A 72,089-nucleotide genomic window follows, 5' to 3' on the forward strand; every position below is an offset into this window, starting at 1 on the left:
AGCCGGCAGCTTATTTTCTACCAATCTTAATGTATTTGAACTCCCAAATGGCCGCAATCTCTATATGGAGTTCCGGTAGTTAACCAGGGTGTTTTTTCACAGGGTATGCTTTTTTTTTTTTTGAATTCTTTATTTTTGTTGTGCAAGATATAACAACACTTGGTCTGCCACGACAGCAGGTGCAAGTGGAATAACGGCAAACATAGTAAATACAAGGTATGGCATGTGTGAAAACGGCACATTTTATAAGTATAGTAAGCAGGGCAATCCAGGCCGGTGTTTTACATAGTTGTGGGAGCAATGAAAGCTGGATCATACAGCCTGGTGTTGTATTTGTTAGGCCTAACGCCTCGTATGTGCTAGTGGATGGGTGCTGGTATGGACTTTTCGGGGCGGTATAGGCCTTTTGCCTCCTGATTTAGTGGATAGGGGAGCAGTGTGTGTCTTTCTATACAAGAGGCTGCCACCCGCTGGGTGTCTTGATGGCCTTGATGCAAGATCAAAGGGTGGGATGGGGGGGGAGGGGTGGTTAGAGGTTTTTCCTCCGTTTAGCAGGTATGTGTAATTAGGCATCATCTGGTATTGCGCTTAGTGACAGGAGTCTTCTAAGCTGATAATAATGATAGAACGGCATTTCAACAGTGAATTAAACATGAAAACAAACAGTTACTTAAATAAAATAATAATGTTGTGGTTTTCAGGGGATAGCAGCTGAGTCGGCGTTGCCTCGTCTGGCGGCCGGAACAAATGGGCGAACCGCGTCTAGGTCCCAAGTGTGTAGATGTGGCCTCTGTTGTCGGTAAGGCGCCTTCCGGGTTCGCGTGTAGTCCCAGTTGCCGGAGGGTCTCAGTGATGTGCGAGGCGTCTTGGACTTTCAGGTTGCCAGTGTCCCGGGGTATCACCAGACATTTTGGGGAGCCCCATTTATAGGATATTTTGTGGTGGATCAATACCACTGTCAGCGGTTTCAGGGACCTTCGCCACTCCATTGTTGCTCTGGATAGGTCTGGAAAGAATGCTAGCTTGTGACCTTCGAAGGGATACGGCGACTTGTTTCGCACCGCTGTCAGGAGCATTTGCCTGTCTGGACCATATTGAAAGCGGACGATGACATCCCTGTTTGCCTCGGCTGAGTGTGTTGTGGGCACAGGGAGTCTATAGCATCCGTCCAGGGCCATTAGTTTGGCCTGCTTGGCTGAGAAAAGCTGTGTAAATAGTCTACGGAGCAGGTGGGGAATTTCGGCTGTGCCGATCTGGTCTGATATGCCCCTTATCTTGACGTTCTTCCACCTCCTGCGGTCCTCCATTGCCGCCATGCGGCTCTTGGTCTGGGTCTGTTCTCGCCGCAGCTCCCGTAGTTCTTGTTCTAAGGTTGTTATGCGAGTTTCATGAGCAGCTGTGGCAAGTTCCGTGTCTTGGAGGCGTCGCGACACCCCGCTGATCTCCTCCTTGAAGGAGTTGATGTCGGCAGCTAGATTGCGGCGGAGGTCGTCCAAGAGGGCCTTCAAGGTTCCCTCAGTCACTGGAGAGCTCTCCGACCGCGCAGTAGGTAGGCTCTCGGTTTGTTAGTGTTGGTGTCCAGCTCCTCCATGTCCGGGAGGGATGTTTCGCTGGAGGAATAGGAAAGTCCGTCAGAGAGGCGCCATGACAGGCTTCACCGCTCCTTGCGGCCTCCTCAGGAGATCCCCGATATCGGCGGTTGTCGGGATCTTATCCGCTTTATATTTTTTCGTTTTCCGCCCCATCTCGAGTGTGTTTGATATCACTCGTCTGGTGGTGATGTGCCGTATTGGAAGGGATGATTTTTAGGGTTTTTAGATGTGCGTCCGAACAGTGCGGTAGCTGGCTCCGCCCCCTGGGGTATGCTTTTTTTGATAAAACACCGGAATGCAGATGTCTTTCTGCCATGGATGACTAGATGGGTGCGCCTGGAACACAAATGTGTTGAAATCAGTCAATCTCCACGTATTGGTGTGTTAGCACGGAGAGTCCTCAGCCACATATTCTATATCGCATAAAAGGCGAAAGAATTAAAGCCAAAAATTTTTTACAAACTAGTGACTAAGCAGGGAACTTTAAAGACCATATATAAAATGTCAGTATTTATTTGCCAATATATAAAATGTCAGAGTATTTATTTGCCAAGATAGAAAAAGTTAATTTATAATACACTGCAAGTGGATCAGACCCAAAAAGGGGAATCCAAAGACACCTAATGTATAAATGAAAGTGAAATATAAAAAAAAAAAGAAAAACCATTTACCCAAATATGTACTCTATAGGACAAAATATAACAAGTGTACTCAAAATATACATATAATGGATAAGACACTGGAGAGGGAATCTGGAGACACTGACCTAATTGAAAATAAAATATATATATTTAAAAAAATATAAAAAATAAGATTAACTACTAGGAATCCCCAAACAATTAAAAATAAATGGCTGAAGTGTTCCAACTCTGTATATCCAAATTCCATCTCACAGTCTTAATTTCAACATGATGCTCCCACCTCTCACATCCAAAGTGACCTGTTCAATCATCCAGGAAAAGTTCTCCACTTAAAGGGACAGTCATTGCAATGTACGGGAATGGAATGATTCTGAATCCCCTTTCCATTATTGAGATGCTCCAGGAAACTGGTTTTAGTCTTTGACAGTAGTCAGCCATTTTCACTTTGAAGCTGGTGCGTGGTGGTTTTTTTGGCAGTCCACATTTTGTAGAATCATTTTAACTGCTCTAAGTTGGAGATTTTAATAGGGAATGCAACTAGTTTAATTTATAAAAGTGCAAATTTGTCAACCAGACCACATGTTCTGTTAGTTTCATGGTTTGATTAGCTCACAGCTAAATTCAAGAGGCAAAAATTGCTTCGAGCACATGCTTTGCAAAGAGTTCAGTGGGCTGCATTTGGAAGTCTTATCGGGCAGACAGTCTGAACTAGATTAGAATGGGGCTTGCAAATGCTTCAGACAAGAGATTCACTGCTTTTGTAAACAGCTTTTAGCTATAATCCTAGTGAAAAATTTATAATATATGTTTGATTTTATTGGGTTATGTCTACTAGTTTTGGGGGGGGGGGGGGAGGAGAGGGGGGCGCAGTGGAGACCATGTATAGATAATTTACCCAGTGCATTCCTGTAGTATATAGGATTTAAAGGAACACTAGCGATTAAAATAAAAAAAAATACATTTGTATTTAATGCTATAGTGTTCTCTTAATTTAGATTAAGCCCACAAAATCTCAGCTGGAATAAAGGGCATTAACCTTTTCCCTCAGCGGCAAGATCCAGCCTAAACAGCCACTCAAACCACCTCTGTTACGTCACCCTTCTCTTAAGCAAAGCATTGGGTATGAAAAGCACAAGTGTCGTCCATATGAAATTTAGGCAAGCTGTGATAGAAGTGCTTCGGCTATGAGAACAGTAAACTGCTGCCAGGACAGCCACTAGGGGTGTTTTTAACCCCTATTCATAACCTGAATCTACTGAACAGTAATGTTTTAGAATGTAGGGTTAAAACGAAAAGGACCACTGCAGCAAGACCACTTCATTGAGATCAAGTGATCCTTTAAGTATGACCTTGGGCCAAAGGCAGGTGCCAAGTAGAATTCTTTGAGTTTGGCAGCCGATGATCTGTGAACCAACTACTTTTTTTAATGCAAAAGAATTCATTCAACTTTAAAACAAGGCAAAGATGCCAATGAAGAGGTGAAATAGAAACCGGTTTCAGGAGGCAGCATACAGCGCAGAAGTGAAACCATGTGCGTCAGCAAACTGGATTCTATTTTATGAAAAAATAAACTTTATCCACCTTTAACCTGGATGGAGTACAATGTAATATAGCTCATGTGGGATACAAAAACTTTTCCATTTGGAGTTTCTTGCATAAATTGTGTGCTGGCAATGAATAAACAGTTTTTATGATCGGTTCGATATAAAGTAGAGTATATTGAATAAGACACGGGACAATTAAAAGCAGTAAAGAAAAATTACTTTTTTTTTATTGGTGCATTTCAATTGCTCTACATTTTGCAATATGATGTAGAAAATACATAAAATACAAGCTACTTTGTAAAACCAAAGACAAACATTGAATCCAAAGATAAACTATGTTTTCACAATGGACCCATTTCCCCGTATAGTTAGTAATAAAATTTAAATATTTTTTGTTTTCTTAAAACAGATTTTACATAATCCCCACCCCCCCCCCGAAAAACACCAGCAATACAAACAGATCAATTCCCAGGTACTACTTGCTTATAGCAGCTTGGAAACTAAAAGCAAGTAGAAGGGGGTTAGGGAGGGGAAGCACAACAAGATAAAAATGGGAATCGTTAAGTTTCACACAGCAACTAGCAGATCAAATACATTTTTAATAAAAAATAAAATCATAGCAATATCAATGATCCAAAGTTAAAAACAAGAAAGACTAAAGATTACATATAAAATGCATTGTTACATGTAGTGATATAGACATAAAGCAAATAAAAATTGGGAATGAAGTTGTATAAGGAACAATGTATACATGCAATATATTGGAGCATTTTTTGCAGCAGAATTATGGGAATCTAGCCAGTTTGGTGTTAAATACCACCACCAGAAGTCTAACTCTTGAAAAAGCTTGGTCCTACAAGAAATTAGTCATAAGGGCTATAATTCCCAAAATCCATGCAAGGTGCCCCAGTCTCAAATGACACACAACTACATAAAAGATGCAGGATTCTTTAAGGACCAAGTGAAGGACTACTACAAAAGTCACAAATCTGATTAAATGATTGTTACTTATCCTGTCTATTGACATTAACAGCATAAACAAATGTTTAATATAGGAGTATAACCACTGAGAAGTATTGCTTAGAACACTGATTTAATATAGATTAACAGAAATTGAAGAGAAGTCTAGAACAGCATACATTTTAACAAATACAATGATACTACTATATAAAATTCCACAGTGCCTTACCATTAGCAATGTTTGTTAGAATTATATTCCATAATAAACCTTAAAGGAAAATACAGTGAATATGAGAGAATACACATGTTCCATAAATACCACCACAAAATGAAAAAACTAAATCATAAACCCCACTGTTCTATCACTTTTTCATACAAGTTTATTGCTATCTCGCTCTCCAATCTCAAGCTACATAGAGCTCGTTAGTCAATTAAATTTACAATATTAGAGCTCCTGTATCCAAAATCCCAATTACGCATACAAACTACTCTGAAATCATTTCAATAAGATCTTCTCTGATAAAAACAACTAAAGAGTTTTAGGTAGATGGGAGATTTAGCCCACCAAAAAGAAGTTTGAGCCCCATGTACACAGCGTTTCCTAGGCCATAATTGAGTAATAACTCAAAAAAAAAAAAAAGAAAAAAAAAAAAAAAAAGACTTGGGACCTAACCGAGCGTAGTACAGCAGTGGAACAGCCCACATTACATTCAATCATTTTGCCATCACTTTTTCAGTTTTAACTTTCTACAAAAATAATGCAACATATTATAAATTACAGGCTTAAACAGACAGGAGATTAAAAATGACAAAGGTAATACGAACGACATAACTTTAAAGATATGAACGTATACAAAATACCTTCAGTATCTTAGTAATTTAAGTGCTTCACAATGGAATACAAATGAAAATGTTGATGCTTTACACATTTTTTTGGTTGCCTTTAAACAAGAGACCAATAGAGTAAGATATTGGCTTTGACAGTCCCACGGGTGGTTAGTGAAAATAAGGAGGGGGAGGGAGCAAGGGGTGGGAGACTTACAACATATTTTAGCTTGGTGACTATCCAGTACATACTTTGCAGTGGTGGACAGCAATATAAAAAGCCGCTCTATGGAAAAAAGGAAGAGGGAGGGGTAACAAAAACAAAAAACACCTCACTACACCTTTCTAATTTACAATATACGCATGGAAATTTTTTTTATAATACCATAACTAGCTCAGAAATGAGATTACATGCATCATAATGAACAGCAATGATTGGTATCCTGACATGGATCCATTGTGCAGCCAAGCACAACACAATTACTATGCTAAAGCTTTCTTTGGTATAAACATTCTATAACTAATTCTCACAAGGAATGTCAAAGTTCCAACAAGCCAAGACAAAAAGAAAAATGTTAAAATTATAAAGGGGATTGCACATACAAATAAAACTTATCACTACAAAATAAAACACCAAAAAGCTAGAACCATATTTGAAATGTATTTGTACAAACACTTACATCTCACGTGTCTGGATAAGATAGAGATTGCTTTTTTTTTTTTTTTCACTTTTTATTTAACAAATCCATCAAGACTTCTATTTAGAAAAAATGGCAACTCGATATCATTAAACCCAAAAGTATGGTTATTTTTAGCCTTATTTTCCTCTTGCTCCTAGGTTTAGAGAATTGCTTCTATTTAAAGGCGCTTGCCTACCCCATTACAAGGCAAGCATACTGTAAACTATAATCACTACGTTGGCATTTAAGGCACTACATTAAAGAGGACATATGAAACAACCACCATACATACCTGTGCAAAACAAATTTCCATTTACTCCCATTTACATGCGAGTATATTTCAGACTTTTATATATAGTTCAGTGCTACAGTGATAACTTCTAAAGACTTGACATACATGCCCACATATTTTGGTTTACAAATAGATGAAAAAAAATATATATACATAAAGAGACCCAACTGCCTTCTCCCCCTCCCCTAAAAAAATAAAAAATAAAGAGGGAATACACTAACTGCTAAACCCATTACACACCTAAACAAGGAGGAACGAGAGTATAATAAAAGTATTGAGATGTTCAAGTATTCTCACCAACGCTAGATTAAAAATGCACATTGCAAATTAACTACTTTAATGGAATTTTGGATGACCCCAATCATGTTGCTTTAGAAAGTTATTTTTGCCAATCCACAGTTAGATTTTTTTAAATCAAAAACACTCCTTGCATAAGACCATATATGATGACCTATATTATCCATCAATAACCTTCAATTAAAATCTGGAAGTTTTTACAAATCAGTTTGAATTTCAGCAGGGATGATGCAGGAAAAGAATAAAGGACACCCTTACAACAATACTGGAGACCTCAAGGAACTTTTACACATACTTAAATTAAAGTAGCGGTTATGGTTGTACACACTAGAGGCATGCTTTTTAACAGACCTAAGTTTATTTCATGTATGTCTCAAGAATACAGCTTGTGTATTGGGGTGCAAATTTAAAGTATATAAAAAAAAAAAATTCATATTGACCATGAACCCATCACAAATGCTCTGATCTGGGGGCCATCATTAGCCATAGCATAATCAAATATGCTCTTTAGCAGTACATTTGTGCTATGCTTATTGGTGTAGTTACTTGTTTTCTACCGTAACAAGAAGGTATTCACAAATATGGTGGCAAGTAGGACGAAACCCATCATCTTGGCTTCTAATTAAGGGAAATCTATTTTAGCTCTTTAAATATAAATCATAATCAAATAGTGGTACACACTACACAGCCAAAGAAGGTCAGAAGGTTTAGAACACAATATCAGATGTTGTGTAGCTATAACTGAGAATTTTTAGCCGGGACACAAAAAAATAAAAATAAAATCGATTGTTGGTTTAGGAGGGTTTGCAAAATGTTCGCACAAGATCTACAGTTTTTGCAAGCTGTGTTTAGATATAACCTCAATGAAAACCTGCATGCATTTAATTATACATATCTCCCCCCATTGGCGGTATATCTACTAAACAGTAGATTTTTATTTTTGTATTTTACTGTATTCATGATTCTAAAGCAATATGCCACATACATTTTTATAAAGGTAGTGTTTAATGGGATATTTATAGGTCTTCCAATTAAATGGTGTGGGCTATGATTTGCAATGATATTGATCTCTGATTAGATCTGTATTTTCTAATGCGTTCTTGTCTACAATAGCTCCACTTACAGATTATTATTTTTAATATTTCACTTTTTAGGTACCTCAAAAGAAAGGAACAGTTTGGAAGCACTAAGTTCAGCTTGTAAAAAAAAAAAAAAAAAAACACACAACTTCATATAATCACTAGCATGGGCTTTCTGAAAGATATTGGGTTGTGTAAATTAAATTGATCCGAGAAGGAAATATTTCTAGTCTTTACTTCTATTTACTTTTTCTAGAGTATTAGAAAAGGATTATTCCCATTCAAACTGCTCTCATTAACCAAGCCAAGGATTTAAATTGGGTCTACTTTCTTTTCACTGACCTGGAATTTCAAATTTTCCCTTTAGTTTTTAAAAGTATCTGATAAAATTTAATAAAAAATAAAAACATAAATAAAAAAAATCAAGCAACTGAGATTTGCCTGCCTTGCTGGTATATGCCATGCCAGTCTAAATTATGGTCACATTTCTAATTGTGCTTCCAATGAGATCGGTGAGGAGCAGCACCAAGTACAAGCTTTTATTGATCAGTAAAAAGTCAGTCTTGCTTTAGGAGGAACGGTCTCATGTTTTTAGTATGCCTATCAAACTGAAAACCATTCTAATCAACTGACCTCTGCCAAAAGGAAGAGGAGAGCGAAAAAAAAAAAAAAAAAAAAAAAAAAAAGGGGTGAAGAGTCTTCTAGGAACTAGTTTGGAGAATTTGTATATCCCATGATTCCCATATCAGAAAAATGGCTATTTTTGGTGAACGTTTGTCCCACACAAGTTGATTTAAAATATCAGAATCCCTCAATCTTAAAAAGGAGGACTTCTTTTGTAACACTATCTAATTAAAGAAGTCCTTCCACAGCTAGTAATAGCACTGCATGGTGCAGTCACTTTGAGTCTATCCAATTTGATTAAGCAGCTCTTACATTTTAACCTGGGATGCTAGACGGCTGAGGAACTATGGAGTCTGTTCACTAAATGTCTTGTTAAGTTAGTCAAACATCTCTATTTACAGAAGTCAGGAAGTCATAGGGGATGGTTTACCAATATGCCATGTTTTGCAAAATAGTGTAATCACCAATGTAAAGAACCTGCAGAACAGTCTGGTTTCCAGGAGGATTGCTACTTTCATAAATCTCTCCTCAATTCTCAAAGGAAGACGTTTTCACCTGATCCATAGCTAGCAAATGGACTTCTATGGATCAGGTGAGAACGTCTTCCCTTCGCATAGCTTTCTAGTATTCCTAAAAATCAGTCTAATACTCTGCCCTCAAATTCTCAGCTGTAGATTTAATGCACATGGTTTACCAATTTTAGTGCATAAAACACCAGAGTCTCTCATCCATCTAGCACAAGTAATAATGAATATCTCATGGATGCACACAGGCAAGTGATAGGGGAAGGGGAGAATATGTAGAAAAACAAAAAACAAAACACTTTTCTAAAAACCACACTAAGATTTTTAAAATAAAAAGGTTAAAAACAATTTAAAATCATAAGCTAATCAGTTTGCCACACAAATCTAGAATACTACTATGCAACTGATAAAGAAAAATATTAAAAATCAAACTTTGCACAACACACAAAATAAAAATTGCAGCAAAGACAATGGACACGATTATGGTAGTCCACATATACTCATTTCAAAAGAGAACCCCCAACTCTAGTAATGTAAAGGGATGCTACAAATATGCAATACACAAAAATTACAATGTTAACACTGAACAAGCTTACGTGACTACAACAATGCAGTCAATAAAGAAGCAAGCCCCTTTTCCTTCTTGAGAATCTTACATAACAGTCATCTTCTAAAAACGCTTGTACATCATACATTACAAGTAGGAGTACTGGTTAATGTTGGTTGGACTTAAGGGGTATCCAGTGTAGATTGCAGAGCCCCTGGAGGCACCAATGTATGACTGGCCTGCAAACTGGTGTGGGTATTGAGCTGGAGCAACATTAGCTGAGGTAAGCAGGCTGGGTCCAACGCTGACAGGGACCTGGTGCACCAGAGTACTGGGATGGGTAGCATATGCTGTGTGTCTTGAGCCCTGAGGTGAGAACAGATGAGCAATGGATGCAGTAGATCCCAGGGTCGTGGCAGTTGTTGGGGCATACGTGTACATGTGAGGCTGGCTTGTTAGGTGACTAGTGGCAGTCGCGGCAAGGTGGGGGTGCACAGTGGAATGTAGGGGGCTGCTGTGCTGGAACGTAAAGGGTGCCTGAGAGATTGATGGTAGTGGAGCAACATAAGCCTGTTGCCTGCGAGGAGCCGGGTTCATGCTTCTCTCCTGGGATGCCATTATGGCTGACTGCTGGTTCTGGAAGTAGTAAAGAAAGTAGAAAAAAAAAAATGATCAAATGTGATAGAGATATTTTGTTTTGGGGAAGAACAAAGCTATGAGAGATTTGGCAGGACCACCCCTTACCTCCAAACAGCACAAGTTTTTACGTACACTTGCCGAAAGACATGAATTTTGTTGGCGTGTAGGCAGATGCACAATTAAAAAATATATATACCAAACAGGTGCTAATAATCAATTTAATAGGTAGGTCGAAAAATTGAATAGCGCACAAATACCTTTCACTGGTATTTATCAAACCAAATGCCTGTTAACCTATGGATGAACAAAACGATTTTAGGCAAATCCTGAACGAACAGGTTTGTCCATCGATCAGAAGGCATTTGATTCATTCAATGCAGCTGATAAGGATTTAGTTTCAGCTAGACTGGTGCATAAACTTAAGTGAAAAACAGCTGTTTAGGAAACAAAACTGGGTGAGGAATAGTCAAACTGTTAAGACAAGGTTGCTTAAGACTGTTTGTCAAAAGTCATACACCATGACAAGACTGTGCACAAGACAGAAGGTAGTTATACTTTGTCACAAGGTCTCTCCCCCCAGCTATAAAGGTCAAGGCAGACCGAAGTTTTAAGAAATGGGCAGAGTTGGGGACTAAACTCAGTGGTTGGCCAAGAAAGCTTGCAGCAGATGACCACCACATTGGGCCAACATTCCTTCACAACCAGAAGAAGATGTCTAGCAGGACCATCAGCTCAGAATATACAGAAAACCAGTGACCAGCTGGCCAGTCAGCATCTCCTTATAGATTCTATGAAACCATGCATCTGCCATTACATAAAAACCATTACATAAAAACGCGCTAGTTCTAGTGACTAGCATCTCTACGCATGAAAACAGTAACTACGGTGTACAAAAACTACATGCAGAGTTAAACAAAAACACACAGTTGTGGTGTTTGGTTTGTGTCCATATAAGAATTTGTGCTGTTTTAAAGGCAAAGGGTAGTCATACAAAATGGTCATTGGATTTAAAGGTTTAAAGTTTGGAAAGTTTAATAAAATATAAAAAGTTCAGTTTTGAGAGTGATCTTACAGTACAGTTCCCCTCCACACAAAAAAAACAAAAAACTTTTGCACAGTAATATTGCAACATACATCACTAAATCTCCTTAAAAACAATTGTCTAACAGTGATGGCTAACCTTGCCACCATAATTTTTTTCTGGACTACATATCCCATGATGCTCAGCTAGCTTTTAGAGTCTAAAAGCTAGCCAAGCATCATGGGAAATGTAGTCCAGAAACAATTTGCGTGTCAAGGTTAGCCATCACTTGTCTATAAGAAGCATTTGATTAGACAGAGCCTAGCACCAAAGAGGAAATAAGTGCTAGGTAGAAATGAAACACTTATCATTAAAAACCGATGTACTTTTTTGGACGCGAAGTGTCCAAGGGCACAGTACTAAGGGACATAGCTGTGAAAAACCCTTTTCACCTACTAAAAATAGTTCTAACAAAAAAATATATTTTTTAAATATTTATACTGACCACATGCAACAACGTAAGTCAGGACACACTTACCTGGCTGAGGTTGAGAGGCTGCACGCCGTTTACCCCACGGTGGGAATGGTAGCCAGTTTGGGAAATACAGCTACTTGATTGTCCATTTGATGAAGTGGATGCTTTTAACTTGCCAATACCTGCAGTGGAGGTGGGGGGTATAAGTTTTACACACATGCATACAAACAGGCAAGTATTGTGCAGTTAGGGTGCTGCTTGTGTTTGTTACAATTTCATCCACACAGGCTGAAAAGAGACGAGTGCATCAAGTTCAGCCTCTTTTTATTATATTAGTACTCTGCAAGATCTATTTTCGCCATTTTATTTTCACTTGTGTTGATCTGATTACACTATTGTAGGATGTAGCATTTGTCCAATACCAGTCCATGCATTTCAATGCACTGTACATACTCATTTTCGTATAAAGACTTTTTTAATTTATTTTTTTTAAGATATTTGGAGTCTCTCAAAAATGTGCCTTAACTTTTTCATTTGGAAATTTCAGTGTCTTTAAAAGCTTTCAAATAGGTGCCCTGGTCACCAATTTACTGAATGTTTAAAACAAAATGGTTGTGGACTTGGTAGGAATGTGAAACCAACAAAAAAGTTGCATGTCTTGCAAACCTGTGCCTGCACTGGTTCTCCTAGTGTCCCTTAAAGTTAAAACCTGCTCTCGGCTCAGAAAAGCAAAAAGGGAAAACCTCAACAGAATATATCTGGCTGTTGGCTACAATCTTGAAAGGCAAGTTAGAGTATTTACCAGAAGGGATGCAGTGCTACATGTCTAAGCCCAAGTAATAGATTAAACATTTTAATTAGCTAAAGTGAAAATTGAAAGTAAGTTTCGCAGCAGATGAACTGAAAAGCATAGGTTAGACAAGAGCTGGCATAGGCAACCTTCGGCACTCCAGATGTTTTGGACTACACCTCCCATGATTCTTTGCCAGCATTATCGGTGTGATAATTATCTGGAGTGCCGAAGGTTGCCTTTTCCTGGACTAGAGAATAGTTTACAGTTTGGCCTTTTTGACCTTGAAGTGGCTTTTTTTTTTATGAACCAAAACACATTTAAAGCTGAGCACCCCACACCCATGCTGCACTAGTTGTAAAATAGGTTTAATAATTTAGTCTCATGAACTATTACACTTCAAATAATGCAAACTTACCTGGCAGCTGGATGTCCACACTACAATCATTGATCTGGGTCTTTAATGGTGGCACAATAATTGTGCGGGAACTGGAGCTCTGGACTACACGGCTACTGGGAAGATCAAATATTCCAGACACTCCATTAAGGGTCGAAAGCTGGTCAGTCATGTAAGGGCTACTCACAGAGCAGTCAGAATCAGGAGAATCATTTACAGTCACATAGCTGATTACGTTGGATCTTAACTTAGCACTGGAGCTATAAAGAAATTGAAGAGGCCATGAGCACATTTTATATAAAATGGTTATCAATACAAAAAACAAAAACCCAACCACTTTATTTCCAATGCAGATCTTTTTCCAGAGCAGGCATCAGTAAAGTACTGTATATCAGCTATAATAAATCAGCAGCACTAATAATCAGTCTATCCCTAATTCTCAATATTATAAGAGTATAAGGAAATGGACCCAATTCGAATAAAGCAGAAAACACTTGTCTGCTTCCTGGATTAGAAAGGACATAATGTCCCACTAGGGGACTGTGGTGTGTATAAGGGAACCTAGATAGGGGGTAACCCTTAGATATATTACAAAGACAAAAATAGGAGTGTCCAGGGTAACGTGGATACAGGAAAGGTCCCTTATGATCTGAAATATAGAGTGGAGAATAAAAATGAAAAAATAAGTTTGTTCAATTCTCTCTAAAAAAAAACCAAAACACAGGGGGAACCAACAGACACCAACAAGAGCCCTAAGTGGGTGTGAGATCTATAATAGAAATCAATAAGAGGAAAGATGAAGATCAACGGAATGTTGTACAGGGATAATGTACACTGTAGGAAAGGATATCATGTCCTGAAAGGTATAAATACCTAAGACTACAACATCCCAGCTAAATGAAGAGGTATGAGATATATACACACAGGGATAACCTATTATACAGTGGTGATACTGGATTGAAAACAATGACCCGGAATCAGAACACCTTGTATATATACACGTGCCTCAAAGGGTAACGGATGTGAGGCTAATTGCTGTATACGATAAGGTATTATTGCAGGAGAGTTGACACCTAAATAAATCATCCCTTCATAGTCTAAAACGATACTAGAGAAAAACCCTATCAAACCTCTGTTATGAATAGATTCAGCAGAGCCTGTAGTTATGCCGTTAGTGTTGCAAAGAAAGTCAAAAAGCTACAGTTTGCAAACTCTGCTAATTATAAAGTATACTTTACAAAGTATCCTGCACAATTATAGAAAGTAATAACCAGTGCTAAATTAGACAGAGCTTCTAATATATCACTTGTTTGAGGAGGTAGTAATGGTTGTAAGCGATCCTGTCTAATAGATTATTGTATAGATATCCTAAGCTGTTGTGGAGATTATAGCAACTCGTCAGACCTGGGCTAAGTATATGCTGGAACCACCTAATAGTCACTTGATAATTGAATTGTCTCGAAATGCTAAAGCCTCATAACATACACCTGAAAACTGCTCTCTGATGGTGCCAATAGAAGGTTGCCGCTAAGCTTCTCTCTCCTATACAGTCCATTTCAAGATATAAAAGTCTGTAATAGAGCGATCTCCTTTCCCCACTAAACCAGCTAAACAAACACCATAACCGAACTAAGTGCTACCATAAAGTGCTAGTGAGAAAAATAGTAAACCGACAAGCGTTTCGTTGCTACTAGAGCGCCTTCGACCAGGGCATTAATGAAAAACGCTCCCGGTGGTGGTCTGATATAGCTAGACACAGCGGGCATGTGACTACAACGGCCAATCCGTGCCTACAGGGGCGTAGACTGTTTGTGTATCTTCAGTGCACTAGAAGCACAGCCCACAGTGACGCCCTCATTATGTATAGTGGCCGCCCAGCTTGATACAAAGCTCCTGAAGTTTTTGTTCCTGATTCTGGAATGTAGGATCATCCTTAGGAGTCTAACCCTTCTACAGCTAGCTTCACTTTTTCATCTACAGATTTGAGCTATTGTGACTCAAACCTGCATATGATCTCCATGAACTTTTGAGCATGTGTCAGTCGCCTCCTCTCATTCTTCGTGAGCACACATTATTAATAAGGACAGTTCAAAAAAACAAAACAAAAAACTGCATGTTACAATGCCACCTTACCTTGCAGGTTTATATTTACTGTCTTCTTCCTCATCCGTATCACTGCGAATTGTAATAACGCTCACTGGAGGGCTGGGGGTATCTGGGATTACAATGGGTTGCCTTTGCTCTTGCACTTGAAGGAGCTGGTTATATGAAGATGTGGCATGAAGGGGGCTGCTTCCAACCAAAGAGTATACTTGTGAAGGGAGGACATCCAAAGCAGAGAGTGTCCTACAGAAAAAATACCACAGGGCTGATTAGATTATTTCCATTAAATTCTAAAGGAAACCCAAATGAACTGAGTAAATGACATTCCTATTCTATATAATAATAAAAATAAAAAAGTGTAGTCACAGTAAGTATACACTAAAAATGAGCACATGTACAGCTTCATATGAATGTTATGGTGTTTTTGCCTTGGATATTAAGACACGTAAACTGTCTTATAAAGGCGGTTTAAAAATTGGAAATTTGTGTTTTATGTGAAGGTTTAAATTCTTGCAAAACACCAAAAAAAAAAAAAAAAGTCTGTCTGCTTCAGCTTGTGATGACATTTTCACTACAGATAATGTTATAATTTTACAGTGCTGCCCTTGAAATTAATTCCTGTTCATGCTAATGAATTATAGAAACGTTTAACTGCATGGAGATTGGCTGTTTTGGCCAGTTTTTAGTGTAACAACTATTTGAGGAAAGATTGACCCCCATCTTGTTTTACAAATGACATTCTTTACAAACAAAATACATTTCTATTACAGCCCTTACTTTGTATTTGTCTGGGTTTGCAGCTTGTGTTTCTTTGTCAACATGCTGACATTCTGCTGTTGTCGAACAACGTGAGCAACCCCCACACTCAGAGGCTGAGCGGCAGCTAAAGTCACATGGTTTGCAAGCAACGATGGCTGCTGCATCAGTGTGCTATACTGGTTCCCATGGGAATGTGGATTTCTAGTGGGAGAAAATTTCAGTGCATACGATCATAAACAATCATACTTTTATGACATAATTATTAGTATTAGGAAAATGTGAAAGCACATTGTTAACAGGATATTAACAGTTCCCAAACATTGGCATGAAAATGGAGGTCTTTTAAATATGAAGAGAATTGCATTTGGCACCGATGACCTCAACACAGAAATAAAACCTGTATCAATCCATTTCAACGTTTCCATGCAAAATAGTGCTATTCGTAGAAACTCAGCAGATCTAAATTCCTGGACAAGTCTTGGAGCACACCACTTCACGTAGTCACTAACCAACAATGTCAGAAATTGTAGTCCATTAGAAATGTATTGTATAATTCTACAGGAAGCAAACAGCCCATATTACCTCCAAGACATTGCAAGAAAGTAAAAAAAAGTAATGTTTTTCAAAAAAGTACAGTTTTCTATCGAAAAATAACCAGATGATTCCACGTAATGACAATGTCTGAATTAAGGTATTCTACTTCCCACAGAGAATTTGACCTTACATTGTTATATATCGTACATGTAAACTAGTTTAACTCAACGGCCATAGGTATAAAAAATTTTTTTTTTTTTTAAATATCTATCAAGATTTTAAGGGTTATAGCTCAATGCTTTGCCCAGTAGCAGTTTACAGATTAAGAGTTTGTCGTGTTTAATCAATAGGATTTACCTCCAATCCGTAAGCTGCTGGTTGCTTCCAATAGTCTCCGGAATCACAGCAGTGGACTGAACAGAGTTGTGAAGGGCAACCCCAGGAAGCTGCTGCCAAGTTGATGGTAGCAAAACGTGCTGTGTTCCACCTGGCCATGCCTGCTGGAAGATACAAAGAAGGGAGGGAGAGAAAAACAACCCTCTTAACTTCGTTAAACCATAATTGTTAAAGTCCCCACAACCAGTGAACTATCATTTTGCAGAGATACATTGGCAAACATTTAAAGTTGTATTTAGCACAGCATTTAAAATACTTTTTATCAAAGGACATGGAGGTGCTGTACAGCAGAACAGGCTTGTTGGTTGTTCTCGTCCAGAATACCTCGGGTAAAAGAGTAATGAGCCACAGGCTACGTATTAGCCCTGGGAGAATCTCAAAAATAAGTTTAAATCGAACTGTAAAGAAGATATCCCGCCCCACACACTTATTACAATGCTACTTTTCCAGTTTGGCTAATATTGCCTAAATTGTGCAATCCAGTTAAGTCTTCACAATAGGAAATAGTCACAGTAGTGAGGTGTTAAAAATGCAATCCAGTCTGTTATAAAGGGCTTGCCAGTAGGCACAGCTACCAAGGTCATCAAGGTATACCTCCCAAGACCAGAAAAACTTGGATTTTAATAAGTACAATTAAGTGACATTTTATTTAGCTACAAGCTTATTAACAAGGGCTGCAGCTAGAATCTCCAAACTAATCATCTCATTAAATGATGAGATCACTGCCGCTTAATTTAGTTTTTAGTTACAAGCACTGATATGGTTTGTGACTAAACGAGCACTGTAACAATGAGCTTTATTTTAATTTTCATGGCATTCGTTGTAGTGCCACTACTGAAGTTAATATAATTACACAGCAGCTCTTAGCAACATGACCTAGAATAGAAACTCCCACGTGCTTTGTTAGGACTATGGAACATGCCCAGGAGCAGTTTATCTAGAGATCAGTCATGTGACTAGTTATGTAAAAAATATAACAGGTTACACTATTGGCATTAGGAATGGAGATGGGAGAGAAGTTGGATTGTCAAAGACCAGTACTTATTTTGAAAGTGGAGAGCAGACTTTAGAAAACGCTTGAATTATTGCTTCATTAGACTGAAAACACTACAGACTATGCTTTTAAAGGAACAGCAAGATCTTGCAATTATCGAAAAGTGTGGTAACATTGATGAGACAGGCAGTTTGTTAGGCAACTTCCTGGGGTAAATCCAACAGTAATTATTTGTTTTGCGTATGAATCTGAACATTCCAACTCTGTTAGACTGGATTGCAGGAGAGGATTTGAAGACTTGTGTATTTGTATGGGTGTATATAATAGGTATTTTAGCCAAAGTATGGAATATGGCTATATCTAGCCAGATCAGATCTACTACTGCACAACCATCTTGTGGACAATACTTAACATTTTTAAAAATCTGTTGATTAACATTTTGCAAATAGGAATTTTGTAGTACAGCACATCCATTTCCCCATAGGTACACTAAGCCACATTGTATTTCTGCTGTTTAGACACCACTTGTGAACACTGGACCTGCCAAAATGCTTAAAGCCGAAAAAAAGCAAACCATGGAGGGTGATGAAAGGGAAGAATAAAGTTGAATGTTAAACACCATGCTCCTTTCCAAAAAAAAGCCAACACCTGCACAAGACAAAGCATATTGTTTAATACAAAGCAAGAACGGACCCCAAAAATGTGATGCAGAGATCTGGCGCTCCAAGCGACGAACTGTTTTAACAAAAGGACAAAAAGAAAATATGCAAAGCTCAGCAAATGCAAACTTAGGCAAAGCAGAAAATGTAATCCAATGTGCTGGGAGCAGCCTTCTAAACTAAAGGTGAGCCAGTTAAATTACGAGAGAATGTGTCTTTAACTACACAATGACAAAGCCAAGAGGAAGCACTTGAGTTGCATCTCCCTTCCGACTCATTTCTTCTGAGAAACCCTAGGGGCCAGAAGACTTCAAATCGGATCACGTTCTGAATATTAGATAGAATTGTCAGAAGAGTTAAGCTACCCATTAAACCATCCAAAGTTCAGATATGATCATATAAAGGGAGACAGACCATACTTGTGACTGATCTCTGTTGCAGGATAAATAGTCAGCATCAAAGCAGTATTACAAATACAAGAGTGCCTGAATTTGTCTATTTAAAAATTAAATCCTATGCCAATGGGAGGTGCGTTTTTTAAATTTTTTTAAACATCTAATAACTCAATTTGGGGAGGATTTGAACATTAGTTACACATATTGCTCATTCATACATGTCCAGGTTGCACTCTTTTGCAATGTTGCATGGTGTATTAATCAGCAAATTGGGCATTCACAACAACTATTTTAAAGTGAAAATAATAAATTGTTTAGATTTAAAATTATGTAAAAACACCACTACTTTGAGCAATCAACCTCACCCATTTAAATGGTCATTTAACATGGAAAACTCTCAGAACCTAAGCTGAGCTCACCTTTAATTTTAATTAAAAGCAGATATCGAAGAATTTTAAAGTCTGTGGGAAAGCAGATTTAATGTTCTGACACTAAATTTTGACGACTTGTATTAATTGATGCCCAGTTATCACAGTTATCAGCTAGTTATCGAAGCTCTAATTAGAAAGCAATGATGGGATGCCTTGAGATGCTGGCATCTCTTCGTCCTTCAGGCAGCGCATGAGTTTATGCAAATCATATAAAGCAGCTAGGATGTCACCTCAACATGCAAATAAACCATTTACAAAGTGTTGCTAGGTTGTAGCCAAAAAAACAACAAAAAAAAAAAAACTATTTTTTACAATATCTATAAATGGAAATTTGGATAGGCCAATTAAAGATTTTCATAAATTAAGTTAGTCGAAATTAAAGCAAACCTTGTTCCTGAAGAAAGTAGTACAGATGTTTGTCAACCACATTTCCCTCAAAGCTCAACCATCTTGGAATGAGAGCCTTCTAGTCATCACTAATCTAAAGTTACCCCAAACATTTGCACAAGTTCCATCTCATACAAAGTCATGGAATGTTGAATAGTGAATGTGGCACAAAAACCGAAAACCTAGACATCCCACAACGTATCCTTAAATAAAATGCAATACATGCCCATGCTACAAAACCAAAAGAATTTGCCTACAACAGCCAGATGGGCAGGTTTTAGACTAGGGAACGCATACATGGTTTAGAGAGGATATAAATTTAGCTACCAGTTTTAAGGCTCTTTTCAAAGTACAAACCCCCTAAAAAAAAAACCAAAAAAAAAAAAAAAAACTCTTGGCTTACACAATTTACCTGCGAAAAAGGAATACATCTATAGTTCTGCCACAATACTTCCAGTGGAGCAAACTGTTAAGCTTTGCTTCATACATAGCAAGTTAGGTGTGTTTACAGTGCACGTTTGGCAGTACTTTAATGTAATTTTCACCCCACCCTGATTGATCTGGTCAGTGGTATACAACAATTACAAGTAAAAACCAACATTCCCCATGGTAGAGGCCATGAGAAAAACCTCAGCCACCATATCTGATAGGAACAAGTCACACTACAGATTGTAAGTACAGTTCGCATACAATCTCATGGAACAATTTTACACCAGAGTTATATGGAAAGTAACCAAGTTGCATGACAACTGTATTCCAACAAAAATGAACAGTTTAAGTAAATCTCAGAGTAGTCAGGCTCAAACATACACAGTATTTCACCAACCTAGTGATAGAATGTCAATAGCCTAGTCCCCGGTGTGAAGTTTCTCTTGAGATGCCTGGTACTCATGTCAAATCTAAATTCCGGAATGCTCACATTAGATCTCTATGGTCTTTAGTCAGATATGTGGAGTTTCTAACAAAAAAGTCTAAAGAAAGCAAGAGGAATGTAAACCAGGATATGCACAAATTGTCTTATGAGAAATACATTTCTCTGGATGAAAGAAACCCATAAGACATATGGAATAAAGTTATCAACTGGTAAGGGTAGAAAATTCCCACAATACAACTCTTCAGTATTGTCATCTAGTCCATCCTGTGGAATCTTCAAGTTTACATGTATCCAGGAGAAGAAGCAGTCAGAAACAGCAAGTAGGCCAGTTAAAGCACAAGCCAAGGTGCTCAAATGAAGAATGAGGACTAATAGTGTCTCACTATCTGGAGAGACATTTGTAAGGCATGGCAATTTTTTTTCCTTCCTTGAATGCATAAGGACGAAGTTGTGATTACCATCTAGAGCGCTTTCAAGCCAAAAGCACAATCTAGATGTGAATAAAATACAAATTTTCGGTATTTTCTTCTTTATTCGTGACTTTCTGATGCATTTCATTACTTTGGGATTTATTGGTTCGGTAGATTAAACTACCGAACACCGACCACCCTCCTTGCTCTCTGGGCGGCCGCCGTTTGTATAGCCGAATGCCACAAGGAAGAGAAAATGGCAGCCATCTTGTTTGCATGAAAGGAGGCAGTGGGACTTTGTCGTCGAGTGTCTGGAACTAAAAATCGGACACTACTTACCAAACACCACTGAAACATACGAACGTCTGTTCCTTTTGTTTCAAAAGAGCTAGGAGAGCGCCATTCGGTAGTTTGATTCATACGAACACGGGGAACAATCGCTCCAATGAGCCAGGAGGCTCCATTCGTGCTTTTGTTTTTATGCTATTTTCTGAATTGACCAACCGCACACCCTGAATTCGTGGAACTGTTTTGGGCAGGAGCCTCGTGTGCGGTCGGTGAACTAAGACTTCCACACTTTTTGAGAACCCCTGAACCGATCTGGGTTAAATTTGAATATGTTGGTCTCCCAGATCAGGGCTATCAGGGGACATGTCATTTGTGGGGATATCTTGTGTATATAGGGGGTGTTCCAAGTTTTGTGGAAATTGTGTGCCCTCTGCCTGGAGATAATTGGGTTATTCCTTAACTTCTCAATCTCCCAGGCAGAGAAAGGGAGGGTTTTACTGTAATTCTGTGTTAGGATTGGTTGTTCCTTTTGTTTATTGTGTGGGGTCCTCTTGCATGAGGATTTCCATAAAAGCCAATGTGGCATCAATAAAACATTCCTGATGTACCCTTCATGAAGTCTAGGCTCATGCTTGGGTAACCTTTTATTTGCTGTGGAGATTAGTCTTGGAAGCTGCATTCATCTACAGTAACCCTCTACACCCTAACTGCAACTATAATCACTGATGCTCAGTTATTGGGAAAGTAATAGAACTCAGTACCATAACCAGAGGTTCTTAACACTAGGGACATAAATTTTAAAAATATACATAGAGGACAGTGTCTGCTTTGCGGATTTTGCCCGTAAAAGACGAATGACCAGAGGCCACCAACTGAGCCTAGGGCTTTCTGGATTGTTGATTTGAGACAATTGGGAAGAATGAGGGTTTAAAGCCTTCTAAATCCAACAGGATTCAGAAAATAAACAACATGTACACTAATCCATCAGCAAGACGCTCTCACCACAGGTCGACTGCCCCCACAGCTCTCCATGGAGATCACTGGGGGTGCAGGACATCTGCACATCAATCTCTGAAACCCACTTACAATGGTTCTCATAAAACCAATGCTTATCTATGAGAAGCCTTAGAAGGCTTTTCCTCACACACTTTCAAGCACCTAAAATAGCTACCAGCTGTTTGGAAGACTGCCATGAGGGTCAGAGGGTGTTATAAAAAGTGGAGGAGACCACTTAGCAAAAAAAGTTCAGGACTGATCCTTTTAAAACGCCAAAAGAGGGTGCTGCTCACAAGAGGTGGAAACAGACGTTCAGAAAACAGTCTGATTTGTTTAAGGAGGGAGGAGAGGAGGAAACAGACTCACATTCCTTTTGTAGACATTTGGAAAACCCCCACCTGAGGAACTTCTTGACCTCCCACACGGAAGTAGCAGTCTTAAGACGAAATAGGCAACTGATTTTGCCCAACTTAAAGATAAGGTGTCTAAACTAGTTCTGGCCAAGGAAGGATCCCTAGGTAAACTCATTCTGAGAGCATTAAATGGAAAACTCCCCTACTAATACAACCAAGTCCCCTTTGTCCTTCGAGACAATCTACCCCAACCAGTTGAGCTGATTTCCTCCATCAGCCAACCTCATAGGTTTCCTGAAAGACATGGGAAATTACCATCTGATGGAATATTAATTCTAAAATCTCTTGCAGCTACTGTTGGAACATTTAACTTAAAAGCCCACTGGAGAAGAGACCCCTGACAGCAGCACAAGAGGAACCATATCCAAGTATGTCATCATGAGGTTCAGAACCTGAATGCAGTCTGAAGGCATAGATCGTTCTTGAAGCAGAGAGTGACAAATTAAGCTTTTTCATCCAAACATGCAGAAGGAAAATATCAATTTAAGGATGCAACATCTTCTCCAGGATTAATTTTGAGATGAACTCTAAAACCTCTTTAGGAACTGGGGAAATTACTTTCCAAGCAAGTCACAGTTCAGACCTGAACCATGATGATAGACAGGGCAAGACAGCAAAAACAGATCCCCAGGGGGGCAAAAGTCTAGCCAGGACTTAAGCCACAATGTCCACCTTAACGCCAAGTCAGCATCCTTTATTAACCGCTTTGTTCAAGGAGTAGAACAGGAAACAAGTTTGCCAGTTTCAGTAAGATGGCAAACTCAAAGGTGGCAGAGTGGATCTTCAGCCTCCTGGCAGGAAGAACATGTCCAATATACAACAAGATGTACTCCAGGAACTCCTCCAATTTCTTATCCATGGGTCATTAAACAATGTACTTATCTGCCTTTATGGTCAAGCTAGAAATGGGTCCATCTATCTTATGGACAGTGTTCATAAATACACCCCCCCCCCCCCCCCCATAGCTAGCCATTATTAGCAGAATTTTGTGCATGGATACTTTTATACACTGAGAACCCTTTCTTTTCCACTGAAATAGAAAAATAAAACTTACAGAAACACTAGCTCATTGCTTACGAAAAAAAGAAAACGAAAAAGAATGCTGTAGAACAGAAAGCAGAACTTAATTTTGCCCTTGATTGAGACTGCTGCTATAGAGAAAGCCAGGCTGAAAGAGGCAGACAGTACTGCAGCAATCGTAGTGGAAGGAAGAAATATAAGAAAGAAAAAACAAGACATTAATAACTAGCTGCTTTGGGATGTTGCAAGTACACAGCCACAAGATGGAGCACATGCTTCCATGCTCTTCTGAATAAAAGTCTACAATAAAAAGAGAAAGAAAAAAACCAAAAGAAAAAAAAAATATAGAAGGAGACTGTTAGTGTACATAATCAAGTTAAACAATTACCAGTACAGCAGCAGTCTGTTCAACTAACGCCGGCCTCCCGCCTGCGCAGTTCAGGGTAAAAGGAACCGCATACTGCGGAGTGATGGTGGCTACGTGTGGATGAAGAGTTGCTACCATTAGTGGTGTACAGCTTCCCTGAAACGTAGATTAGGAGGTGAGTGAAACAGTGTTCTAAAAATATAGGTTATAAATATATGGGTTTAACATTATGATAAACTGTGTGTAGACTGAAAAATAAACACCAAAAAAAACTTGTAAGCTAGCTCTCAGGGATTTAAAAACCACCCTTAAGTCAGTAAAGCAAGTGTGCAACTAAAACTTGGGGGGAAACAAAAATTGCTTTAATACTTTTTTTAGAATTACAACGCCACAATTTAGTAGCAACAATTGTTCTTGGAATCTTGATATTAGGAATACTTTTCAGCTATCCTAAAAAGTTTGGGTTTGTAGCTCATCTAAAGGAAAGATACAAAAGGGTCTTAAAAAGAAAATGGTAATGAATATTAACTTTTCATATAGGTGCCAAGTTTTAAACCAGTAATCAGTTTCATATTGAAAATTAATTGGACATTACTACCCACTTAACATTGTGAGGTAAGAAGTGGTAGTATAAAATCCAAAGTTTGTCTAGAGATGCCAGAAAAGGGTCACACAATGCCCATAGTGTGATTTCAGCATGAGATCAGTCAGTAGTAGGGTCTAATTTGTAATGCATATTTTCCAAAGTTTAAAAATCTTAATGATGGGTGGCGCAATATCCGTAAAAGTTGTATTGTTTTATTTTAAATTAAAGCTACAGTGTCATGTTACAATGGGATGTTTAACTTTTCTACTTCAAGCATATTACACCTGGCAAAGACAGGGATAGCAAAACATTGTTAATGTGACCTTTTTGCTGGTGGCATGGTTAGTCATGGTTATCAAAGGTCAATTGTCTAAAACATTTCTGTTTGTTACAGGGTCTTGCTAGGTTATTCAATGTAACAGTGTGTTGTGTTGCAATTAATTTTGTTAACTGAGGGCTCTGAAGGGAAAAAAAACGTGGGCCCATATGTCCTGTACAAATTTAGATTTATTTAGGCTGTGCTGTCCATTTTGTTATATGGTATAAAAGCAAATTCGAAAACAAATTAAATGTCCTGCTCTGCGAAGAGTTAAAAACACATGACACAAAGCTACAGTGAATGGGGGGGGGGGGGGGGAACGCTATATCAACTGAATAATCTTCCACCTGTACGATTACCGAGAGCCTGCATGAATATCCATTATTGGCATCTTGTGCTCCTGACTCATACCACTGAATTTGGATTTCCAACAGCTTTGTAAGGTCAAGTTCCACTATAAATTCCATTAAAACGCACTTTTCCGACCTCTCCCAATAAAAAGCACAGAAGTTTATTTTTAGACAAAATGACACTGACTGCAGTGGGTGTTCATATGCTTAGATGCATTTTTCAGTTGAGTACAATTAAAATGAATTAATCTTTGGATCAAAGCCAGGGATGAAGAAAAAAAAGAAATGTGTGTTAAAATGTCAGTGTTAAGCTCTGCATTTAGCAATCAGTCTGCACATTTGTTTTCACATTCTGATATCAAGCCTGCTTCCATTCAAACCATACAGACTGGTATGTAACACTTGTCCTTGAATACAAGTTACACAATAGATGGCATCTGGAATTTTCCATTAAGATTGAATAAGCGGAGACGTTTGAGCCTCTAGGTGTGGTAAATTATAAAGGGGAATATGCCAACATTTATGCATCTTTTTACTTTGTGGAGCCTCAGCATCTAGAAAATTTAGCAGCTAGTGTCCCAATGCTCTTACGCTACCATCTGCTTCATATTTATCACCACTCTCTCCAAGCTTTTCCTCCCTCCCCCCCCCCCCAAAAAAAAAACCTGCATAACTGAGGAACATAAATATGACATTACAAAATCAATATGGTTAGGCAAACCTTAATGCCAATAAACAGGAAGATAAATTAAAGCATTGAGGAGAGCCTATACCAGCAATGGGAGGGGGTAAAAAAAAAAGTCAACACCACAAAAAGAAAAATTCTAGATAAAAATCTAGATTTAAATTGGCACCTATATGAAACAATATTACACTACGTACATGGCTAAACTATTTAAACAGTGTTGATATATTTCCTTGAGATAACAGGCCAATTTGAGTTTAACTTTTAAAAAAAAAAAAAAAAAATGTATTATATACCGTAAGCCAGGAGTTCTCTGGCTTAAGAAAAAAAAAAAAAAAAAAAAAAAAAAGGACATTTGTGGAGTAATATTCGTAATTAATGGAGGAGAGCGAAAAATAAAATCGAATAGGAATGCAATAAAAAAAAAAAATGAGATTGACAGCTTTAACTGAAGTTTCTCTACTAGATACCTTCATAAAAGCAGGAAGCTGTACACCAAAACTTACCAGAGTAGTTTGAAAATAGTCCTACTCCTACTAAAGAGAATTGAAATATCCTGTGGATCTCGTCAGTGTCTTGAAATCTATTACACTTTTTTTTTTTTTTTAAAGTGCATTAAAAAGATGCATTAAGCTACCAAATACGTTACCTGTGTAAGAACGCCTGACTGGATCTGAAGGGGCTGTGCAGCTGGAGCTTGTGGTACAATAGGAACACTATTGTCCATACGAACAGGGAAGCCGGAATGTTTAGTAGTTGCTTGAAGTCCAGCAGCTAGTAAAACAAAAACCACACACGGTACATATAGGTTGTAAACAGTCATATGGAGAAATGTATCCAGCATTTGCCACTTACAGGCTTAAGGTTAACCTGCCAACTCTTCCAAAGACTTTACATTGTAAAAAAAACAAAACAAACTATGTAAAAGGACTTAAAGCCTGAGACATGCAGCCACCACAAATACCAGTGAGTTAAATTATGTCAACTATTCATCAAGGTAATATGTATGATGAATTATGTGACCAACTGCTAAGGCAATAGGTATTCAGAATTTAGAAGTAGTTTTCTATAGGCCTAAACCTCACATGCCTTTTAACTCTACTCCGCTGACCTAGAACATTCCCTATTTGAAATTCCAACTAAAATTGAGCTTTTATAGTATAAGAGACACCTAGGATACATGCCACAGAAAATTCTAGAGTTGTGGGCTAATGTATGGAGTGTCACATGGGGCTGCAGCTCATAGCATCCAAATGCTTCTCTTAAGAAAACATTGAATTCAATGTTTTCTATCAGTTTCCAATGCTCCTCTTAGTAGATTGACTTTCATCTCAAGAGCCAGATGACATTGTGGGTGCCAGAGCAGCGCGAAAAAGTGAAAAAATTGTTTTACTGGAAAATGAACCCATTATTTCAGAATTGTGCTGGGCAGTCTACTTTTTGGGCATTTTTGGCTGATCTGAGCAAAACCATAGAATAAAAGTGCTTTCACGAGTGGACCTATTTCAAACGGAGATTGCTTACCTTGAAATGCTGGAGGACAGACTATAAAGGTCTGCTGGAATGGATCTGTTTGGGTGCAGAGCTGTGTTGTTCCAGGTTGCAATGACACACTTTGCTGTGCCACACCAGTAACTGGAGCAGCAGATGGTGGGTAGAGAGCTGACTGATAGTTAAGCAAAGATACATCTGAATTGGCCAATGAAAGAGTAGCAGCAGATGAACTGGAAGCCAGCACACTAGCCTAATAGAGATTAAACATGTATAAGTTTTAGAAAAGAAATTTAGCTGTAGTGCAAAACACCAACATAAAATATATACATATTTCCAGTAGACCTGCAATGCAAGTCCCTGCATTCAACTGACTGGCCTTAATATTCTTAGATGTCCATTTGATTTCCGCTATATCTCACAATATTTGGCAATTACAAGAGCTAGTTTATGTTGTATGTGGCATCTGGAATACTTTGTCAGGTGTTTTTAAACAGCATAACATCTGGAATACTTTGTCAGGTGTTTTTAAACAGCATAATTTCACGTGTCACCTAAAAACTCACAGCTGACCGTTCCACGATTACAGTACACCATTTTAAGCAAGCCATGTGGTAACTAGTTCGTGTGATATAGAAAGTCTGCAGTGATGTGTAAGCCATTTCACAGACCAGTAAAATTATATTAATCTAGTGCCCTTTTATTTTATTAAAAGAACACATGATCATTTCTAGTTTCATGGGATCCATGAAAGAAACGTGCAGGAATGCTAGATAATTGGTTAGGTTACGTAGGAAGAGCAATCTCCCACAGAACACTTTAATTTGCTTCAGTGAGTAAGTAAGGCTGGAAAATATTTTTTCCCTGATGCAAGTGTTCCACATTTAAACTTTTAATAACTGAACCCATTTAAATAACACAGCCACATGTAGAAGGTATGCAACCAGAGGGAAGTAATTGGAAATTGTGTTATATGGAAAAAAAAAAAAAAAAAAAAACATTATTCCTGGCATGGACATTGCTAATCTTTTATACTGTATTTCCAGCAGCTTGACCTGGACTCTGCACTGTATACAGTAAAGAAGACAATTACATTTTGAATTAAAAACGTAAAGCTGCACCACTGATGTTATACCCGTGCTACCAATCTGCTCTATGGTGCATTGCTTACCTGATTGTGCACAGTGTTCAGCTGATTGTTGAAGCTCATGGTCAGGTTTGTGCTTGTGTTTGGAGCAACATGGGTTGTGAAGGGACTCTTGATCTGATTCACTGTATCATACATATTACTTCTCCTCTTACATATCTCCATATTCTGAAAACAGGACTTTACACTGCATGGAATGAAAACAAGTCACCGTTAAAGTGTTACCAATAGTCTCCCCACACCCACCATCCGACTTTCCATTTTTTCCCCTGAAATACACGCCTACCGTAGGGTAGTTGGGCTTTATTACAGACTAGTAAATAAAGAAAGCTCCTTACAAACCCATTCTGAAATGTTCTCAGATTTCCTTTCCTCATTCTTTGCCACTCTTTGGATCAGAACTACTTTTACAGGTTTATTCACTTAAGTATGACATGTTTAGTGAATAAACTTTGGAGTTTTGCAAACTACTTTGGAGGGATATGGAAAAAATAAAAGTTAAAAAAGCCAACCCGATTGACTTAAAAAAAAAAACCAAATAATAATAATTAGCATCCTGTAGAGTTATAAAGTAAATAACTCTAAACACCCATGGCCATCTCTTTGAAGAGGGAACAAATTTTATTAGTAAATCTGTTAAAGAAGTTAAACAATGAAGACAGATTTGTGGCTGCTACTGGATTATACCATTATTAATCCCGAGAACTGGTCCTCACTCAATTAATACTAATAAGACAGGACTAAGAAAATGAACCTCATGTCTACAGAACAAGGTGGTGTGCATGGGCTTGGTGGAGCGCCAAGTAATATGTTTGACTATTGGGTTATGGTCATCAGTAGCAAGACCATTAAAAACACATTCCGGTCAAAGTGTTTTCATTTAAGGAATATATATGCAAAATGTAAGGCATTTATAGGTCAGTTCCAGTGTGCACTGTTGGCCAAGACTTATGCCCTTCCCATGTGATGAAAATAAATTAATGTTTCAGCACTTTTTTTAGTATTATTTTGGGTCACATGACTCAATATTAAAGGACCTGAGAAAACTGGTTACATTTTACTAGTGTACTTAAAAAGGAAGCGCACTTGACCAAACTGGACTGTCTAGTCAACAGTACAATTCAAAAGCTTACCTAAAGCAAACCACAACTATGCATGTACTTTAAAAGAGAGGTTACTCACTGGTTGCTGTGCGGGAAGTCAAGCAGGTGGGTCATTGTGGTAAAGGTATGGTTTAAGGTTTTCAAAGGGGTTATTCGTTTATCCGCATCAATGGTCAACATTTTCTTCAGCAAGTCTATATATTCTCTTCGATCTGCCTTCTCTGTCAACATGTCAGTGCCCTCTAGGTCTGTAGATATATTCACCTATTGGTAAACATAAGGGGGGAAACAAAGTTGACATTTAAAAACAAGGACAGGAAACATGAACAATTAAATTAATAACATGGCACTGAACATACACTAAGATAAGGCAGTGCAACAGCAAATTTAATACTAAAATAAAGGGCACACATACAAAACACTGCAACGTAATGTAACGGTTTTAAAAACACCTTTGTAAACCAGGTAATTTGTATTGATACAAAGATTTTGGTTTTTGGTCCTTTTTTAACTTACTAGCATGGCACCATAAATTCCCTTTGAATAGTTTTCCCCTCCTTTTATTTTCTTAAAGGACAATAGTTATTTTGAACTGTCCACGTCACTTTTTCTTAAGAAATCAAAAGTGGCACGCAAGACATTGTTTTATAATGTTAGTAGTAACACAGATATAAGTGTGTGGCACCAACACTGAGTGTATGGCGCTTTAGTTATGTTATATGGTTTCTTTAAGTTTGGACTCGAAATAGCAGGTAGGCAGTCATCCCTACATGATTGGCTTTAGCCACCACCAACATTTGGCCGTACAAAACATACAAGTATACCTGAGCCATGTCATCCAAACAATTAAAGATGTATTTTCTGGCTTCTTTTGACTTTATTGCAGTCTCCATTTCATGCTCCTCAGGGGTCTAAAACCAAAACATTAATGTACATTATTTGCATTATTGCACCATTTATGATACAGATCTGTTTTTATAATTCAGTTTTACTTATGCTTGATAGCAGTGACATCAAATTTTGAAAACCCAAGTTTCATTTTAGTTACTCTGACAATCTTTTGTACATTTACAAATAAAGCATGTTTGGAAGAGGAAAACCGGAAAAAAGCTCCAAAAGACAGTGCTTTACCATGGCTGCATAGAACATAACTTTCCAACACAGCCTTAGAAAAATGTAGATCATTGGGACAAATTTTGCTTAATGCATTCTGCAAAAACAGCCAGCACATATTCATGTGGCAATAGATAAAGCTTTCTCAAAAGCTACATCAGCATTGACATTTGCCACCTGCCATTAATAGAACTATTTTCTCCATTTAGGTTTGAACCACCACAAAATTGGTATGCCATTGGTAAGGCAAGTCTGTTTTATTAAAAAAAAAAAAAAAAAAAAAAAAAAAACACATCAAAGTACAAGGGTCTATTGCAAATTGTATACAAAACCACAGAATGGGAAGAAAGGCCACCACAATATAGGCATTTCCAACCAAATGGCACAAGGAGGATCGAGAACATCCCACATGTCAAAACATTCTTCCCCATCCTTTACTGTAGTAATTTCATGGCAAGGATCAGGCAGGATGCATTACCTTTAATAGAATAACTAGTAAGGTTTATGCATTTTTTCCCCCCCTCCTTGGCAGACTTGCCTGTTTTTTTCCTCTTATTTTTAATTTGTACACTATTATTAATAGTCCTCGCCTGACTGAACAAGGAACAGAACAAAAAAAACATTCTAACAATTAAATCTCAATGTAACGAACTGCTCAAATTTTGGCAATAATAAGTTTATAGAACACAAACGAGCAGTCTAGGCACCATAAACACTATATGATGAGTTAGGTTCCATTAGCCCTTGGGAGTGGTCGCCAATTTGCCCCGAAATGGTGATCTTCAAAGCACTGCTTGCCCAGATCCACAATGTCAGAATTGTGAAAGCTAGATGATTCTCAACAGCATAAGCAATATCAGTTCCGTTCATATTTGAAAGCCATTGTAAGCCTGTGGGCATGACAGCTGACTGATTGACCAAACTGCACAATAGCTCAATGATTATGGTGCCTGCACAAAACAACTGCATTAATGAGTGAGTAAAGGCAAATTAGATTGCTCAATCAGATCCCGCTCAAGCTGTGTAAATTGTACCCTATTCTGGCGTATTAGCTTGTAAAAACATTAGATACATAATTGTTTAGTGCATAATAGGAAGCTAACATTTTTTGTTCCCCTCAAAGAACTAACCTTTAGCCGCCATAAGGGATAGCCCAAGTCAGGATCTCTGTTGAAAAACCTTGAAGTTTTTGTTCCAGCACTGAGAAGATACTCTGCAGGAAGACCTTGAGTCTGGGATATGTATCGGATCTGAAATATGAACAGTTTCACACATGCAATTAACTGCCCTTGATTCACATTAATCACAGCAAGGTACTGACGTGTTAAAAACAAAAACTAAATATATCCTCCTTTGGTATGGCATTGGTCGCTTTGTTGACAACAGGTCAAATATTTAAAGCATACTCCAACCATCAAGAGCCTATCTGATTTTAGAAGTAGGAAGAGGTTGTGGTGGTAGGAACCTCTGCGTCCCTCTCTGGCTCAAAGCATGTGCATGATCAGAGTCTGTTAACGGGTCCAATCAGAGGCTTCTTTATGAGAAGCTTTTGACTGGACCTCATGTGGCTGCCAAGAGGTGGAGGTGGAGAGCATTGTCAGGGGCTTCCTCTGGTGCCAAGTTTTAAGTAATACCTTTATCTATTTCAGTTATTAGAGAGGGACAATCTGAAGAATAATGGAACAAAAAAAATTATAGAGTATTAAAAGGCTTGAAATAACACTTTACATTTTTCGCAGAAAAGTTTCACCATTTCACAAACCATCTTTACATTCATGCTTGTTCTGCTCATTTCCTACCAGAGACAACATTCCTATCACTGCTGTCCGTTGCTTATAGGGATTGTTATGGCCATAGAAACAATGGGTGTTGAGCGCAGCCCGAGAGCATTCAAGTGACAGTCGCTACCTTCTATCACTAGTGTTGGCAAGTGTTGGCCAAAGCAGGAGCAGCAGGGAGGTACCAAGGTGACCAGTGACTAATGCACCATTAAAAATTAAACCATTTAACAGGGAACAGAGAAATGGCAACAGGGTGCTGTAGTCATATCCAGTTCAAAGAGACGAAGTGGTTATGATGCCCAGAGTGTACCTTTAAAGGAACACTAATGTTAAGAATAAAAGCTTGTATTCCTAACAATTTAGTGGCCAGTCCTTTCAGTTTCTGTTGTAAAAGCCTGGGGAAAAAAATTTTACACTTTTTTCCCCCCAAGCGCCAAGATATTGAAGAGGCGAGGCTTTAACATGTTTAGCATTGCAGGGTTAAAAACCGTACCATTACAACCATATCACTTCATTAAGACTAAGTGGTCATTTAAAACAAGGATTGCTTTATGTTTATAACATGGCTTAAAGGGACACTATAGTCACCCAGACCAATTCAGCTCAATGAACACATTGAGAAATGCTTTCCTATGGACAATGCGCGCGGCTCTTGCCACGCATGTGCATTCTGCTGACTTCATCGGGGGAGGAAAGGTCACCAGCACTGAGGGAGCCCGGCACTGATTTCAATTAAGTAGCTGAAGGGGTTTTAACCCCTACAGTGCCATGGGAGGGGGACCCTGAGGGTGGGGTGGGGGGTCCTAAAGATGATATAGTGTCAGGAAAATTAGTGTTTCCCCTGACACTATAGTGATCCTTTAAATGTAGTTCACACAGCACTGAGATGCACTGTATTTAAGCAGCACTGTCAAGTATAGACTTCCAGTTTTCATTATAACCCTGTATCTTCAATGTTTTACACTCTTCTCCCACACCACCTCTCCTTTTCTTTATACATTTTATCAAAACTAGAGTGCTTCAAAAACAAATAAAAGCTGCATATTTTCTACTGCAATGGGATGCAAGACACAGGACCTCAAAGGCTCAGGTGTAGCTTCCGATACAAAAAAAAGGGGAGGATATACATAATTTGTGGCGCCATTTGATAGTCATTAACCTCAAACCCAATAAATAGATCTAAAAGACTTGCCAAGATTCGAATGCTGTGACCTGTACAAGTCATGCATGTTGTGCACACATCCAATTCTACTCACAGGAAGTTACGGAATGTGTTCCTATGAGCTGCAGAGTCACATGACAGACTTACTCAGTCAGTCCAGCAGATGTGCCTCCAGTGGCTGTAAGTATGACATCTGATAGAGGTTTTTAAAAAACTTTCAAGCATACACAACCACTGCACCGAGACCACTTCATGGTCTGGGCAACTATAGTGGTGCTTTAATAAGTACTTTCCAATATACAACACATGTTTCTATAAAATTACGTTTGCAGGTCTTACCTGATCATATTCTGATGCACCAGGATAGAGTGGCCACCCAAGGAACAGCTCTGCTATGACACAGCCCAGTGACCACATATCAATTGCTTCACAGAAAGGCAACCCAAGGATTATTTCAGGAGCTCTGAGAGTGAGAAAGGGTACAGAAGGCATACAATCAAACACTGCAGGAGCATCACGGTGGATTTTACATAACCAGTACACAAGATTTAAAAAAAAAAAAAAGTATTGGTGCTGATGTGTACTATGGCCTTTGCTGCTGCCCAAGGGTAGTGGGAGATTGAGCGCAGGACTTCTGTAAGATATATAAAAAAGTTGACAAAATGGAGGGTTGTATTTCTACATTAATCTAGATTGCCTGGGGAATAAAGTTTCACCCCTATAAAACCAAACCGATTCAACTCCAAAATGACAAGTAACGTGATGCTACAGGGGCATGATTTGTACACCCAAATTGCTTAGTTAAGTTAAAGTTGTTTTGGTACCCATGTCCTTTTAAAGGTAGAGGAAAAAAAAATAATAAAATCAACCTTCTGCCAATATATAAAAGGGCCTTTTACATTGTAATTTGGCTAATGCCTGTAAGAATTTAGCTTTAGTACTTGGGATTCTTACAGAGACTGACGTACAAAAAGTTGGGTAACATTTCACACGTCAGCCGCTAAAGCATGAGCTTCCACTGGGTGTTAACAGGAAGGGGAAAAAAAATACATTAGATGAGAATAGATTTGTAAGTTTGTTTGAGCAGTCTTCACCTCTTGTGCGTGTCAATTTTGTTCAACATCCCCTATTGCACAATTGTTTATGGATTAGAAAATGCTGCCAGTATATTCATTTAAAATGAGATATTTGAAGGGACAGAGAACTGAAGAGCAACAGGCAGAGAGGTGAAATTGTAAGGGTACCTAAAATAAGTGGTTTATGAGTCTGCAACAAAGCTTTATATAAATAAACCTACGAGGAATGTGCAGAGTGTATTAACATCAGTTCCTTCGAAATTAAACTAAATATTGTACAGTATATAGTTGTATCACAGGATAGATCATGTCATTGCTCAGTGGCAAACACTAGTGTATGAAGCACAGATATGGGGAACACAGCATCACATGATGGAAAGTGTGCAGATCCAGTGCTAGACCAGGAAGGCTGCTGGTAGGGGAAAGATGAACGGACAGTGCATGGTGTAGTTTACGTGTGTCCGTGTGTGGATGTAGGAGTTAATGTGTGCATTATGCATATTAAAATAAGTATTGTATTAATTGTTACATACAAGTATATTTGTAGTACTAGTTTCATAAATATTACAGGTTACACTTCCATTAATATACATTTACACTATAGCCCCTATACATTCACAATATCCTCTATAGTTACAAATACATCCTGGCAGGCAGGACAGGGATGGCAAAGAATGCCGCTTTAAGTGCCTGCAAAATGGTGGTGTAATAGGGCGGACCCCTTGAGTTCAGCCCTTTGTGTAAATGGACCCCAACGTTTATGACAAAAGCCTCTGTTTCTATGAAGAATCAGGGGTGACACCTTTCCAAAGCAGCAAAAGCATTACATCTTAACATGCAGGTACAGTCACCAGTGTTGCTTCCTCTAAGATTTTTTATTTTCAACTTTCATGTGCCATGTCAACAGCAGAATGCAGTTCTAGGACATTGTAGGCTATACGCAGTGGTGCCCCTGCCTGGCAGCACTCCATGCTTAATGAAAAGTGACATTTCAGAAACCAGATGCCACGCTGGGGAAGAGGGGGTGGGGGGAGAACAGATCTTCGCTGGAGATAACTATGGGGTTAAACAATTCCTGAAGTTTAATCCCTTGAGGTAAGCGTGCATCTGGGGTCCTCTTAGTGGTTTTGGTGTCTGGAGTGTCCAGTTAATATGATACTGGTAAATTACGGTTAAACAGACAGCTCAAATTCGAGGTTTGTTTTGGTCAGAACTTTGACAATTGCCTCAGTCCTTACAATGGCAAGAATGACACCACCAAGAAGATTACAGTTAGAATAAGAACGTTAGCTTAACAAAACAAGAATTCAAACTGCATACACACAGTGACCCATAGCATCCCTGTTTACAGGGCCAAATGATCCATAGGTATAAAAGAAAATGTGAGAGGGGTCCCAGACATGCATGCTTGGCTGCCCATCGGGATTACTCGCTGGGAGAGGTAAACCCAAAGTCCTTAGGAGAGTAGGGTATTCTGCAGGGGTGGATATCTTATACACGGTCCCATTGTGTGTGACCACTAGGAACCAGGGTGACACCTAGTGATACTCCGGCTGCTCAGTTGACTGGTAAGATTTAGAGACCTTCGCCACTAAAGGTAAACCAGGTGAGTTCCAGGTAAAAGTGAGGTTAGAGCCTTCAAAACAGTTACTGTGTCCTGCCCTGGAGTGCTGCCAGCAAGACCTTTTTATCCTGCGAACGATAACATCACGCATCGTGGACTTTGCGAGATGGTAGATCCCATCCAAGCAAAAACTTCTTGGCCTGACATGGTAATACTGACAAGGCATCTCATGTAGTGGAGAAGCTCTTCTGGTGTGATTGTATTGGATACATCTGATCTGCAGGTGATTGCGATGAGATCGGTCATCAAGTGCAGTGTAATGAAGTGCGAGAGCATGTTGATTAGCTTGCAAGGTTAGTACAGAGTCCTTTAGAGAAGAAAGCCCTGCTTAAGGTCATAAAGTCTTCCTCTGAGGCCTTAACCCAGCTTTGATGTCTAACCACTTGGATGTGTGCTTAATGATTGCCCCGTCAGCTGCCAGCAGATTTTTTTTAAAATAAATTTATTTAAACGCCACTACCAAGTTGTGAAAGTCCTGCTTAGCATCAGGAGCCAACCCATCTTGGGTGTCCAGTATGGCACGCATTTGCACCAACGGTTCATGCCGTGGGGATGATTCAGCTAGTGTGGGGTCAGGCGGTACATCTACCTTGTGGCTCCCTGCTGCCACCATTTTGGGCAGTGGCTGCCGGTGAAGGGAAGTGAAGTATGGACCTTGAAGGCAAGTCCTGGTGAACCCCCCCCAAAAAAAATTTTGATAGCGGAGCAATGTGAAATGAGAGTGCTCTGTTTCAAGAATAAGCTCGGCCCCCTAAAAATACTTCCTTTTGAGTGGTTTTAGTGCATTAATGTGTTTAGACCATGCATTTAGAGATTTTTCTGCGCCCGTGATAAACTAGATTTAAAAAACTGTATACAATTTTCTTTGAATTAAACTTTTTTTAAATGCATCTATTTTAGACGAAAAATAGAAGAAAATCGAGAAGTGGTCAGTAACGAATAAAATGTCAAGGACTTAAGAGTCTGATACAAAACATCTGAGCTGACACAGCCAGGTGTTCTCCACTTTTAAAGAGCATCTTGTTCAGATCTCAGTTTCCTTGGAGACAAAGGTTCAGTACATAAGATCCAAAAATCACCAATTTTCATCTATATGCAGATATAGAAACAACCCCTGGCGGCAGAGGGGAGGGAGGGGGTAAAAATAAATAAAAATCATGACATCACTGCAGTATAAGTCAAAACCTGTTCACATGCCAAAGCCCTTTGCTACAGCTATTAAACAATGCTGATAGAGAAGCAAAAATGCAATACTTATTGCCATCTTAATGTATACAGCCCTTATCAGACATCTCTCCCCATAGCAAAAGTCTTCTCACTCTAATATACATTTTATTTGATCTTTATAGCCCCCCCCCCCCCCCCCGTAAGTAGAAAGTTAACAGTAAAGGATATTTTAATGAAATAAAAAACATACCTACATCATTTACAAAGCTACACAATTATGTTCTCTACAAAAAATCCCCAAAACTTCAGCCAAGCTGCACTAGTTTTGAGGACAGGTCTGGGCTGTACAGTGGATGTGGCAGTACTGAACAGCCCAGGTGTTGAATCGCATCTTTTTGCTGCACTTGTGTGAGGCCTGGCGTTGTGTTGAAGTGATTTATTTCAATATTTCAATCTGTGGACATTACATTGAAACTCTTACCGTATTAAAAATAATCAGTTTGTTCTTCTCAAGAACATGTTCAGAATTCCAACAAAAAAATCCCCAACATAAAACATGACCTGCTAGGTCTGGGTCTGCCCAGCTGAGGCCTGGGGTGATCCCTTATGGCAGTATTCAATGGATTGCTGGGTGGGAAGTATAAGCAACTGTGTGCAATGTCAAGAATGGTGGGGAGATACAATGTGACTCCACAGAAGGCGTTTCATCCAGTTATGTTAAATGTAACTAAAAATATTACAGCGGAGGCAAAATGTATCAGCCAGTCCTCATATATATGCACATTTATGATTACCAATCCAATCCAGTGCACTCACAAACACAAACTTTAAAGTTCACAAAGCAGGCCTGACTTAAAAATATATATAAAAAAAAATTACAGTACATGAAGCCTACAAAAACATCAAGATCCTATGCCTACTCTTATGAGAACAAGCCACTTTGCCAGCAGTGATCCTGAAGGATTTTGACAAAGTCGCGTTTTTGGCATCTACAAAATATAAAACAAATTTACTTAAATTAGAAGTCACTACAACCTTTATTTTTTTGGGGTCCACATGACTGTCTATGCCAGGATAAGGCAACATTCAGCACTCCAGATATTTTGGACTACACCTCTGATAATGCTCCGACAGCCCAAATATTGGCAAAGCACCTTGGTACATGTAGTTCAAAACATCTGGAGTGCCGAAGGTTGCCTTTCCTTGGCATAATCATGTGGGTCCTTAAAAGGTTACAGATAAAAACAATTATCCAAGTTCTAAAACCAAACAAAAAATAAAATTTTAGCTATTCGTTTTGTTCAACCATAATTTACCTCGGATATTCAGTGCACTAACCATATACAGTGGAACCTCGGAACTCAAACTTAATCAGATTTGTTCTAGAATAAAATAAACATTTCCCATAGGAATTAATGTAAATGTGTTTAATCCATTCCAGATCCCCAAAATTACAAGGATGGGGCTAGGTAATGGTTCTTCTGGCATTACATACAAAAGCATATAGAATGGCTGTATCAGGTTCAAGATATCCAATAACCCTCTTCCTTCTGCTTGTATTCTTATGTACATAGTCCCTCTGGTATCCTCATATTTTCCTCTCTCTCCTTGCATAATAGTTGTCCATATCCCTTCACCCTTAACTTGTGCCCTTCTGGTTTTCCTCTCCATATATTCCCCTCTATCCCTTTACATAGCTCATCTGCCCATATTTCCTCATCTCACTTTTATCCCTCTAAATGCCATGTGATGTGTTCGGGTACCGAGGATCGTTCACGTATAGAGACTTTTTTACGCATAACTTTGGTTTGCCTTCCGAATTGTTCGGGAACTGGAACGTTCGAGTTAGAGGTTCCACTGTATGATCTTGTTCAGGAGAAATAAAGTGCTGCAATAAAATAATTAAGTTCCCATGTTACAATACGGTGTGCGCAAGGTTAAATCCCTGCTCACATTAAGAAACCCGGAATCAGTAGATAATGGGGCTCCCCTCTGTTAGCTGGGGCAGTTTCTGACTTAATGCAAGTTAGAACAGCATATACCTAGACCTTTACATCACTAGAGAAACTGCAGCTGACCAATTTGGTGATTGGGAGACACTCCGGGTCTGAAGAGACCTTAGAGTGTCTCCCTCTATACCCCAATAGCATTTCTGTCAGTACAGGGCTTTGCCAATTGCACAGCGCTGATCAAAATGCACTGGGCATGCTATACTCCATTTTAAAGATATAAAACCATCATACTTAAGACAGCCAGTAGATGGCAGCAACACATCACTTTAAGCTTATAATTCAATTTACCAATATTAATACTACTATTCAAGGGAAATCTTTGGGATTAGAAATAAAAATTAGATTTGTACAAATATTAGGTTTAGTATTCAGGTTATATTTAAGATGGGTTTAGGCTTCAGATTATGGTTTGAATTAGGATGCAAGCCAGCAAGGGAATCCCTCTGCTGACATTTATAGTGTGAAGGTTTGGATAAAAGGCAAAATTAATGTTGGGCATAGAATTGGGTTATGATTAAGGTTCGGTTTATTTAGGAGTATATTTGGTTTAGAATTAAGCATTGTTATATACTTTGACAAGTCTCATGACACTAGTTTCACAAATTTTTAAGAAAAAGGTATACATTGGAGGTATTGATTTGGTTAGAAGGGTTTGATCACATTATAAAGAGAATATATATATATATATATATATATATATATATATATATATATATATATATATATATATATATATATATATATATATATATATATATATATATACATATACACACACACACACACACACACACACACACTACAATAGCTAGGGATTTGGCAGTTTAGTTGCTACAGCAGTGTCAAAATACCCTTCGAGAAACAGCCTGCAAGGTCTACTTTTGTATGTCATGTAGATGGACAAACTGGAAAAAGCACAAGCATCTCTTATCTTACTAGGAAAAATACTAAAATGAGCCAGTACGTCACGGTATCCTGGCAATAAAAACAACCCAATTCAGGTTCACCTAGGGTAAGAATCACTTTGTTTATCTAGCCTAGAAGGAAATGTGGGTTTATCAATCGGAAATCGGAAACTCTGGAACACCAGTGCCATTACCAACATTATAGAAACGTCACTGGATAGAAGACAATTTGTCCCTTGTCTGCCAAGTCTCCGGGGATAAGGAACTTTCTTCTTTTAGACCAATCTGGAATAAATTTCAGCAATTCAAGCCACTTTCATGGATTACATATATGAGCCTTCTTGTATGCAAGAATACCAAAACCAATGCAACCTCAGATCTTTAAAACTTGCATGTGTTGTGAATTACAACAGTACAAGCCAATCTATACACATACACAGGTTTGTGTTTTTTTACAATGTTGCTAGTCAGTCAAGAACCCATAAATCCCACTGCCCATAAATCTTGAGCACTGCACAAAACAGATTGTCCCATTTCAAAAATCTTTATTTGGAATATTAATTAATTTAATATTTTTTTTTTTTTTTTAATACAAAAATCGAGAAGTGTTAAAGGGAATTAAAAAAAAAACAAAAAAAAAACCTTATGGTGGAGAGAGTTGTCCTATGGTGGAGAGTACTCACAGCAAAACACAATCAAAAACTAAAGTTACACAGCATATTAATTGGCTTCTGGTACTACTAAGCTATTGAAATATTGCAAAAATAAATAAATAAAAAAGAGGGAAAATAGCAACTGTTCCTAAATAAGATACCTCTAAGGGTGTGACTAACAGCAAAGTGGCTTTCATGCTTACATTTAACAGTCAGCATTGTTAAAATTAAAGGTGTGGCAAGTTCTCTTAAATCTAGGTCACTCCCAGGATTGTATTGCATTTGATTTTATGACCATACAATAATATTTTTACTATATTTATGGAGGCATGAGGGGCCCAGGGAGGCTAGTATCCCAAACTGTTCCAGCATTTCTCTTGAAGGATCACTATAGGGTCAGGAACACAAACATGTATTCCTGACCCTATATAGTGTTAACACCACCATCTAAGCCCCCCTGGGCCCCTCATGCTTCCATAAATATAGTAAAAATATTACTGTATGAATTGATCCTTTAAAGTAACACTATAGTGCCAGGAAAACAAACCTGTTTTCCTGGCAATATAGGGTTATTAGGGCCCACCCCACTCCACCCCCGGCCCTCAGCCACTTGCCTTAAATCAGTGCCAGGCCCCCTTTGCGCTGGTGACCTCTCCATCCCTGCCGACCGCTCTCGTGCATTCAAACCGCCCATAGGAAAGCAATACTCAATGCTTTCCTATGGACGTCGGCGTGTCCTCAATGCGATTTTAGCATTGATTGCGGAAACAGCCTCTAGTTGCTGTCATGGAGGGCCACTAGAGGCTGGATTAACCCTTAATGTAAACATAGCAGTTTCTCTGAAACTTAGGTTTACAGCTGCAGGGATAAAACTAGAGGGACCTGGCACCCAGACAACTTCGTTGAGCTGAAGTGGTCTGGGTGCCTATAGTGGTCCTTTAAAGTTTAGCTGCTAAGAGTTCAATTACTAACACGTGGAGCAAAGTTTACATTGTACAAACTGAGTAACAGCTTCCTGACTGGTCTCTGCTTCAAGTTCCAAGTTGGCCAATATGTGTAATTTCACATAAGAGGCAAGAAGTAACAGACCAAGGCCAGGATTCTTCCCAAGCCTACTGCCTATGCAGATGGCAACTGAATAGCCTTCAGCAGAAAAACAATCTCAGTTCCTGCAGACAGAATAGTGTCTGCTGCACATGGTGTACACATAAGGTAGGTCATTGTATGTGCAGCATCAATTTTTTTTTAAATTAAAAATATATATCACATTTTAAAAATCTACACATCCAAAATAAAAGAAAATCCTGGGTATTGTACAGTACTGCAGGTTGGCAATCTATTGTAAAAGGCAGCATTATGCCAGGGGCAAACCAGGACAAAATAAAATGCATTAACGTGTTAAGCAGATATCACTGAACAGGAAACATGTTAAGCAGCTAAGAATAAAGGCAGATGTTGCTAGTCTGCACCTCTCCGCATTATCAACATTTGCATTTTGCAAATACAGAATAATCCTGCTTCCATCATTTACACATTTGCATTCTCCTCCAAGCATCACAAGTGCATCTGATAAAATTACCAATTGAATGTTAAAACTAGTACAGAATAAAGGATTACTCTGGTCTTACATTAATACTCTGTCACAAAAATGAAAAAGAATGGGGTTACCCAAAACTAAAAATATTTCCTGTTTAAATATTAAAGAAGCTGTATTTGAGATCATGAACAGGTGGTATATGGTACCATCTAGGAAGGCTAAAATATACAATTCAAGCTCCCCGATGTGTTTAAGATGTAACTAATATTATGGCTCCTTTTTAAATATATGTAGAGGTGTGAGTTGAAGGAGTTCTGGTCAAAGGTCTTCTTTGAGATAGAAAGACTAATAAGAAAACTAATTGCCAGAGACCCAGAAAATGCCCTGCTACAACTTCATATTCATAGTCTACAATCCAAAGAAGTTTAGATTTACACTACATGGCGGCGGTAAATACCAATTAAGGATGACTAGGCAGGTCTCTGGGTACAAATACAAACAAACTGGATATATGCGAGCATTGGCTCAAACTAATGGAGAGAGAAGGAATTTAAACCTGAACATAAACAGTACATTAGTATCAAAAGGGAAGCAAGAGGTAAAGGAATGAGCCCTCCTAACAATCCCCAACGGGGGATGTATGTTTTTGTTTTTTGAATTGTTCCTATTTTATTTTTTTTTATTTATTTTTTTTTTTTATTTTTTTATTTTTTTATTTTTTTAATTCTTTATTTTATGTTGTGCAGGTGGGTACAAGATATGAACAAACGCCACAACAGCGTGAGACAATATTGACATACGTTAGGCAGTGGCATGAGAGTTTACACATTTTATAATTTTAACTAGCTTGAACACTTATATTGTTAAAGTAGAAGTATATAAAACAAGTGAGAACACTTAATGGTTAACAGTGTACATTAGAGATTATGTGACATAGCAGGTTACACTTTTCAATATTAAATTAGATAATGCTTATGATCGACAAAGATTTTATCAAAAGAGAGGAGAATGCTATCTGGTCAGGTCTGACTGTCATTTAAGACATGAGTTGAGTAATTAAGCAATACAACACTTAAGGCAAAAAAAAAAAAAAAGAAGAAACGAAAAGGAATACTGAATACAGTAAAATAATTTTAAAGCATTGTAGGCCTACGGATTCATCAGTCGTATAGTGTATTGGATTTGAATCGATTATAATTATAGTCACCAGTCGTCTAGTTTTACACAATTGAGATGCAAGTTGTCTATACGGTTACTGGTAACATCATTCCATTTTACAGGCAGTTAATGTTTTATTCCTAGCTAAACCTAAATGATAAGAGGGAGGCAGTGTGTGGCTTCCGCTAATTCAGACAGTCCCCTTCACCAAACTATAGTGGGACACCAAACTGGGTCTTGGGATTGAAAGGTACGCTGTAAACTGCCGCTGGTAGGTTAAATACACCAGTGAGATTAGTTTTATGTAATTCCAATACAACAAAATTTAAGATTAATTGTAGGAGACTTGGACACCTATGGAACACTAGGGAAAATCCCAAACAGAGTTTAACTAAAATTACAATGCAGAGCATTTCCCATGCTATACGTGGAACTTTATGTTAGGTTTAACGTTTAGTTTTTAAGGTGAGCTTCTCACCGCTACTTGCAAACACAAAGCAGAGGTGTATAATCGAAAGTCAAGACTCATTGAAGTCATCGAAGTGTGACTGAACATGCTTCTCAAAGGTTCAAAGGTCTGTTGGTCTCAGTCTGGAGGAGGTTGCTCACCACACCTAGGGTCCACTGTCCAGTGACTTCCGACGTGAGTTTCGAACTGAACTTGCAAAAAAAAAAAAAAAAAAAAAAATAATAATAATATTAGGAGGAAAAAACCATAGCGTAGAAAGAGCATTTCTGCTGTATAGCGTTTCTTGGATCAAAGCATAAACCAGCTTGCTCCTATCCAGAAAAGCTGGGGTTGTCCCGGTCCACGTGGGAAAAGACATTGAAAACATCCCTTTTGTCGGGTTTCCCTTCAGGCCATACCCAGCAGAAGGAAGCACTTTATGTGGGATGTTCTGTCTCTGCTAGAGTGTCGTGGGAGGTCGGCTGTGGTGGAGGGTTCGGCAACAGTGGAGGGGCGCCGGCCTCGGAAAAAAGTATCCTTATCAAATCAATGTTGTCGCATATGATCGGCATACCAAAGTAGCTGCTGGGCAGTCGTCCCTTCGGTTTAACCAGTCAATATAATCTTAAGTGGTGATCGCTGCGTAGGAATTCGGCGTGGAGCCGTGAGGTACGAATGGGGTGACCCTCGCCGGGTCCCAGGTGTGGGTTGGGGAGGCGTTGTTGGGTGGCCCCACTTGGGAGATAGGATCTTGCGGCAGGCCCAGAGTACGCAGTATAGCTGGGGCCTCCTGGATGTCTTGGACAGTATGTGTGTTGGTCCCCTCCATGACTATCAGAGTTCGGGAGGACCGCCATCGGTAGATAATCTTATGCTGTTGCAGTATGGAGGTGAGAGGGCGTAGCGACCTCCGCCAGGCGAGGGTGCCGTTGGATAGGTCTGGGAAGAAGGCCAGGTCCATGGTCTCATAGCGGAAAGGGGTTTTGCCCCGTAGTGCCGAGAGGACCGCCGCTTTGTCCCTGCCGCTGCGGAAGGTGACTATTACATCCCTGGTGCTGGTGGCCGGGGCCTTCAGCGGTTTGGGGACCCTAAAAATCTCCTCTGGGGTGATTTGTTTGTCCCGTCTGTTTGGCATTATTGCTGCTAGTAAACCCCCCATAACTTTCGGCAGCTCAGCGTCCGGTATCTCCTCACGGACCCCCCTAACCTTCAAGTTATTCCCACGCCTGGAATCCTCTTGAGCTGCTAGGCGGCGTTCTTGTTGCAGGTTCTGCAATTGTAGGGTTTGCACGGTATTTTGCAGTGCGGCAATGTCCTGGGCTTGGGATTGTGAGGATCCCTCCAATTTCGTGATGCGGCCTGTCAGGCCTTTCAGGTCCGCACGTATCGCCATTACATCCTCATGGATGTGTTTTTGTAGGTCCGCCAACATAGCCTGCAGGGCTGCTGTGGTTACCGGCTCTGAGCCCCCTCCTGTGCCACTTTGTTTTGTCTTCCGTATCGGGGCGGTAGCCGGCTGGTCCTCCTCTTCCATGTCTTCAGACAAGTCTTCGGAGAAGTCAGAGCAGCCGCCATGCAGCGCCGCCATGTTGGCTACGCTGGCGCCTCGTGCATGGCTCCACATCTCTCCGATTGTGAGCCCCGAAGCAGGCTTGTTTGGTGTCGGCTTTTTCCCTCTTCGCCCCATTCTGTGTTGAGGTACGCTGCGGTTGGTTTAAGGGGGTGGTGGGGTGGGAAAATAGTATTTTTCTCGCTTGTTGCCTCGGAGCGACCCGTTAGTGCGACCGTTCTCTCCGGCGTTCAGGCTCCGCCCCTTGTTCCTATTTTATGTCTTACTGTGCAGAACTTGTGCCCTGGCTAAATGGTTTTTGTATGAAAAAAAATAAATAAAATACTCCGTAACGGCAGACTATAAACTAGCATGGGTCATTGATAATATTAAGCAGAAATTGTATAGACTACCACTGAATTAAATAAATGAGCCATGTCAGGTAGCACAAGATTAAACCTGACAAAATTAGAAGGAAAAATTAAAAAATTAAAAGCTGCCTTATGTGAAACATTTAATACAGACATATGTTAATACTAGTGTCCTGGGAGCCTAAACATTCATAAATGTCATTTACCAGTCCAAAGAATGGACTATCATTTAGTTGTGAAAAAAAATAAGTATCTAAGTGACTTTTGGCAACCAGATTCTTTTTGACACAAGGAGTAGGGAGTCATAAGACTAGCATCTGGCAGGAAGCTGAACTCACCAGGCCCATCTCTAAGCCTCCAGTGGTTCACACACTATACAAGAAAAATAAAATAAAAAAATAGATTTCTGTTTTATAAAATGTAATTGTTTAATCAGAGGAGTGGGTGGGTGGGTGACCAAACACCTTTCAAGAATTTAAATGTTAACTCCACTTAATACAGTGTTAAAATAAAACCAACTTAACTGTGATCCCACACCAAGTTCTCCATGAAGCTCAATCCTCTGATTATATACAACTCCCCCTGCAGGTTTAGGGATATCCCTGAGGATAGGCAGAGTGGGGAGAGTAAGGGGCTTGGGCAACATGAAGCTATTTAGATAGAGACTACAAGCACCATGAACATTTCAAGACAGTGAAGCAGTGATGGTGCTTACATTAATCCTTTAAACTAAGCACTTTTAATAGTTTGCTGCAGTAGAATAAAAAACAAAAAATCTCACCTGTAATACCGTGACTGCAGGTAGGTGGAACACACTGCTTTTGAGACATGACTGGCAGATCCAAAGTCTATCACCTTCACTCTGTAGGGCTGACGCACTGGGTCTACAAGCATGATGTTCTCCGGTTTAAGATCAGCATGAATCAGGCCTAAGCTTTTCAGTTTCATTAGGGCAGTTGCAACTTGCTGCAGTATTGGTCGAATGTATTTAAGAGGCAGAGGACTAAATTTATTCTGCTTGAGAAAGTCATAGAGATTCTGTTCAAGCATTTCAAAAACGAGGCAAGTATGATTCTTGTGCTGGAAGCACTCATAGGATCGCACAAAGTTGAATTCATCGGCATTCTCACTGCTCAAGCGAGAGAGTATACTCACCTCAATCTGCCCTTGCCTGGCATAGGAGGGGTGGTTCTTTAAGATCTTAATAGCTACTATTTCCTTTGTGCTCCGCTTCCAGCATTTTGCAACCTGACCAAATGTTCCTCTGCCCAAGAACTCCAAGACTTCATAGCTGTTGGTCATAGAACACAAAACTTCATGTTGAACAAGCTGGTAGTCTCCTTCTCCATTAGAACTGCTGCTCTTTGTAGTTACAGTGGTGGTTGTGGCAGCTGCACCCACCGCGGTTCTGTTTTGGAGCATCAGAGGTGGCCGTTCATCAATAATTTGCACGCTACCGTTGCTGTCCACCTCTTCACTTTTTCTTTTCAGTCCACATTTTTGATAAGGTTCCAGAAGAGAAACGTTACTTCTGTGATTAAGAATCTGGTTGCTCTGAAAGGTGGTGGGGCCCCCGCCTGTGCTGTCTGCTGCTGTCACCACAATGTGTTCTGCCGCAGTGGCTGGGATCAGAAGGTTGGACTCATAGGCAGGCAGACCAAAACTAGGGACCTGGTGAGATGAACTTGCAACGTGTCCTTGAGCGACTGGAATGTTTTTGCTGTGCACGTAATACTTATTACTCTGTCCCGTAACATCCCAACCAGAAGGCTCAACTTTGAGTTTCTTTGCACTGTAGAAGGCACTGGACGTTACTGAAGGAGGGGAGAACACTTGCAGCTGTGATGCCATACCTGAAAGACAGTAAGTGTAAAGTTCAATTTTGGCCGCATTAACAAAAACCATTTGTTTTTGAAACGTCACACTGGAAAATATGTCAAATAGAAAACCATTTTCACACCTTGTTTAAATAAGGCCATCAAGATAATCTAATTAAATATATATCAGCTTATCTACAAGTGGATGCCCTTTCGTCCAAAGTGGACCGGCACCTTGGTGCTGGTTAACTGTCCACCTTTATTCATTTTAAAGCTACAATGAATTTAAAAATTTAAAGCTTAGCTGTAACAAAATAAATAGAAGTATGGCGGTCCAGGATATGCTGCAAAAACATTCAATTCTACAAAACAAAAGCTCTCAGCATGGAAGATTACGAAAAATAAAGTAGGCTCCCTTGGGGAAGAAAAGAATTTATACGGATTCTGACCTCCTGGGTAATGACATTTTGCCTTTGTCTGCAGTACACAATACTGCAAGAGGATTTTGGAGAAAATAAAAAATAAAAGCCACATACATAGATATACTTGTTGTATAAGATCATATGAAAAGAAATGGGTCAAACCACTATAGTATTGAGCTGCTCATTTGGCCAAACGCATTTACTGCTTGAACTCCAATTACGAGAATTGTTTTACATCTGGTATGAAGATGATCAACAGGTTTTCACTTGTACCATTACAATTAAAGTGGAGTAAACATTAACTTCTCAAGCCACCAACACAATACACAACTGCCTAAATACAAGAATCAAAGAAATACAATCCTAAGAATTTTAATGTAATCTTGTTTGGGGAGATAATACAGACACTTTAGATATCTAGATACCCATCAAGAACTCAAAAGGTTATGGTGCTACAGGCACCACAGTCTTTTATCAAACCATTTGAGAGGTTTTACAAAACTTAACACCCACAGGTCACCCACTTAAACATGAATCCGTCCATCCTTTAATACCGATAAGCTAAAAAGAGCAGGGTGTGGGTTAACACCCTAACCATGACCGAGTTTTAGTGTTGCTTAGAATTGCCCTCTAAAAAGGGAGGATGGGGAGGAGAACAAAAAACCATGGGGGGGGGGGGGGGGGGAGGAGGTGGAGGGGGAAAGGGGTGGAAGGAATGCTTTTGTTTTTCAAAATGCCTCAATTAGTTGCTGGTCAAACATTACAAGGACAGTGCGCTGTAGTGGTTATGGTGACAGGAGTACCCTGGCACCCTCCCCCTTAAATAAGGGGTCAGGCAGATTGGCAATAGTTTGGCTTCTTACCCTGGGTCCGATAGGTGCTCCTCCATGCAGCAGGAAGAGCTCTTCACTGAGCTGTCAGGTTGTGTAGGGCTTGGCTCATTGGCTATGAGCAAACGCCAACACTATCAGCCAGTGACAATGACTTGCACTGCAGGGCTTTGCTCAGAAAAGCCAGTGGAAGATCAGAAAGAAAAAAAAAAAAAAAAACACGAGACCTCAATAACAGCTGTAGAGAGTTGAGGAACAGATTTCTGACAAACTCCAGGCAAAGAGTAAATGTTAACAAATCGGCTACTTATATGATCCTGGCACCATAAATCGTGGTCAGTGTGTTTGGAGTGTTACTTTATGCAAAATATGTGATTGAGAAAGATCTTAAAGTACTCTTAAAATTAATCAAGGTTTCAAGCAAAATCAGCTCCCAAGAATTAAGCTGAAGCACTAAACAATTCAATAACATGCAAACCCTTACATAACCTCAGCTCTGGAAACTCGTCAAGTTTCAAGGATAATCCTTTCCTGTAAAAGAAGTGTTCTGTGATCAGAGTTTCTGTGCATCATGTGTCGCCTGCCAGCAGCTTAGAGGAGGTGGATCACATTGAACAGCCTCATCTTACCCATCACATTACAACTACATGCCAAATCCAAGGTTACTCAGGCCTATCAGGAATACAACCACCATCTCATTCCACACAATTTTCTGGAGGTGAAAGGAACAAGATTACAGTGTAGAAAGCAGAGAATATAGTGTACTTTGCTATACAGAGCTGTACAGAGTAAACAGTTTGTTTACTTCCTTCAAATGTTGCAGTGATACATTTAAAGCACTAAATTACATTGAAAAAGCAACATTGGACAATATCGAATTCAAATTGTTACAAATCAGAATTTTCTCTGTAAATAGGCAATTAAGAGACACACGTCTGGTTCTTAGCAAGAAGATAGAAATTATGTTTGCAAATGTTCACTTAAAGGATCACTATAGTGTCAGGAAAACAGCTGTTTCCTGACACTATAGTGCCCTGAGGGTGCCCCCACCCTCAGGGTCCCCATCTCATGGCGCTGAAGGGGTTAAAACCCATTTGGTTACTTTAATTCAGCGCTGGTGACCTCTCCTCCCCGTCCAGCGTCAGCTCCCCCGTCCGTCAGTGGAGCCAAATGGGCATGCGCAGCAAGTGCCGCATGCATTCAAAGTGTCCATAGGAAAGCATTTCTCAATGCTTTCCTATTGACACTGCGCGATGGATGCGAAATTCGCATCTAGCGTCACAGATGCACCTCTAGTGGCTGTCCGGAAGACAGTCACTAGAGGCTGGATTAACACCAAATGTAAACATAGCAGTTTCTCTGAAACTGCTAGGTTTGCATCTGAAGGGTTAAAACCTGAGGAACCTGGCACCCAGACCAATTCAATGAACATTCAAAGTGAAAAAAGGTGACCAATGCATCTGAGGAATGTTTAGTGTCTCCATGTAGAGGGTGAAGACACTGAATGTCAGTGCTACACTGCAGCACTGTCCCAGAAGGCACCTTTACTAGCCATCTGAGTAACCGCCACTGGAGGTATCCCCAGGCTGTAAACTAAACACTGCCTTTTATCTGAAAAAAGTGTTTACTGCAAAAAATCCTGCAGGGACATAGTACACCCACAAGCCGCTTCAGTCTAAAGGCTGGCAAAATGTATTAAATTTGACTTAAAGTACACTATATAGTCACCAGAAAAGCTGTAGTATTGGTGACTATATATAGTGTCCCTTTAAGTCAAATTGAATACATTTTGCTGACCTTTAGACTTTAAGCAGCTTGTTAAAGCAATCTGATGGGCTAAAGCTCAGGTAACAAAAAGAATGCTCTTCCTGTGTTAGCAGCGTGAATGCTTAACAATGTTCATTTAAATGTACCTACACAGTATTAACAATAACTGCTGGTATCCAAAAGGTAAGTTTTGGCCAAAAGCTTTGATGCCAGCTTAGGAGACATGGGTAATTAGAAAAAAAAATTGGAAAAACAGAGTGCAAAGAATCAGAAAGGGTGATAAACCCCCTGAACACAAAACTAGACTTATGGACGCATAGCAAGGCACAGTTTAAGTGACAAAATATGTAACCATTTTATTTTTAGATCTAGAAGTTATCTGAGCAATGACATAATTGGCTGACGTAACCTACTGAACAGACAACATATCTGAAGTATAGTTCTCTCTACCATATGATTATGGGTTCTGAAGTAGTAAGCTACCAGACACTAGCAATTCATACAGTCATACTAATCAAAGGGAATAGATTTTAAATTAAAAGACTGAGAACAAGCCAAATTACAACCTTGGCTATATTTGCCTTTACATGCAGTGAGATTGTTGGCAGATATCCTGCAGTTCTAGCATCTTTGTTATAATGACTGTTCTGTTTCACATACCACATAACTAATCGCCACTCCAGTTTTTTGGAAATAGCTGACAAGAGATGGAACCTGCACAGAGCTCTGGGTCTCTCTACTTTAACATACTTCTCTTACTTGCCCAAGAAAGAAAAAGCAAGGATTGAGAAGGATTTTCAACTAGTGTCAAGGACACATTAAAGCTGTATAAAAACACGATATGGAAAGTGTATTACATTTAGAATAACCAGAAGCAACGGGTTAACATTTCACACTGAAGAAAAGCAAGTTTTCTTCAGCTAAACCACAAATGTTTTGCCAACGCAAGTGTTAAATCACAGCATGAAAATAGGTTTTTACTTAGAGTAACATACAGTGTGGCATTCTTGTGTTGACAGCCATTTAGTGTAATCCAACATTGGTCTGCAGATTGATTTCAGCTATGCCAAGTCTCCTTTCCAGCAGGACAACAGCAAGTTGGTGGTCAAAGGTTAAAGCTACACTCCAGACCCATAAAGCATTTTGTGAAAATGCTTTATAGGTGAAGAGAGTACTCTCCCACCATTTCAACAGAAATGTGTACTTTTTTTAAAGTTTACATTGTAACATGCCCCTGGATGTCACGCAACCTGTCCCACTTCCTGGTTTTCATTGGCTCAATGGAGCTAAAAAGGCAATTGCCCAGAGCACCTGCCTTGCAAAGACCGCATTGCGCAGCATTGGGAAGTCTGTAGTTCAGCCACAGAAAGTATAGGCTGGGTTGTAAAAATATCTGGATCTTTTGTAAGCTGTGTTTAGATAAACCCTAGTGAAAAAAGGCATAATTATATTTATGTATGTTTTCATTAAGTTATATGCACTAAACAGTGGATTTTTTTTGGGGGGGGGGGGGGGATTTAGGCAGCTGGAGTGTCCCTTTAACTCTGGTTAAAGATTCCAAAGTTTATAAAACTGAATTAACCTAAACAGAACTACAATCATGTACAAACTGAAAACAATGTTAATGCCATACCTAGATTATACAAGGTGTCTACATTCCAGGCAAACCAACACATGCAACATGAACTCTAGTGCTCTATTGTATGTACAAGAGGACAGTCTTCAACAATGTACATAGTCAGACTCCGTAGTTGAATTTCTAAACAGCTTACATCCCAGAGATTGATGGGGTAGGGTAAGGAGTAATCTGAGAATATAATGCACAGCTTCCTGCAAAGGGTTAGTGATCAAAGCAGATAAAAGGAACTGGAACATTCTGCATAAAAAAAAACAAAAAAAAAACAGTTCAAATGTCAATGAAAGAACACTGAATAATCTCAGACTGCATGCTGATTGAGGCAGGGAGATAAGAAAAGGAGAAAAAGAAGGCCAAAATTAAACTGAAACAGGGCCGTACCTCTAAGCCATGGAGCACAAACACTGGAAGAACATTAAACTGCACTTAGCTTTACTTTAAGTGCCACATTATCCTGCTCTACAAACATCAAGAATGTACTGGATAAAAGTTAGAAGGGCCCTGGGGAACAAGTATGCACCAGCTTGCGCTATCTACTTCTGACAAACAAGTGCTTATATGACGGAACACACATCCCCCAGATTAAGCTGGAAAATTTATGAGTAATGTGATCAGGCTTAAATAGCATTCTGCTATTTTCAGCCCAAGGAAAGAAAGAGGGAAAAATAAAATAAGGATGGGAGTCACGGTCTTTAGCAAATACAGAGTGACAAAAGCTATTCCCTCATCCTCCCCCCCCCGCCGGAATCTATCAACTTGCTACAGGTGTCTGAATTACAGAGTACTATAAATACACACACTTAAATATATTTTAACGTTAGACTGCAAACACCATAACCACTACAGGGCACTATACTGGTTAGAAATGCCCTGGCACTGCCTATTGTGAGGTCGGTCGTTTTAAAGTGGTTTGACCAGTTTCCTGAGATCAACCAGCTGCTACTACTGGTAAACAATGGAGAGCCAGAAGATCAGCCCTGCCAATGAATACTTTATTATAGATGCAAAGATGAGTTCCTCTGCTTCCACTTCACCCAGCCGCAAGAGGCATTAAAATAAAAAAATAAAAAAATAGAATGGATGTCCTTCTACACTGGGTTGCACTCCTCAAGCCATCAGCCAATTGGGGGATCTAATAGGCATGCACGGTGACTGCCTGGTGCGCATTAGGCCTTCCCCCAGGAAAGCATTGCCTCAATGTCTTCTTGTGGCGTTTTAGAAGATGCTTGACATTCTCATTCAAAGCCTGATGACATTCAGTGTAGTTTCATGAGTCAAACACCATGAAATGCCAGGAAGAGCTTCTAGTGGCTGCCTGGTAGAGACCCTATAGGCAGTCTTAACACTGCAATGTAAATATTGCAGGCAATAAAGAAAAACTAAACAAATAGATAAAGGGGTCTTCAGTGTCCCTTTAGGGACCTCAGACAGTGGGGATGGCAGAAAATAGAACTTTGAAGATCCCCCCCCCCACCCCCCTAAAAAAAAAACAGTTCTTAAAAACTGTCCAACTACTTACAATGGAGGCTGCAAGGGCACTCCTGTTACCATAAACACTACAGAGAGTGTTTTGCTACACATGTTAAAAATATAAGAAATGTAATGTTCTAAGAAAAACCATGAAAGAACACAATTGAGAATACAAAAAAAAAAAAAAAAAAACAGACCAAGAACCATTTAGATTTTCTTGTGAGCATGCATCTTTACCACTCTGCTGCAAAAGTAAAACGGACAAAAACCTGGCACTAAGAAGTAATAGTGGGATAATAGGTGTACTTACATAGGAACACATCACAATAATACTGAGGAAAGCTCAAAATTAGTCATCTTTCTAAAAATCAGAAGCCATTCCCTAATAAAGTAAAAATGATGCTGCTTTTAAAGCATGATTAAAAACAGTTTTTACATTCGTGTCAACATGTAAACACCACACCCAACACAATACAGTGCACAAACGTATTTACTAAAGGTCCCATTTTCTGCTCAATTACTGGGAAGAGTTTTTCTAGAAAAGAACCATTGCATACCAGTGCTGGAAATACCTAGTAAGTTTCCAAACTAGTATAAAAACACTGCTTCACAAACAGGATGCCGGGTAACATTGCTCCTTTCAATCACAGCCCAGTAGATAAAGTAGGTCAAGACATGAAAAGAAAAAAAATGTGTGAGTCATTAAAGCATTCAATAGATAATTGATTTAATTACAAACCCTTTGGGACAAGGGGTTAGGTAAACCTTATCAAGCATTGAGTGTCATTGGTCGCCATGGGGATCTACATTGTAGGATACCTGCAGAATTCAAGGCAGAAAAGGTTTTACAACCCGGTATAAACTACTCAAGATGGACAAACCTGCTCCTTGAGAGAAAGGGGGTAATACAATAGGAGATAAAATGCTGCTGCTTCAGTGTCTAATCCATTTTAGAACAGCTATATAGTAAACTAGAATTTAGTTATTGCTATACAATTAAAATGAATGCATATAAACAAGCAGTTTAGCCCAGATAAATACATTTATAGGACTGTTGCAGAGCATTTCTGAAATAAAAAAAAAAAAACATTTGAAATTCCTGGCAGTAAATGAGCAGGATTCAGTACAAAAAAAAAAAAAACCAGACTGCAGATGACCATTTTTCGACTGGAAAGTCAAACTTATTGCATCTCAAAACAGTCTTGGTCCTTAAAGGGGCACTGTAGGCATCCAGACCACTCACTTCAGCTCATTGAAGTGGTCTGGGTGCTGTGTCCCTTTTGCACTTGCATTGCATTGCTCTAAGTCTGCCTCTGTGGTGGTCTACCAGCCACTAGAGGGCTTCCGGAATGCAAAACAGACTTTTGGTCCGTTATCTGATGCTGTACATCCTCACGCTCTGCATGAGGACCTCCAGTGTCAGATATTCCCCATAGGAAAGCATTGAATAATGCTTTCCTATGGGGGAGGTCCAATGTGTGGGGCGTGGGTGGAGCCTGACCCAGCGCAGAGTGACATCGGTGCTGGACCCAGGTAAGGGACTGAAGGGGTTTTAACCCCTTCAGCCCCGAGGTGGGCACTATAGGATATGTTTAACCCCTTAAGGACACATGACATGTGTGACATGTCATGATTCCCTTTTATTCCAGAAGTTTGGTCCTTAAGGGGTTAAGGGGGTTAAAATGATACCGACTTTTCCATCTGTTCATCTTCCACATCCAAGCAGATGAGAGCTCACTAGTCAGGAGCTTCTCAACGTGGTCTATGGAGTCTGATCTTATCCCATAAATTCAGGATCTACAGCAGCTTAGAGAGTATGTAGTTCTGCCACACAGCAATACAATTCCTAACAGATTACTAGAATTGCTGAATAAGTCAAGGGCTGTTATAAGGCTAGGCTACACACATCCAGGAGGTAGAGATTGCCCCAGCATGTGCACTCTACTAGAGTAAGAAGGGGTTGTCTTCTAGCTGCTGAGTATTGCAAACTTCTACAGTTACATGCAACTGTGTATATGTTGTAGGGGCCTATTTACACTAGGAGTTATTTCGAGAGATGAGGAAAGAAACAATACCCTATATGTATTGGAAGGGAGACTATAGGTTCCCTGAAAACTCAATGAAAATGTATTTTCAGTGCTCTGGTCATGTAAAACATTGCAGTTTAGCCTTGAAATGGAAATGCTGTAGTATCTACTAAACACATTTCTAGTGGCTGTCTTCCCGACAGCCACTAGAGGCACTTCCACCGTAAGAACTTTTGAATTCTAATATTAAGAGGGTCCCAAATCTAAACATGACGAACACTATAGTGTAAGGAATGTTTCACAATCCTATAAAGTGTCCCTTTAAAAAGGTACGATCTTAAGTGATTTTGGGGCACAGATGCTGCCTTTCAAATGGAAAGTGTCCTTTCTGCAAACACATGAATTGCATATAGCATTCCAAATCTACTAGCTTCTGCTAGACAGTCACTAAGGGCTTCAGACATAATTGCATCAAACATGTCCAAGTATGCAGACACTGGCACTGTATCCATCCAATGCTTCTCCAAAAACACTGAAAATGTGGATCAGAGCAAATGCTGCACAAGTACACGGTCATCAATGCTTCACAAGAAGCAGCCTCCAGAGATTTTTCCACCTCCAGTCATGTCATTGGGGCATCATTAGTTAGCTTGGAAAAAGTCCCGGCTGGCTAATGTGAAAATCTGCCATGTGATGCCAGCACACATTGCATGCTGGTCCAAACATTCAGTAGTGGCATGGCCACCTCTCTGTGCTGCTGGTATCTTCCTTTCATGCCACCCTCCCCACATCTGTCCCCTTTTAGCAACTAGTGAAAAATAAAAAATAAAATTACACAACCATTGTCCTTTCTGTTTACACACAGGCCTGTAAACAGATCGAAGTAGTTACTGTTGTATTGCTACAAGCAAGGTTAGAAAAAAGTCTATTTCCTCCAACAGGACATTTTCCATTTGAAGATTTTGAAACTATGAATAGTGTGTATTATGCATGTTTAATAAAAATAAATGTATATACAGCATAGATAACATCACACATTCCTATAATGAATGGGAAATAGTGCATGGAGCACCTCCATGCAGCAGATACAGGTCCTGTCCGCACAGGATTAGTGGGAGTTACACCCCTGAAAGATTTTACAGGATGGAGACTGAAATAGCTGTTGCCTGATGGAAACACACATTATGTTCGGCCCTCCTAGAGAAGTTCAAGGCAAAAGTAATCAACTTCAATCGTGATGGTCATCCTTTTGCAAGTCATTAGCAAGATCGAACATGGCTGACAAACTTTCTAGTTTCACATAACTAGAACATTACAATGCTCACATAGGCAATGGTTAAAGTGCAAATACTTATGGATAGGTTATGCCTTCTTTGTGAAGAGTTTGTGTACGACTGTTCTATATACACACAATGCAATACCTATACTTTAATCGGTGTTCTACATTTGGATAACCCCATACTAATATGCAATAAAACAAAAAGTGAAAATACTATTAAGGGTGAGGAAAACAAATGAGTCCTATCTCTCTTGAACAGTGGGAGGGAGGTATTAGAGGTTCAGGAACAAATAACTGTTAGTGACTGATAAATTAAGCCTGCCCACAGAACAGAATACGGCAAGGGTAAAAAAACTCCAAGGTAAAAGCAGCCCAGCCATTTTACCCAAAATAGTTATTGCTTCCAACATTTTACAATTCTGATTCATTAACAAGTTGGTGAATATCTAAAACCTATAGCTAACTTTTGAAAGTGGTAGTTAAGGGTCTGTAGTTGGTAGTTTACAGAAGACTTCGTCTCTGAACTTTCAGGAATTAAAGCCAAATGGAAAAACTGAAGAAACTATGGCTCAGCTGGAGAGTTTAATAACGATATAGATCTATATATAAAAGCCTCTCAAAATATAACTAGTAGTTTGACATTTCTCTAATGTAAACCCACTGGGTAACAGGAGACACTGTACCACTGCAACTGTGCCTGATCACCAGCAAATACAAGTGACTAAGGCAAGTGCTGAAGCAACTCCTATTGTGTTAACCATGAATTAATTTACACCATACACCAAGACAGAACATAATTTAGCTCCAAATCTATACAATTACCCAAAAAAAGCGGTCCTACTTACAAACCCATACTGCAGGGTTGGAGATGTCACAGAGTTGATGACATCATGCAAGGTGGGCATTTCTTACCACAATGATAACACATTCCTGTCTCCCAAAAATTAGTACCAGCCATACTAATTAGCAGCTGCAACCACTAATTCAGTTTATTTGCCTTTAAATGGTATGCCAGGAATGGGGCAGATCGTCACAACTCCCTTCCCCATTATATAATATGGAGAGTGGCAGACACCATGATGCCAGCCGGCTGAAACATAGAATGTGACGGCAGATAAGAACCATTCGGCCCATCTAGTCTGCCCAGTTTTCTAAATACTTTCATTAGTCCCTGGGCTTATCTTATAGTTAGGATAGCCTTATGCCTATCCCACGCATGCTTAAACTCCTTTACTGTGTTAACCTCTACCACTTCAGCAGGAAGGCTATTCCATGCATCCACTACCCTCTCAGTAAAGTAATACTTCCCGATATTATTTTTAAACCTTTGTCCCTCTAATTTAAGACTATGTCCTCTTGTTGTGGTAGTGTGTGAGCACCCTGTGAGTGGCAGACACCATGATGCCAGCCGGCTGAGCACCCTGTGAGTGGCAGACACCATGATGCCAGCCGGCTGAGCACCCTGTGAGTGGCAGACACCATGATGCCAGCCGGCTGAGCACCCTGTGAGTGGCAGACACCATGACAGCCGGCTGAGCACCCTGTGAGTGGCAGACCCCCCAGCAGGGGTGCCCGAGGTCAGCCATGGCAGGTGATGTCCCCGGGGAGCAGCAGGTGACGTGCCCTGGCGGGGCTCGGTGGGTACTTACCGCTGGTGTGTGGGGAGTCTCAGCCGCTGGTGACAGGCGAGGCCGGGGAGGGTCCGGATCCCCGCCGCGGGCTCATCATCAAACCCCGGGGAGGAAGCCCGAGTGCCAGTTCTTCCCGCAGCGGCGGGGGCTCGGGCTGGGGGCCGAGAGGCAGCGCGATCCCCGCACTCCGGTACCGGACTCCGGGCCGGCTCTCCGCCAGCTACCGGCAGATGCCTACAGGGCGCCCCGTCCCGTCCCTCCTCCCCCTTCCCCCGGACTGTCAGCAGGCCGCGCAGGGCCAGCCCAGGAGTCCGACACGGGAGCGGCGGCTGTTCCGGAGGACGAGGAAGGGGCGAGGGTCGGTGACGGAGGACAGGGAACCTTCCACAGCCAGCGGCACAGCCAGACCCGACGAATGGAGGCGAGAGAGGAGAGCGGAGAACCAAGCCAGGCGTGACTAATCGATCCGGCCTGCAGATCCCTGAGCAAATGGAACTTTCCCTTTGACGTCATTGAGTGAAAGCGGCTGGAGGGGGCGGGGCTTAGCTGACCCCAGCTTCGGTGTGACGCACTCTAGGCAGAGCCAGGCTGATTGCACACGCATGCGCAGTGTGCCGCTTTTCCTCTTCGTAGAAACTTCGAACCTTTGATTTGGGGTTTTGTTTGCTACTTGGTAAACAGCGAGACGTGATAATCCAGAATACTAAAAAAAAAAAGTGTATATCTCTCGCTGTACAAGAGTTGGAGCTTTTGTAGTATATCTGGTGATAGTTTAGGATTACAGTCCTCCAGTGCAGCACATTTGGGTAAGTATACAGGAGAAAAAAAAAAAAAGTGACATTTCAGGTTGGTCACCTTGCCAGCTCTTTGCAGTGGTTATGGTTCCAGATATTGTCAAACCTACTAAAAATAGTTTTACCAATTACCTGGGTCTCGCTAAATGCCTCTCGCTTTCCCATTCAGCAAACCGCACATCTCAGACTCCGCAGCCAAACATTTATATAAAAACCAATCACATTTTATATTTTACTCTAAGCACCATAACCACTGTAGCTTAATGTAGTGTTCTGGGGCACAGAGTAAGCTCTGAGAAAAGGCAGTGTTTTACACTACTGCCCAATGCCTTAAAGGGATCCTATAGTGCCAGGAAACAAACCCGTTTTCCTGGCTCTATAGGCTTCTGGAGTGCCCCCCTTCAGCCACCTAAATCCGGCACCGATGTCCCACAGCGCTGTGTCAGGCTCTGCCCATGCTCCTCCGCCGCCAGCAGGGGACACCCATTGTGCATGCGCAGCAAAGGCCACACACGCATTATACCTCCCCGTAGGAAAGCATTATTCAGTGCTTTGTTATGGGGCAAATCTGACGCTGGAGGTCTGTGAGGACGTCCAGCGCCAGATAACGGACCAAAAGTCAGTTTGGATTCCGGAAGTGCATCCGGTGGCTGTCTGGTAGACAGCCACTGGGGGCAGACTTAGAGCTACAATGTAAACATTGCAGTTCTCTGGAACTGCAGTTTTTTACATTGTAGCACTAAGTGCAAAAGGGTCACAGCACCAAGACTACTTTAACCCCTTAAGGACCAAACTTCTGGAATAAAAGGGAATCAATCATGACATGTCACACATGTCATGTGTCCTTAAGGGGTTAATTAGCTGAAGTGGTCTGGGTGCCTCCAGTGTCCCTTCAACCAATGGTGGTTATTCAGATAGCTAAAATGAAGTCATGGGTAGAGCCCTGCATAGATCGCAGGACAACATGCAAATATCTCCACTCCCTGCATGGAGTATTTTTGCAGTTAAATAGTGGAAGGTGTATAGACACCAAAATGATTAGAATTTATATAGTGCCAGCAAATTCCATAGCTCTGTACAATGGGTGAATACACAATAATAAAAAAAAAAAGGTACCCTTCTCTAGAATGTGATAAAGAACTATGCCACAACGCCCACAAATAAAAGCAAATGATTCATAGAACATTCAGTTCTACTAACTACCAGATAAAATGACAGATTCAAAGGGCACTGGGATGCAGGTGTGCTTTGGATATGTGCCAGTCAGGGCACTGCAATAACCTGCTCAGGCCAATACAGGCAGCAATGTCATATGACGTTACATGCTGCTGCTCAGCCTCTAATTAGATCAGGATTCACTAATAGAATAACCCTGCCTCCCACAACAGAATTATCAATAATCTGTGCTCCAGGGAAGAAATTCATGTGATTGTTGCCTGGAAAGTAAGCAGTATCCAAGGTAAATATTAGAATATGGGAAAGTAACCCAGGACAAGAGTAAAAATCTATATACACAGTCCTGGAAAAATCTGGACATTTGGGAACTGCGTAAGAAACGTGATTTGTGTATCAAACGAATGCTGTACTGTTACCTATTTACTTTGAAGGACAGCAATACATCATAGTATATACCCAGAATACAAGAAAAAAAAAAGTTAGTGTATACTTATTAAAAAGTTAATATTGTGAAAAGTAATAAATGTAACAATTGAACCTGGCGTTGAATGCAGCAGTTAATGTCTACAGAGTTCCACTACACCAAGCATGTCAAACTTGCAGCAATGGATGTATTTGCGGCCCACCTGCCCTGGGGCAACTGTTGTGGCTGTGACCAGCCGCAAGACAGTAAAGAGTTCCTGGATGATTCCGGTCTTCTCTCCCACGGCCAATCGTGTGCTTCCGCAGGCCAGTCACTCCCCCTACCCTCCTGCTCAAGCAGAGAAAAGCAGAGCTGGAACCAAGGACAGGCAGCTCATCTTAAGGTAGGGGAAGGTGGTCTTGGGGGACCTGTAGTTCATTTTAATTGGAGAGGGTGGTATTGTATTAATTTGAGGCAGGGGCACTGAATTCATTTGGGGGAAGAAAGGAGGCCCAGTGTATTAAATTGGTGAATGGGTCAGTGCATTCATTTGAGGGAAGGGGCAGTTTATTAAATTGGGGAGGAGGGGGTAGTGTATTAGACAAAAGGGCAATGTATTGGATTGGGGGGAGGGGGCAGTGTATTAGAATGGGTCTGCATGGAGGCGCTGAAATCTCACGTCTCTGCAAAAGGTGTATTTATACCAGCTAATCAGTCCATTCTGTCGCAGATCCGGAATTTGAAAGCTGCCCAAGTTAATTATCTAAAATACTGGTCTCTGACATAAGGAATGATTATAGCAAATAAACACACTAGGTGCTAAACCTCTAAAATCAACACAAGAAGTGGTAAACATTTTAAATTAACAGGAGATCAAAAATCATTAAAGGGACACAAGTCACCAGAACTACAACTTATTGAATTTGTTGAGAGTATAATCATTCCCTGCAGGCATTTTCATGCAAACACTGTTTTCAGAAAAAAAAAAAAAAAAAAAAAGGCATTGCCCCCAAGGGATACCTCCAGTGCCCACTCCTCAAATGACCACTGGAGGTGCTTCCTGGGGCATTGCTGCCCAGTATGCAGCACTGACATTCAGCATCTCCACGCTCTGCATGGAGTCATGAATTTTCATCAGAGATGCATTGATTTTAATGCATCTGCATGATGGAGTGCTGATCAGCCAAGCTGGGATTTGGCTTTGCCCACAGCCTGCCTCCTTGCAGATTTCAGCCAATCCAATGCTTTCCCTATGGTAACTTGGGTAAGTATACAGGAGACTTAATACCTTCTAATGGGGTAAAGGGGCAAGCCACCTTAATTTTGTTTTTAACACTTGGTTCCTGACCCTATATAGTGTGTTCCTTTAATGTAGCACAAAGGAATGTAGAAAAAAAAAATAATTTGATACTAATATGACTTATTACACCCAAAGAAAAAGCACACACACTTTGGCAACTGTGTGCATGCCAGTAAAGCAAACTGTATTACTGAGGAAACAAATAGTCAAGAAGTGTCAGGCTGATTCATATTCTTTTCACGTTGACATGTTGTTCATATAGCGGACTAACCAGGAAATGGCCTGGAATTGACCAGCACACCCAAGAGCGTGTCTAGATCTTACTCCTCAGAAACATTCGTAAAAGAAGTGCTCTGTCCCAATAGACCTGCACATAGGTCAAATGAACTGCAGTAATTTGCTTTCTCTCACACGCGAGAAAAATTAAAATAAAATAAAAAAACACGGCCTTCTGGTAGTGTCTTTTACCATCAGCTTAGTTAACACTATGCGTTTATTTACTAAATTGTAGCCAAATTACTTAGTTGAGGCATAAAGGAACAGTCATTTTGTCATTATCAAAATTAAAGATTACATGAATTATATAGTCATTATGAGTGGTTTTGTAATGCATGCACAGAAGTAAATACATAATTTTCAGTGCATTTTCTGACCTACCCCATGCTCTGTGGAGGCGCGATTAGAGACCTGGCATAATTTGTATGTTAATGCCAGATGTAATCCTATATCTACCTTTCCTTGACCATCAATAACACTTTCATTACAATAAACCCTTGTTGCGGACAATACAGTGGGGTTCATGTATAAAGAGTGTTAAGTGTACATGCTTTAGGTTATCCTTTTGCACGCTGTTGTGCTAAAGTCTATTCCCTTATCTATACTGTCACAGTGTGCCTTTCTGTGAATTCTTACCACCGCAAACAGAATTAGTGACGCTATATATATATATATATATATATATAACATGGTAACATGTCCCCAGCAATTTATTCTACCACAATCAGTTTAGCAGAACCATAAACCTCAAGCCCAGAACGAAAATTTACAAGTCGGAGTTACTTAAAGGGATACTATACACAGCCAGACAACGTCAGCTCATTGAACTGGTCTTTGTGCATAATCCCAGATCCCTTAACCCTGCAGTGGTAATTATTGCAGTTTTAACTAAACTGCAATTATTACCTTTAAGGATTAACTCCACCTCTACCAGACATCCAGTATCATGTAAATCCCCATTGGAAAGCATTATACAAGATTTCCTATAGGGGAAATAGGAATGAGAGCACGGCCATCGCCACACATGCGCATTAGGTCTCTCCCGCCAGCTAATGTCAACGGGGGAGAAGTTTAAACCAGCACTGGACTCCAGTAAGTGACAAAAAGGCTCTCAACTCCTTCGTTGGTGCCAAGAATACAAGTTTAGTTTTCCTGGAACTATAGTTTCTCTAACAGTTTTATACATCGGAAACTGGTATGGTCAGAAAGTTATGCAGGAAACTGAAAATTTTACACACACACACACACACAGTTTTATACATAGTCTCCCAATATTTTAGAGGAGGCTTTAAAAGGGATTTATATGCCCACATAACAGAAAATATTTTACATTTATAAACTCAACATTAAATATTTAAACGCATAGCTTACCATTTCAGCCAAGAAGGACTCTAACAACTTTCCCCCCCCCCCAGAACCCATTCCCTCCCACCCCAGCTAACCACACCACAAACAACCAAACAGCGCTCCACTTCAAATCAGTATTTAAGGAGGTGCTTGCTTGAACACCTGTGGATAAATTAGCAGTGCAGTCATTTTGATTGAGGTACTAGAGTTTGTTTTAATTCACAAGCAATGTTTAGTACATACACAGGTCTGACCCCCTTTGTTTGAAAGTTATGTATAAAAAGTGTCATGCTCTGAAAAGCAGCTCAACTATTGAAAAGGTGTAAAGTCACAATGGAATGTGCTGGCTGGTTCCACTGGTTTCCATTGTGACAGACCCAATTTTACTGCTTTAAAGCATATTATATGTTAAGAATTCAACACGTTTTATACGTACCATCATTGAATTGCAAACATTTTGGCAAAAAAATACTAATTTGAGAATATTCTCCCACTCAGATTTAGTCATAAATTGACAATTTTAATCTAAATTGTGCAGTTTGCTTTTCAATTCAACATAATTTCATTGTTTTGTGAATAATCCTTTGTCTTTTGTTTTTGAATAAAATGTCCATCTGTGTGAAGAACTGTCCAATCCTCTAAGTATGGTAACAATAAAAGATGCTTGCTACAGGGCAAGGAATATTTCATTGGATCCCTGCGCTATTAACTTTCTATAATTATACCAATTTGCAAATGATCTTAAACTTCCATTTTATTTAAGCTATTAACAACATGTATATATGATAACATATAATTATTAAATATATGAGATAAAATGAAAATAAGTGTCTTGTGAGCTAACAGAACAGTCCACTTGCACTAATACATAAACAGGGCTTATTCACTAAACTGAGAATTCAAAGTGAATTTCAAATTTAAGGTCAAAATAGCCAAACTGTAAAAAATATTTTTAAGTCATCTATGCTTCCAGTTCTGCTACTCTGGCCTTAAATGTGAAATTCTCTTTGAATTCTCTTTGAGACTTTAGCAAATAACCCAGATAGTATAGGTGCAGGTTTCATAAATGGCTCCCTCAAGCACAGATGGCTCCATTGCTAGTTCAGTCATTCTGAAAGTTCCACCTGTGCTTGTGTGAGGAGATGCAATATCACTGAACTGTTATTGAGGGTTTAGCGCTGACTTTCAGAGCCTACTCTATATATAGTACATATATTTACTGAGCGACCCACTGTGGTTGTTTGCTTCACTTAAATAAGCTGATTAAACTGCTAGATAATATAAACCAAATGTGCAGACAGCCATCGTGAAAAGAGAGCGTTCAATTTGACATCCTGAGAGAGAACCTCATATTAAAGGGATACTATAGTGCCAGGAATACAAATCTGTGTTCCTGACTCTATCAATCCCACTGCCTCCCCCCTCCCATACGCACCCCCTCCTCCTCCCACCGCCCAGGTAAATAAAGGGTTAAAAAACCTTTATTTACTTTCCTGTTCCCAGAGCAATTTCTATTGGAGCTGGGTCAATGCTCCGCCCCCCCCCCCTCTGATGTGTCGTGACGAGCAGGCACTAAAGCGCATGCGCAGGAAATTCCATGCGCGCATTAGACCTCCCCATAGGAAAACACTGAATCAATGTTTTCCTGTGGGGAAAATCTGGCGCTGGGTGTCCTCATGCAGAGAGTGAGGACATCCAGCATTAGATACTGGACCAAAGGTCCGTTTCAATCCAGGGAGCCCTCAAGTGGCTGTCTGGTAGCCAGCCACTAGAGGCTTACTTAATTCTGCAATGTAAACACTTCATTTCCTCTGGACTAGGTGCAAAAGGGACACTGCACCCAGACCACTTCAAGGAATTTGCACATTTTGATCAGTGATGCTGTTGAAGTACTTATATGCTGTATTATGTGAAAGGCACTCGGCACTGCAGTTTATATTTTACCCCATAAAGTCCTGAAGTATGCATTGTTATTTTTTCACTAATAAGGAAGCTGAAGTGGCAATTAACCCCTTAACGCCGTTACGGCGTTCTATGCCGTCGCGGCTTTAAAGGGCTTTAAAGCCGTTGCGGCGGCATAGAACGCCGTAACGGCTTGCAGCCCCAGGAGCAGAGGTGTACTCACCTCCGCCGCGATCCTCTTCTGGGGGGCTGTCTGAGAGCCCAGGCAGCCCCCCTCCGGCAAATGAGGCCCCCGGGGGCCATGTGATCGCTCTCAAAGAGCGATCACATGGCCCCCTATAGCTGGCTATGGATCTGCCAGCAGGGGGACTGTTTAAAATATTAGACAGTCCCCCTGCTGGTAGGTAGTGTAAAAAAATAAATATAAAAATGTTATAAAATAAATTAAATGCCTTTTTATATATATATAATATGTATATATATTATATATATAATATATATACATATTATATATATGTAACGTCATACGTAATGTATTTTAATATTAATATTAGTATATATATTAATATTAAAATACACTTAGAATGACGTTACATATATATAATATGTATATATATTATATATATAATAGATCTACATATATATATTATATATATACGCATAATTACAATAATAAATAAATAAAATAATTAAATAAATAAATAAAATATTGAAACAAAATATAAAATAAATTATATATTCATATGTAATTTCATTCTAACTGTATTTTGTTATTAATATATATATACTGGAAACAGAATACACTTAGAATGACATTCTATATATATCTATCTATATATAAAATACAAATAACCGCAAATATATATAGAGAGATAAATACATATAATTACATAAAAGATTACATTAGTATACACGTAGAATTTATATACCTATAAATGCATATATATTAAAATTCTACGTGTATATTTAAGTAATTTTTTAACATAATTATGTCATTTGATTAATTAAAATTTGATTGACATGCCTGACAACACAGGGAGAAAGTGCAGAGAATTTAATTTGCATGCACTATATTAGACCCTGTAACTCTCCAAGACACCATAAAACCTGTACATAGGGGGTACTGTTTTACTCGGGAGACTTCGCTGAACTCAAATATTAGTGTTTAAAACTGGTAAATTGTATTACAACGATGATATTTTAAGTAAAAGTGACGTTTTTTGCATTTTTTACAAACAAACTGCACTTTTATGGACTATATTATTGTTGTAATATGTTTTACTGTTTTAAAACACTAATATTTGTGTTTAGTGAAATCTCCCGAGAATAACAGTACCCCACATGTACAGGTTTTATGGTGTTTTGGAAAGTTAGAGAGTCACATATAAGGCTTGCATTTCATTTTTTTGACATTGAAATTTGCCAGATTAGTTATGTTGCCTTTGAGACCGTATGGTAGCCCAGGAATAAGAATTACCCCCATGATGGCATACCATTTGCAAAAGTAGACAACCCAAGGTATTGCAAATGGGGTATGTCCAGTCATTTTTAGTAGCCACTTAGTCACAAACACTGGCCAAATATTAGTTTTTTGCTTTTTTCACACAAAAACAAATATGAACGCTAACTTTGGCCAGTGTTTGTGACTAAGTGGCTACTAAAAAAAACTAAACATACCCCACGTTCAATACCTTGGGTTGTCTACTTTTTCAAATGGTATGCCATTATGGGGGTAATTCTCATTCCTGGGCTACCACACCGTCTCAAAGGTAACATTACTAATCTGGCAAATTTCAATTTGAAAATGGAACGTTCTATATTTGACCCTGTAACTTTCCAAAACACCATAAAACCTGTTAATGGGGGGTACTGTTGTACTCGTGAGACATCGCTGATTACAAATATGTGCATTTTGTTGCCGTAAAACCTAACAGTATTATGACATTTACAGCTAAAATGTGAGGCGGAACTACAAATTTAAAAAAAAAAATCAAATTTCTCACAGTTTTTTTTAATTTTATTCATAATAAATTGTTTCAAATACAAATATTTTATATGAAATGAAAGCCCTGTTTCTCCTGAACAAAATTATATATAATAAGTGTGGGTGCATTTAATATGAAAGAGGGGAACTACGGGTGAACAGACATATAGCGCAAATTCCAGTTTTTGTTTACGTTTTGTTTTGATCAGAACGTGTACTATTGACTCCGTCCTGAAGGGGTTAAAGTTGGTTTTAGGGCTTCTAAATCCACCACAATGTCTAGGATTCCTGTACTATATTCACAAGGATGCATTCACTAAACTCTGAATTGTAAGGAAATAAATTGTGAATGTTAAAATTGAGGTTTCTTTAGCCAAGCTGTGACTTTTGGCGAAATTGGAGAATTCCTCCAAATCACCTATTTTAGCCTCAATTTAGCATGAATTTAATGTGAATTTCAATTTGCAACAATTTGGAGTACACCCCTTAGTGTTGGGCAGTATATGAACAATGCTGTCCTGTAAGATGTGTACTTTAATAAAACGGAGGGCTCTTCACTAAATAGAAAATTTTGGAGAACTGTCAAGAAATGTTAAAATTCCAAAAATATGAAATTAATTGCTTAGTTGGCTTTTTCTTTCAATCTTGCTTATTTTGATATAATATTTTAATGGATTTCCCTCTTGCTGTGTATGAATTTTGCATACCACAGTCGAGCACCTTTCATGTACTACTCATCAATTACGAAGAACTGATATGTTCAGGATAATGGTCACAATACTGATATCACTTGTGGCAGAGTGAACATATAATAATACACAACATGCAGTCAGGTCTATTGTTCTTACTGATTTTGTAGAGTTCATCCTTGCCATAGCTGTTGGTGCAATTAAAAGTCTAACCGTAGTGGTTATCATTGGGGGAAACGGCTATAATCACACTGGGGATTGCTATACTCTGTATACTCCCCTGGGCTCTAATCACTTAGCTCTTCTAAGAGCTGTTCCTGTTACGCTCTCCTGGAGGTGAGGTCTTCCCCACACGGTCCTGGATGTCAGAGGTGGTTCCAGGGTGGATTGGAGACGGCGAGACCCCAAACAAGCTGCAGCGTTTCGTGGGGTCTGCAGTACTTATGGTGTCCGGTGCGGTGCTGATGGTCCTCGGTGAGCACTAGGAGCATCCGTTGGAAGAGGGTCTGTCACAGTTATGGTACTTGGAAAATTCCTTGAAATTCTTTAGCACTAATAAAGACATATCTAGTGTATCCATCTTTTGAATGTCGTGGGTGCTTTGCAAAGATGGCTGTCCAGGCCAAGATTCAAATTGACAATGCACCTAAAATGCACTAGTATAGCCAGGGTGTCCAGCATATATAACAATTACAATGAGTCTGCCTAGAGTTCCTATAGACTCGAGAGGATCTTTCATTTATCTCCACAACCAACTGGAAAACGAACCCATGCTGCAAATGTTGCATCCCATTGATTAAGAAAAAATAAATTCTGTTTAAAGAAAACATTATATGTTGAAAGCTTTCACTTCTTACATATATATTGTTCTTTCAACTGTATTTTTCTGTTCTTGTGTGACATATGACCTTTAATATTATTAGTATCATCTTTACTATTATTTATATGGCACCTATAACATATTCTACAGTGCTTTGTACTATTAAAAGAGAAAAACAGCAGGTAACTGACAGAGAATATAAAGTCAACAAAACCAAGCCTTCTTGTTTTATCTGTAGAGCTATAATGAACGTGCTTGACATATTCACTGCAAAACCGCCCTTATAAACCCCGTGTTAAAGCCCGCATTCCTGATTCTATTTTGAAATTGTTCACGCGTGTAAGTGAGAAAAGCAGAAGGAGACCACAAAGAAAACAATAATGGAGAGGAGGAGAGCATTGAAAAAGGACACTCAAAAGAGGACCATTTTATGTGCTCACAAAAACATGTCATTTTAAAATTTAAAAAAAAGAATTTCTATTACTGCAATACTTTTTATTTGTTATTTTACCGACTCTATCTGTTGTCCATGTGATGAGATAGGTATACCAATGTATTAATGTCACTCGAATGATTTATTTAGATAATTCTCTGAAAGGTTTACTCCAAGCACCATAACCACTAAATCCAGCTGCACTGACTATGACATGAGGAGTACCCTGCCCCAATTTTCTGGCAATGGAGTAAACTGTTTTGCAATGGTTTACTTTCTTACCTGAGGTCTTAACTGAGGTCCCCACTGGGCTCTGCAGGTCTTTCCTCCTCTAATGATGCGCATGCTGAAGAGCTACAAAATCCAGGTGCCGAAGCTGTCTCCATTCATTGGATGAGAGCGGTCAGCGGTCGATACATTGGTTCTTGGATCCTTTTTAATATAGTACAGTGACGTAGCTTCATCACGTCAGTGGGATTTATTTGCTATCGATTAAGGTGTTGTGAACCGACGTCTGATTTTCAAAACTTAGGGTAAAACAGGCAAGTAACCGTTTATTTCATAATTACAGAGTTATTTACTAAAGTGAGAATTCAAAGGGAATTTAAAATGTAAGGCAAGAGTAGCTGAACCAGAAGCATAGATGACTTCCTGACAGATGAGTTCCAATTTGACTATTTTCACCTTGAATCTGAAATTCACTTTGAATTCTCATGTAAGTGAATAACCCAGATAATATATATATTTTTTTTTTTTAAATTTCAGCTATTTGGGCTGAAATTTTTAAATTTGAATGTCATCTTCCCTTCGGGTCCCTGTTTAATGAATTACCTCTTGCATATTACCAGCATAGGGATCTCCATTCAGCAATGGTGGCTTCTGATAAAGCGGTAGTTTTCAACCAGTGTGCCGGGGCATATTGCTGTGTCTCAGACCACCTTAAAATGTTCCACAAATAAAAGCACTTCAGGGCTGTAGTAGGTTGAATGCAGTGCTTACATGTTAGTTAGTGTTTTTCCTTTTAATTTGTGTATGCATAAAATTGCGATTCCCATCTGGCAATTACTTAAAAATAATAAGTCAATTTGGCTGGAAGTATGCATATTTATAGAGTAATGCTTCAAGTAGATGTGACAATTCTATGTCGCTGATGAACGTAAAGCTAGGTGTGCATTGGGAATTTTTCTGCCATTGGAGTGTGGATCTGATCCAAAAAAGGTTGTGAACCATGGGCTTAATATATAGACTAAAAATCAGAAATGTGTGTGCAACATATATAACAGTAATGTAAGCTGAGCTATTTTTATTTTTTTAATATAGCTCAGCTGTTTTGGCAAACTCTTTGTCACACTTTAGTGAATAGATAGCAAAGACAGGAAGCACACTTAATCCCAGCAGCCAACGGTGCTCCGGAACAGGATCAGCAATCCCAACACGTTAAGGCAACAAAGAATTTCCCAGGCACTCAGAGTGTTAGAGCTGCAGGCAGATTTAATGAAACAAAAAGGCAGCAACGTTTCGACCTACTAAGAGGTCTTTTTAAAGCTCTTAGTAGGTCGAAACGTTGCTGCTTTTTGTTTCATTGAATCTGCCTGCGGCTTTAACACTCTGAGTGCCTGGGGATTTCTTTGTTAATTTAGTGAATAGATACCATGATTATCTATAATCATTGATCCATGTAACTTTATTTGTAAAAGTGTTTTCTAACAATTGGGCAGACCTGGTGGGACTCTGCAGAACCTGGTTTAGTTACCTACAACTTTAGAGGGATTGTCATCAGAGGTTAGCAGTTTTAAAAGTGTTGGCAAACAAATCCCCTTTTTCTAATGATATCTCGGCAGTCAAAGTTGATTATCCATCCCTACCCCCACTGCATCCAACCAACCCAGGCTTAGA

The 72,089-nt window shown here is 39.5% G+C and overlaps 1 protein-coding gene across 3 annotated transcripts; it reads right to left on the reverse strand.

Annotated features, from left to right (window-relative positions):
• Positions 1-8,602: 8,602 nt before the first annotated feature.
• HIPK1 (homeodomain interacting protein kinase 1) lies at positions 8,603-59,315 on the reverse strand. 3 transcript variants are annotated; one of them, XM_063450079.1, is made up of 16 exons: positions 59,088-59,315; positions 46,972-48,043; positions 34,030-34,153; positions 31,878-31,997; positions 30,459-30,545; positions 29,714-29,898; positions 28,556-28,718; positions 27,418-27,637; positions 26,543-26,667; positions 23,975-24,109; positions 16,681-16,820; positions 15,808-15,990; positions 15,061-15,273; positions 12,949-13,187; positions 11,804-11,922; positions 8,603-10,241 (listed from the first exon to the last, which is right to left on the reverse strand). In XM_063450079.1, exons 2-16 carry the CDS (start codon positions 48,039-48,041, stop codon positions 9,753-9,755), a joined length of 3,612 nt encoding a protein of 1,203 aa, XP_063306149.1. In that variant the 5' UTR covers positions 48,042-48,043; positions 59,088-59,315; the 3' UTR covers positions 8,603-9,752. The 3 variants fall into 3 exon arrangements, with proteins under 3 accessions (XP_063306149.1, XP_063306148.1, XP_063306150.1); XM_063450078.1 differs by having other exon boundaries at positions 16,681-16,823; XM_063450080.1 differs by lacking the exon at positions 23,975-24,109.
• Positions 59,316-72,089: the final 12,774 nt, after the last annotated feature.

This window comes from Pelobates fuscus, chromosome 1 (assembly GCF_036172605.1).
Source record: "Pelobates fuscus isolate aPelFus1 chromosome 1, aPelFus1.pri, whole genome shotgun sequence".
Classification (NCBI taxonomy): domain Eukaryota; kingdom Metazoa; phylum Chordata; class Amphibia; order Anura; family Pelobatidae; genus Pelobates; species Pelobates fuscus.

Bases quoted from the DNA above. Each gene is read 5' to 3' on its own strand.
- HIPK1 (XM_063450078.1), bottom strand. From the start codon at position 48,041: ATGGCATCACAGCTGCAAGTGTTCTCCCCTCCTTCAGTAACGTCCAGT. The intron at 27,638-28,555 runs GTAAGCAATGCA...AATCTCTATTAG, and splicing joins TGAACACTGTGCACAATCAG to GCTAGTGTGCTGGCTTCCAG. The intron at 15,274-15,807 runs GTAAGGGCTGTA...TTTTTTCTGTAG, and splicing joins CAAACCCAGACAAATACAAA to GACACTCTCTGCTTTGGATG.